This window comes from Zootoca vivipara, chromosome 4, assembly GCF_965207765.1.
Source record: "Zootoca vivipara chromosome 4, rZooViv2.hap1.1, whole genome shotgun sequence".
Classification (NCBI taxonomy): Eukaryota; Metazoa; Chordata; class Lepidosauria; order Squamata; family Lacertidae; genus Zootoca; species Zootoca vivipara.
In genome coordinates, this window is record NC_142587.1 from 83,912,800 (window position 1) to 83,973,747 (window position 60,948).

At 43.2% G+C, this 60,948-nt stretch overlaps 3 protein-coding genes across 19 annotated transcripts; 2 read left to right on the plus strand and 1 right to left on the minus strand.

Annotated features, from left to right (window-relative positions):
* Nucleotides 1-16,175: 16,175 nt before the first annotated feature.
* Nucleotides 16,176-32,816, minus strand: AASDHPPT (aminoadipate-semialdehyde dehydrogenase-phosphopantetheinyl transferase). Of its 2 annotated transcripts, XM_060273852.2 has the most exons (6): nucleotides 31,624-32,816; nucleotides 29,325-29,550; nucleotides 22,026-22,147; nucleotides 21,543-21,704; nucleotides 18,995-19,072; nucleotides 16,176-16,672 (listed from the first exon to the last, which is right to left on the minus strand). In XM_060273852.2, exons 1-6 carry the CDS (start codon nucleotides 31,804-31,806, stop codon nucleotides 16,514-16,516), a joined length of 930 nt encoding a protein of 309 aa, XP_060129835.2. In that variant the 5' UTR covers nucleotides 31,807-32,816; the 3' UTR covers nucleotides 16,176-16,513. The 2 variants fall into 2 exon arrangements, with proteins under 2 accessions (XP_060129835.2, XP_034971630.3); XM_035115739.3 differs by lacking the exon at nucleotides 18,995-19,072.
* Nucleotides 32,817-33,409: 593 nt separating this feature from the next.
* KBTBD3 (kelch repeat and BTB domain containing 3) lies at nucleotides 33,410-41,926 on the plus strand. 6 transcript variants are annotated; one of them, XM_088668345.1, is made up of 4 exons: nucleotides 33,446-33,509; nucleotides 36,618-36,748; nucleotides 38,206-38,453; nucleotides 40,254-41,926. In XM_088668345.1, the coding sequence occupies exons 3-4, from the start codon at nucleotides 38,230-38,232 to the stop codon at nucleotides 41,857-41,859; spliced, it is 1,830 nt and encodes a 609-aa protein (XP_088524471.1). In that variant the 5' UTR covers nucleotides 33,446-33,509; nucleotides 36,618-36,748; nucleotides 38,206-38,229; the 3' UTR covers nucleotides 41,860-41,926. The 6 variants fall into 6 exon arrangements, with proteins under 6 accessions (XP_088524470.1, XP_088524471.1, XP_060129836.2 ...); XM_088668344.1 differs by lacking the exon at nucleotides 36,618-36,748 and having other exon boundaries at nucleotides 33,410-33,509; XM_060273853.2 differs by lacking the exons at nucleotides 33,446-33,509; nucleotides 36,618-36,748 and adding an exon at nucleotides 33,513-36,358.
* Nucleotides 41,927-50,148: 8,222 nt separating this feature from the next.
* On the plus strand, nucleotides 50,149-60,077 carry MSANTD4 (Myb/SANT DNA binding domain containing 4 with coiled-coils). 11 transcript variants are annotated; one of them, XM_088668354.1, is made up of 5 exons: nucleotides 50,207-50,356; nucleotides 50,866-51,156; nucleotides 53,315-53,459; nucleotides 57,392-57,880; nucleotides 58,654-60,077. In XM_088668354.1, the coding sequence occupies exons 4-5, from the start codon at nucleotides 57,419-57,421 to the stop codon at nucleotides 59,227-59,229; spliced, it is 1,038 nt and encodes a 345-aa protein (XP_088524480.1). In that variant the 5' UTR covers nucleotides 50,207-50,356; nucleotides 50,866-51,156; nucleotides 53,315-53,459; nucleotides 57,392-57,418; the 3' UTR covers nucleotides 59,230-60,077. The 11 variants fall into 11 exon arrangements, with proteins under 11 accessions (XP_088524478.1, XP_034971943.1, XP_088524481.1 ...); XM_088668355.1 differs by lacking the exon at nucleotides 53,315-53,459 and having other exon boundaries at nucleotides 50,163-50,264; XM_088668350.1 differs by lacking the exon at nucleotides 53,315-53,459 and having other exon boundaries at nucleotides 57,392-57,898.
* The last annotated feature ends 871 nt before the right edge of the window (nucleotides 60,078-60,948 follow it).

Here is a 60,948-nt window from a genome sequence, read left to right on the forward strand (position 1 = left end):
CCTAGGCATAGCAGCCAACTCCTAGAGGCCTAGGTGCCGCCCCCCCCAATTACTGGTAAATACTGTATTTTAAAGAGTCACCTCCCCCCATGTTGATGGGCTTTCTATGTGGGGCTTATCTGCCCCCCCCCCCGTATTTTATTAAGGACGGAAGAGGGAGGGAAGGAAGGAAGAAATAGAGAGAGGGATAACTCACATTTGTGGGTGCCTCTGGGTGACGCTGTGATGCTGGAACTCTGCAGCAAGAGGAAGATACTGGTACGCCTGCACAGGAGCCTTGCAAGCAGCTTTCTCTCTGCTTGATTTACAGCAGGCACGTCCAACAGGTAGATTGTGATCTACCAGTAGATCACTGGATGTCTGTGGTAGATCACTGCTAGATCACTGGCACCCCTAAAAAAAGCTCACCCAAAATTTTCCTCCTCCCTAAAAAAAGCTGAACTATGACCTGAAGCCCTAAACAAAAATGGGCCTCCCTTCCTCCTAAAAGAAGCTCAACAAGTTTGACCTAAACTCAAAAAAACAGGGCTTCCCTTCCTTAAAAAAACTCAACAGCTTTGACCTGAACCCCCCAAAAGGGGGTAGATCACTCCCAGTTTTTAACTCTGTGAGTAGATCAGAGTCTCTTGGGAGGTGGCCACCCCTGATTTACAGTATACAGATGCAGGAGGAGGGGCAGACTGGAACACCTCTGCTTTTTATAAACATCACTGTGTCTATCAAAAGCTACAGCCCCCCCTTTTCTTATTCATTTCCTTTTAGCCTTGCAGAGCCACCTTAGTCAATGCACCCTCATTAAATCGCCAATAGAACTCTTAATGCGATCCCTGAATGCTCATTAACAACTACCACTGAAGAACAATAGGGTGAATTGGTCAGCTATCAAACCTTGCCTGAAGGGATTTTCTGCTCCATTGTCTTAACTGCTTAAGTACCGGTAGCCACTTTGCTTTATTTATTTGATGTGTTTTTGTTACAGCTGTGTTCCCGCCCCCCCCCCAGCAAGTGGAGAGCTGCTCTCGCTAAAGCAAAGCCCTTTCCACTTCAGATTTTGGAGGGGAAAAGTGCTGGTTATGGTCTGTAAAATACAATAATTTTTTGCTTCTAGGGGGGGGGCAGCTGCCCCCTCCTGCCCCCCCTTGCCTACGCCCATGGGGAAGTTCTGGAAAGAAGGATGTCTGTCTTTTCGTCACCTCCTTTCCCCAACCTAAAAAAAACAACAAAAAACCTGAAGCCCAAACCTGCACAGACCACCTGATCTCAACAATCAAAGGTGATATGTTTCTCTGGCATAAGGTGCTGTCATCTCCTTACAAGTTGATGAACGACGGGGTCTATAGGCCATTTCCATGGAAGGAGCAAATGCTTCGCAGCTTCAAAAGGAATTAACTGAAATGTCATTTTTCATGCACTTTCAGCAGTCTTATATTTTGGCGTTTATTTGAAAAGGAAATTGCTTGATTTCCATGGGAAGCTGTAAGCATTTTCACGAGGCGGGATGCGACATGTCCATTTAAAACAACCACCACATGCCCCTCTGCCCTGCAAGAACCCAAGCAGTTCACAAACAAGAAGACAAAAAATAAAAACAAAAGCTGTGGGGAGAAAATGAGGGTGTTCCTTCTGCTTATCTTAGCTGCAGAATTCCACTGACTGCCCCCCCCCCCCAAATTAAGGATTCTTTTTCTGTTCTGCTTTTTACAAAGTGACAGTGTATCGTGGTGATTAGGGCCTAGGAGGCTAGGGTTCAAATCTTCACTCAGCCATTAAGCTCACTGGGTGCCTTTGAGCTTCGCATCAGCTTCGTATGCATAGGATTTGTGCATTTGTACAGTTTAAACAACTTGCCATTTATCAGAGCACAGGCAAGTATGGGGCTTTTTTAAAAAAACAACAACCAACAAATAGTATGAATGTAAAAATAAAAAAATAAAAATCTTTGCCCAGTTTTCCCCTGGTGGCGGGTAGAAGAGGAGAGGGCTGTACAGGTGAAACTGGAAAATTAGAATATCATCAAAATGTGCATTTATTTCAGTAATGCAACTTTTTATTTTTTATTTTTATTTTTACAAATGCTTTCTTTTGGAAATTCCACAGTAATAAAATGAATAGTTACAATAATACAAAAATAAACATTGCTGTTACATTTCATTAATTACATTCCATTTATAATTGACCTGCCTAACGACAAATAATTACAATTGCAACAAATAAAGGCTTGACATATCTTGCTTTGCATGTCATGCATCTATCTCATATATTGGTTTCACCTTTTAAGTTGTGTTACTGAAATAAATGCACTTTTCGACGATATTCTAATTTTCCGAGTTTCACCTGTACAGTATCTGTTTGTTGGGCCTGCGAAGGCTGCAGGATCGAGGTGTGTAATATTTTTCATTATTTTTGACATTTTGTTATTCCATGCATTTTTCTTATTAAAAATGCATTATTTTCCTATGTTCAGGAAGAAAACTGATGCATGGACATGTAGCCTTGAACTGTTGTGCTGCTATAGCTGGATTTATTTTCCTTTCTTTGTTTGGAAGCAAATAGTTTCATTTGGAGGTGTGTCCCCCCCCCCGTTTTGTTTTGCGTGTGGTTTGTCATTACATTTCATTTTACGATGCGAAAATTGTTTCTTACAAGCTGACGATGTTAGAAAGCCAGGAAGTGTTCTACCCTCACAGGCAATTTTCCCCCTATATTGGATTATGCAAATCCTGTTTACAAGTCAGCAAATTCAATTTGGTTGGGTAAATTAGGCATTACTTTTAATCACATTCTACAATTTGTTTTCAACTGCCCTTTTCACACCCATCATTGCGTTGACTTCCTAGAAGTAGCCATTCAATAGGAGGATGGCAGTTATCTCAGGACAACATAGCTGGCAAGCATCCATCTTCAGAAGATGATTGGCTTGTAACATTCCTCTAGCTGAAAGCAAGGATGCAGTGTCCTTTCGCAAGACTCAGACTTGCCCAGCATCTAAATCCTCTCTTGAGCTTGCTGGCGATATGGAGAAGCTCAGTTAATTGCCAAGGCATCTAGAGGCAGCTTGGTTCGAAGAGTTCTTTGGAAGGTATCCCGCTACAACTTAAAATAGCTTCATTTTGACTTTTAATCTGGATAGGATGAGTTAGCCATCAGCTTTCCTGAATTAGCTCATGAAAGAGCAAGGACCAGCACCCTAATTTATGGGTAGGGGTGTTCCTCTGTTTTTCATTTTCCTCATCTTCAATTCACTTCTCCATACTTCTGTAACAACTTGTCATTTTCTTTATTTTTGTTAAAAAGAACCCTCATGCAAATTCACCAGCACTTCACTGCAAATTCCTCCTGATAACCACATTTTTCTATATAGATTTGACTAATGTGCACATTTTTGCAAGCAATTTTCCCCAGTACAATGAATTTTGGCACATTTTCGTGAATATACTAATTTTTATGGACCCTTCCCCCAATATATGCATTTTTGTAAACAATGATTGGTTGGAGAACGCCATTGCAAAATTCAGTTTCAGTTTGCATATTGTTTCAGAAAATGCAAAATGGAAAGATTCACTTTTCAATGCACTTTTCAATGTTTAATAATAATAATAATAATAATAATAATAATAATAATAATAATAATTTATTATTTATACCCCGCCCATCTTGCTGGGTTTCCCCAGCCACTCTGGGCAGCTTCCAACAGAAAAATAAAACACAGTAATTTATTAAACATTAAAAGCCTCCCTGAACAGGGCTGCCTTCAGATGTCTTCTAAAAGTCTGGTAGTTGTTTTCCTCTTTGACATCTGTTGGGAGAACGTTCCACAGGGTGGGCGCCACCACCGAGAAGGCCCTCTGCCTAGTTCCCTGCAACTTGGCTTCTAGCAACGAGGGAACCGCCAGAAGGCCCTCGGTGCTGGACCTCAGTGTAATAGATTACTGTGTTTTATTTTCCTGTTGGAAGCTGCCCAGAGTGGCTGGGGAAACCCAGCCAGATGGGTGGGGTATTAATAATAATAATAATAATAATAATAATAATAATAATAATAATAATAATAATATATTATTATTATTATTATTATTATTATTATCATTATTATTATCATTATTATTATTATTATTATTATTTTCCTCCCCCATCCGTATTTATGGCATCTCATATCATGGGCTCCTCCACACAGCTGGCTAATTGTGCAGGCTGATTTGCTTCCACAAAGCTTACATGGAGGCTAGACTATTTCCAATCTGTATACAGTAGAACATTCCTGTCTGTGAATATCCAGCAGTGTACATTCAATGCATACTTACCTTGATTTGCTTGTAGAATGCTTATATGTCTTCCCATTAATATTCGTTCATCCCACACTTTTCATTTCCCTGTCACTTTCCTTACTGCAAAAACACCTGTTTCTTTTTTAAGGTGGATTTGTTGCAAAGGGCTACAAGGCATTTTATTACACTTTCATTGTGCAAACCTAGATTTATGGTGTGCACTTGAATCCATCCTTCAAACTAGTGACAGTCTGGAAGCGATCTAGGTTAGATTGTTGCAGTGCTCTCTGCAAGGGGCTGCTTTTCAACAAAACAAAAGAAAACAAAAGAAAAAGAAAAAGAAAAAAGTTGATTCTGCAGTCCTAAAGGCAACACACACTGGGCATTCCATACACTTGACGTGACGGAAATGTGCTCAACAAAGGAGCATATTGCAGAACTACATAGTTTTTGTTTCAAAAAACGAACATGGTTCTTCAGATTTCTGGTATGCTTTCTCAGAGAAAGTCATTTTGCCAGTGGATGAAAATTCAGTTATAAACTTCATTAAAGCTAAGCAAAATTGAGTTGGAGCCTAACCTCCACTCATTTCATCTAATGGCAAAACTTTCATTTATAGGAGACTGGTTTTCATAGCTTATCAGAGCTGCTAGCTCATTTCCACTGTGTCATAGATTCTGCAGTAAAAATTGTTTCAGGGTAATATGGCAGAGTCTGAGCTTCAGCTGTATATATGGAGTCACCTGCCACTTACAATTAAGGGCATAGCTGCCAAGTTATCCCTTTTTTTAAGGGATTTTCCATTATGCTGAATAGGCTTTCTCGCGAGAAAAGGGAAAACTTGGCAGCTATGATTAAGGGTGAATATGTTCTTTGATATTTTAGAAATTCATTTTTTGGAAACCGATGCTGCATTCATGTGTCTCTCTAATAAATTTACAAGGTGCACTTTATTTTAATGACTATTATACCAAAAAGTGATCACTGGTGATTTTTGTTGTTGTTGTTGTTGTTGTTGTTGTTGAGGGGAGGGTTGTCTGAGAAATATCATCAGTAGATGAATTAACTTTCACTTGGCTCAGAAAATACTTTTCTTTTGTCATAGCCACTTACCATTCCAATAAATGAAAAACAGCTGCAATATTCACTAATGAGTTCTAATAAATGCTGCTCAATGGATTCTTGTCAGATGAAGCAATAGATTAGGAGTCAACAAACTTTTTCAGCAGGGGGCCGGTCCACTGTCCCTCAGACCTTGGGGGGGGCAGACTATATTTTTTTGGGGGGGGGGGAGAATGAATTCCTGTGTCCCACAAATAACCCAGGGATGTGTTTTAAATAAAAGGACACATTCTACTCATGTAAAAACACACTGATTCCCGGACCGTTTGCGGGCCGGATTTAGAAGGTGATTGGGCCAGATCCGGCCCCCGCGCCTTAGTTTGCCTACCCATGCAATAGATGCTGGGTTCACTCAAGGCTGCAGGCTAACATTGGATGTCTGTTCTGCCCAAACAGCTCAGCAAGGAGAGGCACCATAGCTCAAACTAAAGGACTGCAGCTTAGTGGTAATGTACAACCTTTGTAAGCAGATTGTCCAGGTTCAATCCTGAGTATATCCAGAGTTACTTCTTTTTAAAAACAGGTAACAGGTGATAGGAAAATCAGGCTCTGTTCAGATACTATCTTCTTGCCTTCTTACAACCAGTAGAGTGGGTGGTCCTGGCTTTTAGCTTCCTCCTCTTTACTCTGACTACGCAATCAGAAAAGATGAAGATCAAGTATAATTTTTACAACCCTTCCTTTTCTTTAATCTGCTTCACATGAATTGTGCTGTTGTGATATTACATTTCCAAGCATGGCTGGTATGGTAATTGAAATGACAAAATGTCTGTCAGCAAGTTAATCATGCATAGAAATAAACAGCTAATTTCAGGTAATCTGAAATTTGTTTTTACCATTAGCATCCGTTTAGGAAGCCCGAGAACCCTTATTACCTAAACAGTATTTATAATGTTTGTCTAAATGCAAATGAGAATATTAGCAGTTATATTTGTGGGTCTCACAACCATATATTGCATTAAAAGTCAGGAGGCAAATGTCTGCAGATAAATTCTAACCCCCACTCCGTCCCCCAGCTCACATTACAACAATCTGAACTTCCTAAAGACTAATTCCAACTTTACTTTGTGGTGGGTGACAACTCACAATAACATCTTTAAAAGCTGGTGGGAGGGGTGGGATAACTTGTTGGGACAGCTTTGTTGCTTGTCTTATCTGAACTTCGTACCCTTATCTGAAATCCTGAATCATGACTTCTGAGCACTGTGTCTGCAGCCCAGCCTGTACCGTTGCTTGCCTGAATAAAGACCTATTTATTACTCACAAGTAAGTCCTGAATCCATATACAATGCTATTATATTCTATCAAAGATAGAAAGCAGCTGCAACAGAACCCCAGGATTCCCCTGCTCAAACCAGTGCTATGGTTCAGTTCTACAACAAAGTTGAGGAAAGCTAATGAGTTTTTAAATATTCCATAAAGAAAAATTTCCACCTCTTTCCATAGAAGTTCCATTGTTTTCATGCCTTAGTATTGGGTAATCATTGTGGTGCCATTAAGGGTATGGTGTCAATTAGAAGCCTGTGCTAAAAGTCACTTCCTCGGAGAAGTGTGATGCTTCACTGTGAATAAATGAGGTTCCACTGAATTGTAAAACTGAGAAATCTCATGAGGGCTGTTATACCTTTGTGCAGTCTTGAATTTAGAGTTATTGAATCATCCAGCTTGGCTGCTCTAGAGTACAATGCAAGATTTAAAACTCGAGCGCTTTGTGCTTTTAAAAGAGTACCTTCATTGTGTGCAGCAGGAGGAGAGAGACTTCTTAAGGATTTTCCAAAAACCATGGCAGCAATAAGGAAAACGAAAATAGCTAACTTGAAATCCTGGCAAGGAAGATGTTCTCATGAAAGCCAGTTTGGTGTGACGGTTAGAGTGCTGGACTAAGACCTGATAGGCCTGTGTTCAAATCCCCACTCAAGCCATGTAGTTCACTAGGTGCCTTTGGACCAGCCGCTACCTCTCGGCCTAACCTACCTGGCAAGTTCAGTTGGACTTGCTGAACAAATCATCTTCTCTTTGTGATCTGTCCAGGGTGCTGAGGCCAAAAAGACCAGACAGTTGCTGCCACGTATGAGCTCAGGCTATTTATTGTCGACTCCAGCCTTCCAAACATGATGCCTCCTCAGATGTTGGTGGCCCACAACCCCATCAACCCTAATTGACCATGCTGGCTGTGGCTGATGGGATTTGGGAGTCCAACAACATATGAAGGGCAGCAGGTTGGAGAAGGCTTTGTGGGTCTGAAGGAGCTTTCCACATCATGTATCTGATCCTTTTAACTGGAGATGTCTCAGATATAGGACCTGGTTGGACTCTTCCTGCTTAGTACTTGCTCTAATTGCCAGTAGCAGCTGATGCGGTGGAATGTTGCTAGTTTGACTGTAGCTTACCTGGTCCACTCAGCCTCGACCATGCTGCCACTGTCCAGATAAGCTACTTTGATACCAGGGTTTAGGAGGGCAGCTCCACCGCACCAGCCACTGCTGCTTGCTGCATGCATGCATTTCCACCCAACCCGGGCTTGGCCTTGCCAGAACTGGAGACTTCCAGGGTGCCACTTCAACCCCAGACAAGAGCGGCGCTGCCTACAACCTAGAAACAAAACAACTCCAGGGAACCAAATGTTACTGGAGAACAGTTTCTCCCCTTGCTTTCATATTTACACCGTATGATTAAAGAATGCATTCTATACATTATGGATAGCTACCTTGAGAGTGCTATTTTCAGTGCATTGAGGCGAAACCGTGGAACAAATGTTGATCATTGTTAAAATGCACTAGGAAAAATACAGTCCATTATAAGCCAAAATAAGTGAGGCTGCACTTTCTGCTCAAGTACAGTGGTGCCTCGCTAGACGAATTTAATTCGTTCCACGGGTCTTTTCTTATAATGAAAAATTCGTCTAGCGAATCCTATAGGAATGCATTGAATTTTTTTGAATTTTTTTTGCCCATAGGAACACATTAATTGAATTTCAATGCATTCCTATGGGAAACCGCGATTCGCTAGACGAATTTTTCATAAAACGAATTCGTCTAGCGAGGCAACCTCCGCTCGATAAATTCTTTCGTTAAACGGAAATTTTGTTAAGCAGGGCATTCGTTAAGCGAGGCACCACTGTACTGCATTGCAGAACTTTTGTTGTTGTTGTTGTAAACTTGGCATCTATCAGGGGTTCCAGTGCAGACAACTCTTGCTATTCACGTATCCAGACTTTGGATATGAATTGCTATTCATATATCCAAACTTTGAGCAGAACCTCCCTATTCCATTAATAACGCCACCATTGTTATCTCCTTGTGTTTATTTCAGCTTTTTAGTGCCACTAGATACCCCTTATTTTCTTGTGGTCATCAACATTTTTACTATTGCCATGCACTAAGAATGAAGGTTTACTATCTTTTCCCCGCTTACTTTCTCATCGTCGGTGTGGTAGTGGCCATGTAGCAACTGAAGGTGCAATAAAATATTCTACAGCAACTCACATCCACATGAGTGGATCATTAATTTCTTTAAACATGAAAATATGGTCTCTTTCATTAACATTTACAGAAATTGTAGCCACCTGCTTTAGAATCTATACTGCCTCTCTGTATAAAAAGCAACGTTGGCCAGTGATTGGATTAACTGAATTTATTTTGTTCCAGGTTTCCGTCATACAAGAATATGGTATGCAAACTTGTTGCTTAATTTGTATGTTATGTTACTTAGTTTGCATAAGGATTATGTTATATCAGGGGTCAGCAAACTTTTTCAGCAGGGGGCCGGTCCACTGTCCCTCAGACCTTGTGGGGGGCCAGACTATATTTTGGAAAAAAATATGAACGAATTCCTATGCCCCACAAATAACCCAGAGATGCATTTTAAATAAAAGGACACATTCTACTCATGTAAAAATATGCTGATTCCTGGACTGTCCGCGGGCCGGATTTAGAAGGCGATTGGGCCGCATCCGGCCCCCGGGCCTTAGTTTGGGGACCCTGTGTTATATCATGTTTGTTTAATTCAGAGTATGCCTGGCTGGCTCTAAATTAAGTCCAGTTGGGCAAAACAAGCTATTATCCCAGAATCCTTGTCATGCCGTACCTTCAAGTTTTCCATCTGATCCGATATTTACATACAAGGAACATTAGAATCTTCAAAACAGCGAATGTGGAACATCATAAGATAAGCAGACCATATTGCAGTTATTGCCAATATGCCAGTTTAGGAACCGAATAGACTATCTCCTGACCATCCATTGGACTTAAATTTTCTTGATATGTTCTGTTTGCATGATATGTTGGTCTATGGAATTACACTTTGTGAGTTATTATATGTTGAATTGTGTTTGAAATAGAAGTTACATAGTCAAAAACAGCCTGTTACGTTGTGTGTGTCGTTACCAGGATTGTATTTACGTAACCTAAGGTTTAGTAGTATTCCACATTAAACCCTGCTGTTAGTTTTAGATCATCCACCCATCACTTAGGCGGTCGTTCCCTTGCCCTTTTAAAATTGTAGGGTCTCTACACTAGCACCGCTTTATTCCATTGACCCAAGGCATCTCTTGCCAAATACTCTACATATACACATTTTAACTTTGCAGACTTACTCTCTGCAAGTACTTTAGGAATCAGAAATGGCAAATTGCTTATCAGGAAAATAAATAAAAAAGACCTGGTTCATGTGCGCCCTTCCCTTTGGACAGGTGTGCCTTTGGTAGGAGAGTGGCCATGCACCCTTGTCCTTGTTGAGATATCACCATTGGGAGGTCCAGCCGGCAGCCTCCTCTTCTCCTCAGTCCCGGTGATTCCCATGGAACACGACTCAAGGTCTCAGTGACCTGAGCACGCAATCAGCAGAGCTCATCTCCAGCGTTAGCGTGGTGTGGCAGCAGCAGCAGCAGCAGAAGGAATACTCAGAGAGAAGTCCTTGCATATTTACAAGCGTTTATTACAAAGCATCTAAAGCATCTCGGAAGATAGACCAAACGTGTCTGTCTCCATCCTCAAAGCGAAAGCAAGACTAACTAACAGCATCACAATTACAATAGTACAACCCAACGGAAATATATATCATGTGATACATTCAACATCCTCTGCCAAGCCTGTTCCTTTTAAGGTGGAACAGAATCTACTATGAAATCCTAACAAAACTCCCCCATTCTGTGTAACCTTAAACTTCAGTAATCCCAACTGTAGCTTTGGCACATCCATCTTTAGTTGTTCTTTGTTAACAACCTTGGACAACACACTAGCAGGAAAATCAATACCTGGCATGTAGGACACTTGAACCAGTCCCTTCCTGATACACTCTCTTGCATGACGTACCCTCATCTGCAAGAACTTTGACCTTTGCTTGCAACCCTCTGAAGCTAGCAAATCCAAACAGGAAATGTTGTCCTGATACACCTGTGCCGGACAAGTCACCTTGACTTTGACATCCTGAAACAGTTGCATCAACCACTCGCAATCTGTGAGCGAGAATGAGAGAGTGTTGAGTTCTGCTGCATAGGAACTCAAACTCACTATTGTTTGCTCCTTGCACATCCAGCCAACCAGACAGTGGTTGTACGAGTAGCAAACCCCAGAAGAGCTTGTGCCACCTGTGGCATCACCTCCGAAACTTGCATTTGCAAAAATCTCAAGACCTCCAGTCTTCTGACTTGTCAACTTCAGCCTGCAGTGCATAGTGCTTCGAAGATAGCAACCTATGCGCTGCAGAGCTTGCCAATCCTTAACAGTAGGATTGTCAGCATGCCTGCCAAGCAAATCACAGCTTGCAGCAATGTCAGGTCTTGAACATTTAGCAATGAAGCATAGCTTGCCTAGAACACATCTATACAAAGTGGTGTCAGAAAATGCTTCTGCGTTATCATCTCTCCGATAACCTGGCACCATAGGTGTGTCTACAGGATTTGCATTACCTAAATCCATCCTGTTCAATACCTCTGTAATTTTCTGGGTCTGGTGCACCAGAAAATTACCTTCTATGTCTTTCTCAACTTCTAGAGAAAGATAGTTGGAAACTTCACCAAGATCCTCCATGGTGTAGTGTTCCTGCAACTGAGCAAGTGTACGCTGGTACAAATCCTTGTGTTTCCAGAAGATAAGCAATTCAGCATCATAACAAAAGCAATACAGTTTGTGCTCCCCCTCTTCCTTGACAAACACACATGAAACAGCAATACTTTGGTGAAAACCTAGAGAAAGCAACATCTCTGTTAGTGTTGTGTCCCAACACCTGGCACTCTTCTTGAGACCAAACAGGGATTTCTTCAATTTGCAGACCATCCCCTGTGGTACGTGCACTCCTGCAGGTGGAAGTAAAAACAGATCCTCCTGCAAAATCCCAGTCAAAACATTTTCATCATTAGTATCCAATACAATATGTGATACGTGCATTTTCTCCTCCGAAGCAATCTTGAGCAAAAGCTTTAAGCATTCATAGTTCACATCGGGTGCAATAGTCTCAATGCTGTTTTCACCTTGAACCTGTGAAAACCCTGTTGCGACCAGTTTGGCTGTGTGCCTCACTACCTTGCCATGTTGGTCAGTTTCGGCCTTAAAGACCCACCTGCTGTTTACCAGCTTCATTCCTGGGACCATTTTGACCAGTTCCCAGGTCTGATTCCTATCTAAGGAATCAATCTCTGTTTTCATGGCAGCTAGCCATGGTTGAGCATCTTTTGAGGTCATTTCCTGAACTTCCTTGAAACTTGCAGGTTCAAAAACCTTTTCTGAGCTACTAAGAACAGCATCAGCAGTCTTAGCAAACTCAACAGCAAATCTCTCAGGCTGTTTGCCTGTTGTGGCCTCTCCAGATTTGCAAATACTCATTTCCTCTTTTTCTGGAGAAAAATGATCAATGGTGAGCAGTGGTTCTCCCAATTCAGTGTCAGACTTAAATGAAGGTCTGAGTGAGGTTTCAACACCTTTGTAGCCTGCTGCATCACCAGCTACAGCAGTACCACAACCTCCCACTGAATTTGAACCATCCTGACCATCATCTGCAGCTTGTGCTGTTCCACTTGGGTGAATCACATCATTTGCATGAACCAGGAAAATTCCCCCACCTTCCTCCCACTTGGGATTGGTAGCACCACCTAGGTGAACCAGGGAAATTTCCTCCTTTACCACCCCCTTGGGGTTGACATCACCATCTGGGTGAACCATGGAAATACCTTCCTTTTGCATCTTCTCTGGATTGGCACTGTGCAACAAGGGTGTTAGTCCCTGCTGCATTGATTTTCCAGAATTCCCAGCTCCCTCACACAGACCACCCTCCCAAGAACTTTTGGGACGTGAGAGATCCTTTTGAATTCGCTTCTCATCCAGGAAAGCATCTAGCTCCTGAGAAGTGAATTCTCCTTCACTGGGACTGGAGCATTTCACTCCAATGGGATCAGCATTACCATCATTCCTGATGTACCCCTCTTCACTCTCTGAGGGAGTCAGTTGACCATCTTGGCCATTTGCAACTTCATCCACTGAAAGTGTCATTTGATCAGCCAGATCAATATGAATCACTTCACAGGGTGTGGAACTCTGTCTTCTAGACAGCTTCCCATCATTAGCAATTACATCATTGCAATCAGCAAAAGAATCACAGGGTTGAACCTTTAAACCCTGAACCTCTCCAGGCTCTTTCTTGGACACCTCCTGCAAACTCAGGTGACCATTGGCGTGATCAAAACCACCTGTAAAAAGAAGCTGATTAGTGCTGTCATCACAGGCAACTCCAGGCATATCAACCACATTTTCATCAACATAATCAAAAGTAAACACATATTGATTATCCACTCTTGGAGCATTCAGAAATTCCTCATCTCCTTTCTTGATGAGACAGCTTCCATTTACAAAAGAAACTCCATACCCTTCTTCAGACATCTGTGGAATGGAAAGCAAATTATTTTGTGCATCTTGCACATACAAAACATCACATAGTGTGAAGTTCAGTCCTTTTATGTAGACATCTCCAGCTCCCTGCACATGTAAAAGTTCTCCATTAGACTTCACGAAACCATCCTGTGAAGAAAAACAAGTAAACAAATTTTTATCATTGCAAATGTGCTTCTGAATTGTGGAACTGATAAAAAACTTGTGTTGAACTTTTCGAGCCAGCAAAGTCCCGTTTTGCTGCTGTGTGGGCTTCTGCTCCTGGCTGCCCCCCTTCTTCTTTCCAGCCGAAGACTTTTTCTCTTTGCCAGCTGCAGTTGTGGGCTCCAACTCTCCCCCCTGCTCCTGGCCTCGTGACACTGTTGTGGGCTGCAATTCTTCCCCCTTCGGCTGGGCCTTAGCAACAAGCTTCACATTTGTGGGCTTCTCCTCGCCCCTCCTTAGCGACAAAGCTGCTGCACCTGCAAGCTTCTGTATACGTGTCGGCTTCTGGAAAGACTTTGAAGACTGACCTTCGTTCCCATGGGACTGCACGTCTGTGTGGGATGATGACGCCATCTCCCCCTGAGATTTGCAACTGGCGCCCTCAGCAATTTCAATTGAAGCACTCTGTGCAGCCACTTGCTCCAGGTCTGACGCGACAGCCAGCTCCTGCTGCAATTCCCAAGTGGCGCCCTCAGCTCTTGCATTCACTGGAGACTGTACCCCCACCACGTCTGACATCACAGCCAGCTCTTCCTGTGGTTTGCAACCGGGTGCCCCAGCTCTCCAGCAATCATTTGGGGAATCACCATCACAGCTTCCTCCCCCTCCAAGAGCTAGTTTCAATGTTTCCCACATCTCGCAAGCTGAATTGCATGCACCAACATAAATCAATTGTCCCGGACACAAACTTGTAATAATCAATCCTCTCGCAAAAGAATCATCTTCCCTCCAGCTGGGGAATTGGTCTGGGGTATTTTCACTTCCCCTTTTTGCGGCAATTGTGTACCACACCCCCGCATCCTGCAGCCTCTTCTGTGTACATTTTGCCCATTTCTGATAATTTTCTCCTTGAAGGAAAATTACCTGTGCAGAGCCAGAGCTGTGCAAAAACTCCATTTTTCCCTTCTCTCTTACTAACTGGGAAAAATGCTTGCAGCTCTCCACAGTGCCCTGTCCTCACAGTCATTAATCACTGTGAAAGTTTTACTGCCAGCCATAAAACTTCAGGCTACACAGATCAAAGTCTCTTGCTTGCGTGCCTGCCGTGGCATGCTTGTAAAAGCTCCGGCTTTCACATACCTTCTCTCCACTTTGTCCGAAGTTTTCCAGCATCCTGGCTGCTTTCGGAACACACTGCCTTTTCCTGCTGCCTCCTGGGCGATTAGCCATTCCATTCCTGGGCACGGAACCCTTTGCCCAGCAATCCATAGTCTGGTGCCCATGATGCTTTGTTCACCGTCTCCACTGGGCCCGTTAATCCTTTGTTCAGGAATCTTTAGTCTGGTGCCCATAACCCTTTGTTGAGATATCACCATTGGGAGGTCCAGCTGGCAGCCTCCTCTTCTCCTCAGTCCCGGTGATTCCCATGGAACACGACTCAAGGTCTCAGTGACCTGAGCACGCAATCAGCAGAGCTCATCTCCAGCGTTAGCGTGGTGTGGCAGCAGCAGCAGCAGCAGAAGGAATACTCAGAGAGAAGTCCTTGCATATTTACAAGCGTTTATTACAAAGCATCTAAAGCATCTCGGAAGATAGACCAAACGTGTCTGTCTCCATCCTCAAAGCGAAAGCAAGACTAACTAACAGCATCACAATTACAATAGTACAACCCAACGGAAATATATATCATGTGATACATTCAACATCCTCTGCCAAGCCTGTTCCTTTTAAGGTGGAACAGAATCTACTATGAAATCCTAACAGTCCTTACCATTATTATTATTATTATTATTATTTATTATTTATACCCCACCCATCTGGCTGGGTTTTCCCCGCCACTCTGGGTGGCTTCCAACAAATACCAAAATACATTAAAATAGCACAGATTAAAAACTTCCCTAAACAGGGCTGCCTTTAGGTGTTTTCTAAATGTCAGGTAGTTGTTTATCTCCTTGACCTCTGATGGGAGGGTGTTCCACAGGACGGGCGCCACTACCGAGAAGACCCTCTGCCTGGTTCCCTGTAGCTTTGCTTCTTGCAGTAAGGGAACCGCCAGAAGGCCCTCGACGCTGGATCTCAGTGTCTGGGCTGAACAATGGGGGTGGAGACGCTCCTTCAGGTATACAGGACCGAGGGCGTTTAGGGCTTTAAAGGTCAGCACCAACACTTTGAATTGTGCTCGGAAACGTATTGGGAGCCAATGTAGGTCTCTTAGGACCGGTGTTATGTGGTCTCGGCGGCCGCTCCCAGTCACCAGTCTAGCTTACCGCATTCTGGATTAGTTGTAGTTTCCGGGTCACCTTCAAAGGTAGCCCCACGTAGAGCGCATTGCAGTAGTCCAAGCGGGAGATAACTAGAGCATGCACTACTCTGGTGAGACAGTCTGCAGGCAGGTAGGGTGTCAGCCTGCGTACCAGATGGAGCTGATAGACACAGAATTAACCTGTGGCTTCATGGACAGCTGTGAGTCCAAAATGACTCCCAGGCTGCACACCTGGTTCTTCAGGGGCACAGTGACCCCATTCAGGACCAGGGAGTCCCCCACACCCGCCCGCCCCCTGTCCCCCCAAAACAGTACTTCTGTCTTGTCAGGATTCAACCATGACTACGAAGGGATTTCTTAGGTACTGCTGAATGGATAATTGTTCCATTTGTATGATTTGTGTCTTCAAATGGTGGTGTAGTGGAGCTACTGCATTAATCAGGTTATTGCATAAAGAGCCATACATGTGAAGTCCTCCTGATAAACAATACACAAGGTACTTGATTAAATCAGGATTGATGTAATATTTTTAAAGTCAGCCAACATCATTCCTTTCTTTCCCTCTCTCGATTATATTTGCAGGAACAAAACACAAAGATCCAGCAGCTGATAATAATATGAACTCAGCCAGAGAGCAGAAAATCCAACAGTTTTTCCTCTTCTGAATCCAGTCTTCCTGGAAAAGGTCAATGAAAAATGTAGAACACAAAACTTAGAACACAAAAGGCAATTTTAGCATTCCCACCACCACGACCACCAGTACAAATTAACTACTGGAAAGGGGAACAGTGTGTGGCCTCTATGAGTGCTTTCAGCTTCTCTCCTTGCAAACGCAGCCTCTCTTATCTTGGATTGGAACCCTGGCGTGTTGGCGATTCCTGCTTAGCACAAAAGCTATCCCAGCAGGCAGGGTCTTCAGGTGCAAGAGGCACAGCAGAGGCAACTAAATCATCAAAAGTCAGTGTTGTAAATGTAGTCTGGGTCACAGCAGAAGAAAGCACCTGAGAAGAAGAAGAGGGAGAAATTCAATTCACAGAAATGCAGATCAGTATTTCCATGATTGAAGAACAAGGTTGTAATTATTTTTCCCTGTTTGTAACATTAAAACATTAAAACACACACCTATTTTACAGACGGGAGAGGCAGAGAAAGATAGATCTAATTCTAATTTTGAAAGGCAACCCAGTATGTTCACATTTGAGCATGGCCCCAAGGTTCTGGAATCTGGTCAGATTTTCCCCATTTTGGTCCATTATCATATTCTTCCCTACTGAAACTGCCACGTGCAGTTTTCTGTGCTTTTCGGTACACAACTGTCCATCACTCCATCTTTCATGCTGAAATATGGGAAGCTCCATCAATATTGGCATTCCACCAGCTCTTGAAGACACACCCGTTTAGACAATCATTTACTATGTCTGTTTTAATGGATTTAGTTTTATATATTTTAATTATGGATGTTTTAAATGTAGTTTCATTTTTGTAACTGGGTTCATTCTTGTTATTTTGCTATTGGCTTTTATTCAATTTTGAACAGCCTTGGCATTTCTTCTTCAGATGAAAGACTATATTAATTACTTAAATAATAGTATGATGATAATAATAATTAATGTATGCACCAATGCATATGCATGCTGATTCAGTGAAAGAGAAGAAAAAGGAATCCATGCTGTTGTGTGATCACATCAAGAAATGCCCAAAATAACTGAGAACATTCAGTTGTGTGAGGGAGAAAGCATATGGAAACATTTGTGATTCATGGCTCCCTTTAATAGATTTTGTGAAAAGCAGATATTTATACATTAAAGTTGATTTGATCTGAAATAATTGCTGATTGATTCTGCTTTTGCTGCAACCCCCCCCCCAGGTTTTTTAACTGCTTTAATACTTTCACATTGGCCGACATCCAGTGATGCCCACTTGCTTGTGCAACAGAAATCTGTTTTACATAATAGGACTTCTGGTTTCTCTCCTCCCTGTTCCAGTCCCCCATGCAACCCCAAAATCTGCTTTGGGTGGTTCCCCAGCCCTCTGGAGCATATTTTGGAGGCACACGGAGCTAGAAGAGGAAAGAAGCACCCCATTACATAAGCAGACGCCCACTCGTGCCACAATGGATCTCACCTTCTTCTGAAAGTTAATACAATATTTTTATGGTAATATTCATCAAAGTTTGCATTTATCCCAAACCACACCATAGCTTTCCTAGCACCTTTGCATTTGATTGCTAGCTTTTTATAAACTACGCAATTCAGCTGTGGGATATCGATTTTAAAGTCTCTCTTTTCTGCTGTTGTTTTTTATGTGTTTGCTATTAACAGCACAATGCAAACACCCTTCACATCAGGCTGGGGCAAGTGGGGTTGGTTGGGAGGTGTCCCTCTGCCCAGCCCTGCTGGGTTCCGCCACCTCTGTAGAGTGACACCAGCATCACTTCACTGTAAGATCTGGTGAGCTTTGGGGAGAATGCTGGGCTAGAAGGGCCACGTCATGAATGAGCCAGCTCCCAGTGAAGGTCTGCAGCCAGCTCTCAGGGAAGGTTTGCAGACAACTGAAGAAAGCAGCCAGGAACAGAGAGGGTTGAAAACTGGTGCAAACAGAGAAGGAAGTAGTTTGTCAGAATGGGAAGAGATTGGAGCTGATCCAATCCCTCCTAAGAATCAGCTAAGGGGAGGGATGTTAGACTGGAAACAAAGCAAGAGGCGCAAAGTGAGAAAGTTCAATATCTTCTGTAACCGGAAGGCATCTTCAGAAGGGTCTTCTTGATTGATTATGGCGGAGGCTGTGTTAAGCTCTCCGGAGCTATCTGTTGTTTTGACAATAAATCATCCTTTTAAATTAACTACACCTACTGAGTGATCAAGCCGGGGATGGACTCCTGACAGGCCATTGGCCTGGTCCATCAGGCTCTCATATTATTGTGAAGCTTCCTCTTCCACCCACCAAAATGAAGGTCGGCGGAAATGTTTCCCACAAGTTCTTTACTAGCAGCAGCCAGCAGAGAGCCCCAACATGGAGTTTTCTGGTGGCAGAGCTGAGCAGGTCCAGGAACGGTTGGACCGGGCAGCAGATTGGGCTAGATGATCTCCAATAACATATCCCAAGTATTCTATTTAATTCTAGGATCTGAAAACAGGTGGAGGGTATTTTCTACTCTAGGTATTTATTAACAGCTGCTTGGAATTGTATTCCAGTCAAAAGTGCTATTGTGTATTTAAAAATTCAACAGCTATTTAGCATTGAGTCATCTCAAGGCAGAAGACACAATATCACAAGACTACTAACAATTCTGCTTGATATTGAAAATTACCCGAACATCTTACCGCAGCTGGCTTCTTTCCAAACTCTCCTGGTTTCCCCAGAGCAACTGCAACATGGTGACAATCATCTAGCCGTGTTTCCTAGATGGCAAAAGGGAGGGGGGGGGAAGTGTACCGAATAACTACCAACACCAATACCAAGCAAATGTAGGAGAGTAAAAGTTTAGATAGTACAGACTGCCTACATTTTTCCATTGTTGCTACATGTTTCAAGAAGTCCGGTGAAGTGACAGCCTAAGTAAATTAACCTGTTGGCCTGTCAACCCTCTTATGTAACACTTCCTATTCCACGTGTGCAATATTGCCAAGGTGGATCTGCTCTAGAGCATATCTGCAGCAAGTAATATTAAGGAAGAGGTGTCCAGGGGCAAAATCCACTCCTCTAGGCCCCTCTGTCCACAGAATTGAGGATTTTGGTAGCTGCAAATTTGTCAAGCAGTGCTGAAAAAGTCACAGCTATTAATGCATTGTCTTCTACACAACCATAGCAGAGTAGCCTACCCTTTGGTTACCCTTTAACTCTCTTCCCACCCCATTATTTGGATTGTCTTTCTCCCTATTTTAAAGGAAACAGAAAACAAAGAAAACAGCAATGGAGAAATTAGTTGTCAGCACATGACCTACGTAGGGGTAGGGGCCTAGCTCATCAGTTGAAGACCAGTGCTTTGACCATTTCTATTCTGTTCTCTGTGGGTGGTAAAAAAAAGAAGTAGTCTCTTTTTTACCTACTATGCTTGATTCCATTTGTAGGGTCCCATCCCTCCTCCCTACCCCATTTCATACATTATCAAAGCAGAAACTGAGTTCCCTAAAGCGAAGTTAAGAGGTTATTTCTCGGTGACTTAATATTAACATCATTTCCCATTTTGAAAAGCAAACACAGGAGTCTAAATGTTAGTTACTGCCACTACTGGCATGAGGTCCCCCCAGACTGCAGACGTTAAAAGCTTTACGGGTGCTCCAACTGGGTGCATTATAAGGTTGTGTGGCATTTCTAGCGGACAAAGCGGGTTTTTCCTCTTCTTCTTTGGAAACACCAGCAAATTTCTTTATGAGAGTTCAACAAAGCAACAGCACAATCACTCCCGAAAGCCATGGGCAAATTTGGCCATTACAGGGAAAACGTGAAGGTAGTTTGATTGCTCCTTGAGACACAGCACAAATACCAAGCGGGGGGGAAATGAGAGGCTCTGGTGGGTGAAGAGAGTGGCACAAAAAAATGCACACAAAAAAATCTCCCTGAGGGAGAAAGTTCTGCCTCGAGTCTGCCCTCTGCCCTTAAAATCAATCAGGCACAACCGATGGTCTCCTCCCGGGCCAATGGATTTTCAAGGCGACCCAGAAACACTGGCCACGCAACCGACTGGGCAAGCTCCTTTTCTTCTCCCACCCTGCACCCTCACAAATCGGGATCCCAAGCAAGCAGGGGCTCGCGGGTAGGCAATTTAAGCGCTGCACCAACATCTTATGGTATTTCAAGACAATATCTATATATATATAAATGTAGGCATTGCACACGCGGATGTAACAGCCTTTCTCCGTAACCGTTGAACTGTAATGTAACAAATTTGGCCACAATGTTCCATGCCCATCAGAGGGATCTGGCATAAAAAAAATTCCAAAAAAGCAAAACTTTCATACCTAAAATAACGATTAAACACAAAAAAGCGGCACCCAAATTAGACGTCACCAGCAGAAGCTCTGAAGACTCCAGCAGCATCCAACAGAAAGGCAGATCGCCCACTGCTGCCTGCAAAGCCACACCACCAGATGACATCAAAAAATTGCACAGCAACCAACTGAAAACATGCCTTTTGCAGCAACAAGGCCTAACATTGCCAAGTGGAAGTAGGGGCCTGCCTGGGGGGGATGGGGGTGCCAAATAGGGGGCAGGGATAGGTAATGGGTCAGAACAGGGTGGGGGGAGACACAGGGATGAAACCTGCCCTCTCCACAGTATCTCACCTCAGCTTTGCAGACTAGGCTGAGTGGATTTAGGGGCCTGCCTGAGTAGGGGATTTTTTTTGGGGGGGGTGAATAGGCCGCAGCATAGAATCAACTGAATATGGGCCTTTTACAGGGCCGTGCCTTTGGGTAGAATAAACCCACATAACACACATGGGTAGGGGGGGTCAGGGTTGGGACAGGGCAAAATTTTACAGAACACGTGCATTGGGGAAATGATCATGTACAAAATGAACGGGTCACAGGGATAACCTGGGGGGGGGCTGGACGGAGGAGAGGAGGGAAATCACTGGGGTAAGTGGGGGGTTTAGGGGGAGGAGAGGGGGGAAATCACAGGGATAAGCCGGGGTGGGGGGAAGAGGGGGCATAATAGATCATGGATCAGGACAGAGTTGGGGGATTCACAGGGATGAGGGGGGAATCACAGGGATAAGCCGGGGGTGAGGGGAGGAGTGGGGGAATCATAGGCATACATCATGGATTGGCACAGGGTAGGGGAAATCACACAAATAACCCGCAGCAACGCGTGGCAGGGCCAGCTAGTATAGTATAATTTTAGGGAGAGGTTTGCAGGTTGGAGCCTCACCTCAAAACTCCATTCCTTTTCTTCTTCGCCATCCAATAGCATAACTGTCTCCTTATACGTTTTCCCCACTTCCAGTTGCAGTGGGGATACATTAAACTCAATCCTCTGAAGGTCAAAACCTATCCCGACACCAATGGCTTTTATAAAGCTCTCTTTTAGTGCCTAAAAGTAAAATAAAAATAAAAAATTCAAAACGCAGGTGGTCAACCCGTGTAGGGTTAAAGTATTTAAGCTTTGTATTGTGTGTTCTATGTTATATATTAATATTATGACATTTTGTACATTCGAAACATTTAAACACAATTGTTTTACAAAATGCAGGCCAAACAATACCCTCCTCCAAATTCTTCTTTGTAGGCTTTCAAAGCAAATATATAAACGATTTAATAAAAGTTATTCAAAACAAAGCCACTCAAATATTTGAAGAGGAGCTGTGTTGACTGGATTACGGATAAACGGTTAAAAATAAAAATAGTCAGTTACCCAGTGCCTATGAAACATATCCAACTGAAGCCATTCACTGTTCATGGACTTAATTGCTCTCCATTCTTCCTCTGTAAACTGCCGCTTCATAATTCGAAAGAAGTCCGGAATTGAACCACTCCCTGCAATTAGAAAACAAAATGACTGGGAGGGGAGATGGGTGGGGACTGTGGGGATTATTCTGAACCCGACCATTGGTTCATTTAGCTCAGTACAGTCTACACAGAGTGGCAGTATCTCTCCTGGATTTTAGAAAGAGAGCGTGCCCCAGCCCTGCCTAGAGATGGCGGGGATCTGGAACAAATTTATATGATATTTGAAAGACAACTGCAAGCAATTAACAAAGTTAGTAGGGTTATCTGAAGATTTGTAAAATGAAATTGCTCCCTATTCAGGCTGAGTAATATAATATTTTAGGTAATGATATAACAAGGATTGGAAACGAAGTGAAATGTAAAGATGTAGAGTTTAATTTTGTTAACCATCGGACATAAGATAAAAGAGATAAAATAAGAGGGTATGATGTTACATAATGTGATTATATGTAAAACCAATAAAAATCATTGATAAAAATAAATAAATAGAGACGGTGGGAATTGAACCGTCTGTGCTCTGTCCCTCTCTGGCAGCTCATTGTGTTTCCACGGAAGTTGAGGAGAAAAGGGCAAATTGAGCCAACCGTGGCTGCCCTAATGCTGCTAGATTTCAAATCCCATCAGCCCCCCAGCCAGCAAAGCCAACCATCAAGGATGATAGGAGTTGTAATCCAGGGGTAGGCAACCTAAGGCCTGGGGGCCGGATGCGGCCCAATCGCCTTCTCAATCCGGCCCACGGACGGTCTGGGAATCAGTGTGTTTTTACATGAGTAGAATGTGTCCTTTTATTTAAAATGCAACTCTGGGTTATTTTTGGGGCATAGGAATTCATTCATTTCCCCACCCCACCCCCCAAAAAATAGTTTCCCCCCCCCACATGGTCTGAGGGACAGTGGAGTGGACCACAGCTGAAAAAGGTTGCTGACCCTTGTTGTAATCCAATAACATCTGAAAGGTCACAGGTTTCTGACCCTTGTCTTAGGTGAGGAGTTGCAAATTCAGGATAGTATCAAACATACTGAAGGAATGGCACAATTCAGAGTATTACACATATGGTCAATTGCATGTTAATCTGGAGAGCCAAGGTCAGTGAGGATGGAATTTTCAACTGAAGCCAGAACTCTTCCTGCTGGGGATTATGGATATACAGTTAGAAAAGGACTCTGGAACTTCTTTACAATATACGATTACAGCTGTGAGACTTTCTATGCACAAAGATGGAAGGGCTCATGATTAGCAACAAAGGAAGAACGGCTTTTTAAAACAAATGAACTTAGCGGAGACGGCGAAATTGACATGTTTAATTAGAGAAAAGTAATTGTTAATGATTGTTAAGGATAGGAAATATCTCATGGAGTTTTTGCATTGAACTCTAACCCGTGTCCGGTCAGCTTCAGAATGAGTTATCTGCCATCAGCACTCTGGCCGTCTCAGCGATTGTTTCATTGCCCTCAGATCCATGGAAAACCACGGGGATGTCCGGGCTCCATGCAACTGAAGAGGGCGCTTCGGAGCCAAACAGTCAATAGCCTTGGTTAACTCCACATTCCAGCGGGCCACCAGGGAATCAGCTGAAAGGCCATCAACATGGGATAAAGCATCCCCTACCACTCTCTGGAAACCATTTGGATCCATTAAGTGGCAGAGGCGGACCATCCGAATTGGTCCCACCTCCCTGCAGAGGGGAAGGGTTGCGGAGAAGTCCAGTTGCACCAGGTAGTGATCTGACCATGGCACTTAGTTTCACTTTTAATTGGTGTGAGATCAGCAACATCCATAGAGGTGAACATCAGGTCCAAGGCATGTCTGCGGCTATGAGTTGGGCCAGACTTATTCAAAGCTTTACTAACTAGAACTTCTTCAAAAACAAGTCCAAAACAATCAGTGATACAGCTGGATAATTCCATAAGGCATATGCATATCCAAGCATAGGTTCTTAATTATAATGTATAAGTTTATGCAGCTCCTGGAGAGACTTCATTATCACATTCTTTTGTTCTCTGTGGCGTCCAGAGAGAGACTTAATAGGCAACTTCCTTCAAAATGGAGATTTGCAATTGAATACCGTAATCACATGATCTAAGGTTAAACACTCACATGTAAACTAGCAGAGAATAGCAACAGTTAATGGCCAATCCAACTAAAGCTCAGAGAGAGCTGTCTTCTAAACTTAGTATATACTAAAATGGAATTTTCCAATGTTGAACCCTTTCAGCAATAAACAAACAATCATTCTCCTTTTCAGTGTGCACTTCAACAATTATACTTCACAGAGAAACAAGACTAGATTTCTCTGCCATATTTATTTCCAGAGAAAGCAGTGTTTGAACAAAAGAACAAAAAGTGCTTCCTCAAAGCAAAGAATGTCCATTAGGGGCTATTTCAGTATTTCTCAAAGAGTGGCCTGAGACTCAGCACCACAGCCTGCCCCTCTGCCCTGCCCCTAGTGCCAGAATTCTGAACTGCATTCTTTTATCGAGGCAACAGAGTGGGGGGAGGGAGGGCAACTTCCCAGGAATAATAAATACTTTATTTTAATTTCAAATAAAACTTCTATAAAGCTAACACATTTATCTTTGGAGTTTTTTAAAACAAACAAACAAACAAACATATTTATCTGTTATCCTGCAGGTTAGATACAGACTTCTGGGTCACGAAAACCTAGGCATGAGGTACTCATTTATAAAATGGGATGAAGTGACAGAAAAAAAATTCTTTTCAGCAACTGTGCTGCTAAATATCTCATTAGCAACATAAACGTAATTAATGTTTTATCTGTTACGAATAGATTAAAAAAGCTGTTGTGCAGCTCATACTCCTTATGTTTGTAATTGAAAGCAACAATTTCTTATCTCCCCTCAAACAGAAAAGCAACAGACACTTTTTTTCTTATTGAGGGTGGGAGATAAGTCAAATATTATCACCATCCAGGGCACTAAATAAAGGCTTTAGATCTCTGAAATGGAGGAATCCTAGGCACATGTACCTGGGAGCAAGACCCAGTGAAACAGCAGAACTTAACTTTCAAGTATTCATGCCTGAGATTTGTCTGGGAAGAGAATAATTGGCTGCTAGAATCTTCATGTCTAATTTCCTCCTGAATGAATCGTATCTGAACTTCGCTCCCTCTCTAGAGTGTTCATTTCAGGGAGCAGACAATCCAGCTTTGCGTCAGCAGTTGTAAAATTAGTTTTAACTTATTTTTAATTGATTTCCCCTGGCAAGGGATAGATGATAACTGTTAGCTGACGGGGTAGGATAAGCCCTGAGGACGGATGATAACATTAATGTTAATGACGGCTAAAATGTTAGGGGGAAAGTGAAGAGTATTCTGAAGGCACCAAGAGAGGGGTGTGCAGTTTCTGGTTTGCTCTAGGCCCACATTTCAGAAGCATATCTTAAAAAAAAAACAAAAAACAAAAAACAAAACCAAAAAAGGTATCTATGTCTCAAGTGCTTAGAAAAGGAAATACCATCATCCAGGGCGCTCCAAGTATTGGTCCTTAGCATGCAGCCATGAACAGTGGTACCTCGCTAGACGAATGCCCTGCTAGATAAATTTTTCGCTAGACGAATGGGTTTTGCGATCGGAGGTTGCCTCGCAAGACGAATTCGTTTTGTGAAAAAATCATCTAGCGAATCGCGGTTTCCCATAGCAATGCATTGAAATTCAATGAATGCGTTCCTATGGGCAAATAAAAAAAAATCAATGCATTCCTATTGGATTCGCAAGATGAATTTTTCGCAAAACAAATTGACTCACAGAATGAATTAAATTCGTCTTGCGAGGCACCACTGAATTCTATAAATCACTGCAGAACCTGTCTGCACATTATTCTTACAGGCAGATTATTCTTACATGAGCAGTTTTGAGAAGCAATAGGGCATGACACTTATATTTCCCCCCTCTCTTTGCACAAGGGTCCTGCAGCATTTCCAAGTGCACAACAGGCAGAAATTCAACAGGCATAGATTTTCACTGCTGCATTCCCATCTTCCCAACGGCAGCCATGGGGAAGCTTGAGCCTGAGTTTAACTCTTTCTCTGCTCTACTCCCTTTAAAAAAAAAACACAGCAGCAGCAACAACACATCCCTGCATGGCACCAGTGCAGGCATTTACATTATTTCCTCCATGTTAAGTTACTTTTAAGTTGCAGCGGTCTCAATGGGAGCAAGCAGCCCCCGTGCTCAACTCTCGCTGCAATTTAGAGGACTCAAATAGCGCTTAATTTGGGCTGTCCACCGGCTTGTGCAACAAAAATCCACTTGCACAGCAGGACCTCCAGCTCACCTAACCTCGCAGAGAAGATGTTGAGGTTTCCAAAGGCAACACGTTACAGTAATCTGGCAGGGACTAGGATGCTAATAATCAGAGCTGGCCTTGGTCATTCATCCCTTTAGACCAGGCATCCCCAAACTGCGGCCCTCCAGATGTTTAGGCCTACAACTCCCATGATCCCTAGTTAACAGGACCAGTGGTCCGGGATGATGGGGATTGTAGTTCAAAACATCTGGAGGGCCAAAGTTTGGGGATGCCTGCTTTAGACTGCAATCCAAAGTTGTGCAGAAGGGGAGATAAAGTGTTGCATCTGCAACCGGGGCACTCAAGGTGGCACTGGAAGGGGATGGCCGCAGACAATTCAGGAACCAATCTCTGCACCATCTTAGCCTGCCTTTTAGAATGCAGCTAAAGCTTATCTTTCCTGGTGGTCTTCCATACCTGCTGTTTTTTAAACATTATGAAGCAGCTCTAACTTTAGACCGGTGTTTCCCAAACTTGGGTCTCAAGCTCTTTTTGTACTTCAGCTCCCATAATCCCTAGCTTACAGGAGCAGTGGTCATGGATGATGGGAACTGTAGTTCATAAACAACCGGAGACCCAAGTTTGGGAAATACTGCTTTAGACGGTTTCACCCAAAAAGTTGACTTTTAATGAATTTCAGGTTCCTGATTCGATTTCTTATGGCTTTGCACAAGGCAAGGCACGACTAGATTTTCATCAGTCTCCACAGGAGCTTCCCAACACCTTGCAAATAAAAGTTGTTATTGAGTGTTGGGGAGGCATCAAGAACAGTATGGAATCACCGGAAAACTAGCACGTCTTATACTTCTCCACCCCACTACCCACCAAAAAGAGATAAAGGCAAAACAAAGTAATTAAGCAGCCTGGTCTGAAGAACAAATCTACACTACAAAAATACCTGCTCTATACCAGTTAGATTATCATGGTTTGCCCCAAAGAATCCTGGGAACTGTAGTGTAGCAAAGGTGCTGAGAAGTTCCTGTTAGAGATCTCTATTCGTTCCCTGACAGAGATACAGCTCTTATAGAAGAGAAAACGGATTGGTTATTATCGTGTATTTGGGTGCCAAAATGGTTTTTCACATATTATGACGAGCATCCCCTTTTCAATGTGGCGGTTGAAATGTTGCAGATGGCCTCATCCGCAAATGCTTAACGTTTCGGAACATGAATTTCGGAGCAGATGGAAAGGTTTTCCACAGATCAAGAGTGCCACCCTGTGGCTGCTCTTAAGAAAAATAAAAATAAAAATCCCTTGTAACTCTTAAGGTTTTGGAACATAAAGCCTCTTTCCTTTCTGGAAGGAAACCTCCCCCCCTTCCACAGAATAGGGGGGTTTCAGCCCAGCCTTTTGTTTTCCAAAGAATCATATTGGTATAGTTTGGTAGTTTGTTTACATGAATTGCTTAGCCCAAGGCAGGGTACATACAACTGCATTATAAGAACTTTAAGAACTTGGTGCTTGAGATTACTTTTCGCTCCCATTTCTTTTCCCTCATCGGTCATGTCTTTTTAGATCATGAGCCTGTTGCCAGGGACCATCTTAGTACTTATATTTGCCACAACCCCAGCTTTTTCAGCTCAAAGGTGAGGTAGAAATACCTTAAATGCGCAAATAAATACTGCTACAGATTGGGGTGGGACTAAACCCTAGATACTATACATGGCAAGATTTTGAATATTTGGAGTATTGAAGGGGAAATTGCAGGCAAGTGGAAAAAACACAAGCTAAGTTTCTGTTCCAAGCCTAGGTTAGAGGTATTAACGTGACAAAAAGTTTTGATAGCCCACCTGAGAGGAATACAGGGCCTAGGCAGGCAGAGGTTGCCATGGTGATGGGGTGTGTGTTTGAGGTGACAGGAAAAGGGAGTTTTTAGAGCGATGTGTTCTGGAAAGAGGAAGGGGGAGAACAAAGACTGGGATCCATCTTGGGCAGGCTGGCTGCAGGCTGGCTGGGAGAGATGCCTTTGACTCCATGGCTGCGGGGGACCAGCCCCTCTTGAAATGACCATGCTGTAAGACAGGCACCCCCAAACTCGGCCCTCCAGCTGTTTTGGGACTACAACTCCCATCATCCCTAGCTAACAGGACCAGTGGTCAGGGATGATGGGAATTCTAGTCCCAAAACAGCTGGAGGGCCGAAGTTTGGGGGTGCCTGCTGTAAGATCTGGACTCCCTCCACACAGACTGAAGGTGTGAATATGTGAATAAATCCTATTTCTTAAAGCTACGACAATCTCCGCCGCGTCTTCAATTCTCCAAAGCAGCACAAAACCACCTGGAACCAACTGGGGGTGACACCCAACTTCTGTAACAAGACGTACATGCATACATTCAAGAAAAACATGTCAAACAAAATTAGAAACATGCTGAAGGTCTCCTTGGCACCTCTAGGAAGGGCTGGGTAAGATTCCCTCCTGAAACCTTGGACAACAACTGCCACAGTGTTGTGGGCAATGTTGAGCTAGCTAGATGAACCAACGGACTGGCTTGGTATAAGGCTACTTCCTGCATTCCTAAGATTGAAACAATTCAGCCAATGGCAGTCAGAGACTGTCTGTGACAGAAGGAAAGCTCAGCCAGTTTCTGGCACCTCAAAAATCCCTCTACAGTGTGTCGCATCCCCGCAACAGGGTGAGCTCCTGCCCAACTAGCAGTTCGAAAGCACGTCAAAGTGCAAGCAGATAAATAGGTTCCGCTCCGGCGGGAAGGTAAACGGCGTTTCCGTGCGCTGCTCTGGTTTCGCCAGAAGCTGCTTAGTCATGCTGGCCACATGACCCGGAAATACTGTCTGCAGACAAACGCCGGCTCCCTCAGCCTGTAAAGCGAGATGAGCGCCGCAACCCCAGTGTCATCTGCAACTGGACTTAACTGTCAGGACACCTTTTTATAGTACACTACCTGGCATGCTTGTCTTCGTAACGTCAATGCCAGCTTGGCAGTCAGGCTCGGCGGCAAGAACAGCATAATTCCCTTGATGGGACACATTAAAGCTGAAGCTGGAATGGGCACCGCTTAAGTCATTTGCAAGGACAGGTTTGCCTTTTGAAGTCCTTTGTAACTTTATTTCGTTCCAGGGAATCTTCAGCTTCTCTGCAATTAATTTTCTTATCAGCAGACGGCCAGCCTATGAGGCAAAATGAACAAATAATGCACAGCAAATAACTGTTCTATGTAAAAGGGGGGGAAGGGGGGAGGATATATTAAGATACCATTCGCCTTTTAAAATGTTTTGACAGTTCATTATAGAGCACCGCTATGCTTTATATGCTTTTAAAAACAGAATTAAAACACAAGTTGGCCCAAATATTACAGCTACTTTATAATATAATAATATAATAGAATATAGAATAGAACAGAATAGAATAATAATGCACACACACATCTACATTTGAGGGGTCAGTATACCTGAAGGAGTGTCTCCACCCCCATTGTTCTGCCCGGACACAGAGGTCCAGCGCCGAGGGCCTACTGGAGATTCCCTCACTGCAAGAAGTGAGGTTTCAGGGAACCAGGCAGAGGGCCTTCTCGGTAGTGGCACCCGCCCTGTGGAATGCCCTCCCATCAGATGAAAGAGATAAATAACTACCTGACATTTAGAAGACATCTGAAGGCAGCCCTGTTCAGGGAAGTTTTTAATGTGTGACATGTTAATGTATTTAAAATCTTTGTTGGAAGCTGCCCAGAGTGGCTGTGGAAACCCAACCAGATGGGCGGGGTACAAATAATAAATAACAACAACAACAACAATAACAATAATTATTATTCCACTCTTCCTGCAAGAACGATGGAAACAGGGGCTGTCCAACTTTATACTCACAGCAACCCTGAGAGGTAGGCTTGGCTTAAACCCTGTTTCTCTCATCCGTCCTATACCCTCCAACCCAGCCCCCATATGCTTCGGTCTACAACTCCCGCAGCCATGCTGACAGGGAATGATGGAACTATCTGGAGGGAACCAGGTTGGGGAAGATGCTCTAATTAATACACTGAAATAGAACAGTAGCAATGATGGAACTTACTGTCTATACACATGAACAGGAGAAACAAATGGCTGGTCCTTGGTTTGTCAGGAAACGGTTCACTTTTATTACATTTGCAAATGATGCATTTAATGAGGAACTCACAGGCATTGCTCTCTATGATTTAGCAGAGGGTTTGCACTCCACACACCCCTCCCAGGGCTATTTTTATGATTTTAAAAAAAGTATTAGAAAGATTGCACTCATATATTACCCGTTGAGCATCAGCACCACCTATAGCACAGGAGATAAATGTAAGTAGCAAACAGAAATCCCATTTTCGCATCTGCCTACAGAGCTGATTAAAATGGATCATACCACACAGTTCTGCAGTGACTCAAACCGATTTACATTTCATTTATTTTAAAATGTTGGCTGGAACTAGATGTTACAGAGCATGCATGGATGCCACCGAAGAGCCTGGCCTCTACGTCTCCTCCTCCTTTCAACTCTTTTATTCCGTTACATAGTAAAGTTATAAAACGAACAGGAGAAATTACCACTGTAGGGGCAGTTCTGGGAGGAGAGGAGCTAAATGACAGCTGGTCCCAGCCAAGATGAGGCTCACCTGGCGCCATCTTTATATATCTTTAGGCAAAAACTTTCCTTTATAACCAGGCCTTTTAGAAGTAGGCGGGGTGTTTTTAATGTATTTCTATTTCCTCTTGATTTTAATATACCTTTGTGGGAGGGTTTGTCTGACTGTTTGGTCAGTGGGTTATAGATAAATCAAGATAAATCAACCATCAAATTTATTTTAAAAATAAAAATAAAAATGATGATGGAAAGAGATGGTTAGTCTCTTCTGCATCCTTTTGATATAGCCAAGTGGGGGATGGCCACTGGGACAGGGCTAGAGAAACTTAAGTTTAAGGGCTGGATGTGGCCCTCAGAATGCTCTCCAGGCCACACCCCTTTCCCCAGGCCAAAGCCCTCACTGGGCTTGCTTCGTACCCTCCTTGAGTATTTTTGCCAGGCTGGAATGTGTCCTTGGACTCTGATATTTGCTCTTGCTTGCCTGGATGGAGGATACAGACTCTATTGGTTCAATGAATCTCTCGCTTGCAAAAGTCTCGGTCTAGAAGCACCACCTTTATTCTAAAATAACAACTAGGAGATGAGAGATATTTTATCTCAGCAAAGGATATCTTAAAATAAGAGTATAAGTATATATATACCACTGCAGCCTTGGCATCGCGACGGAAGACAAACTCTTCAATGCGCTCTCTCTCTTCAGGCTGTATGAGGCGCATGGACAGCAACCAATCTTCACGGCAAGGGACCCAGGTGCCATAGGAAAAGGCCCAACGTACTCTCTCCATAGCAAGATGCTCCAAGGAAGCCACAGCACATCGGAACATATGTTTTAAAATGTCGGCCTGAGGGCTACACACGTGGCAGAGAGGGGAGAGAAATGGGAGGCTGACAGCACGCTTGGGCCAGTTAGTTCTGGGTTCAAATCCCTACTCAAGTTAGGACGTTGCGTGAATAACCATCTTTCAGTCTCTCGCAGGGTTGTTGTGAATGCAAAATGGATTAAACCCCTCTCCATGTGAGGTCAGTGAAGGAAGGAACAGGATCAGAATCATATAAATAGAATGATGCTCTGTCTTTTCTCCAGCGTAAACAAATGCCTCCTCTGCCCAGACTGCAATTCTGTAAGCCTCATTCAATTTAGTGGTGCTTACTTCCAATTAGGTGTGTTTAGGAATAAAGGATTTGAATGCAAATGCACCCCAAAGGTCTTCTCTCAAGGACTGGATTTCAAGTGGACCCCTTGTAGTTTTCAAAACCCGCTCCTCTTGGCATTCATTACTTACAGAGATCGCAGCTGACAATGTACACGAATAGACAAATTGTTTCCCTTCTTTTGCTAGCAATCGAGGCAGTATTTTTTTAAGGAGAGGGGAAAACGCGTTGCTCTCCTGGGGAGAAATAGCACTGCTGCTTCCAGGAGTGAACGGGGCTGGCTGGACTCACTCGAACATCCGAAGTGCTGAGCGTAGAGATGCTCTGCCTATGGCTGCAATTCTTAACCCCACTTACCTGGGAGTAAGCCTCACTGAATTCAACGGGGCTTACTTCAGAGTATAGGCGTGGTTTAGGATTGCACCAAGAACTTTTTAAGCCAGGGGACTCCAAGGCTGCAGGAAGCCCCGCTGGACTCAGCAGGGCTTGCTTCCGAGTAGGCAGGCGAAGCACTCCGCGCTGCAGAACTCCAGCAGCAAAACTCGAGGGGAAATGGGGCAATAAAGTGCAAGCTCCGCAGCGCGCGTGGCTCACTCTATCCTCTGGTCGCTCCCTTTGATGAAGGTTCGAAAAAGAGGAGGAGGGAGGGAGGGACTCGCGGAGGTTAGAGAGGGAGAGGAAACGCAGCAGCCAATCGGGAGCCAAATGCAAAACAGGGCAGACCAATCACCATCTCCCTCCGGAGAGTACATAGAGGTATTAACAAGAGAAAAAAGAAAAGAAGTTTGCGCGCGGTGCTCATTCTGATTTCTGCTTTACAGCAGCCACATGCGGGACAACAGCAATGCATAATACGGGGCGAAGGTTGGGGGAGAATCTCCATCTCCACCTCCACATACCTATAGAGCAGGCACCCCCCAAACTTCGGCCCTCCAGATGTTTTGGACTACATTTCCCATCTTCCCCGACCACTGGTCCTGTTAGCTAGGGATGATGGGAGTTGTAGGCGAAAACATCTGGAGGGCCGCAGTTTGGGGATGCCTGCTATAGAGCCATGTTCTATATATTTACATTGCTTTCCCCCACCCCACCCCGCCACGCTCGCTTTCAATTGATAACCTGAAGCGTCTCTCTATTTTCATCGAGCTCGCAGCTCTTGGGAGCGGAGGGCGGTCCCCGCTCTTGACAACGTCGGCGGCAACAGCTGCTACGAGGAGGCGGGCTTTTGCGCTTTTTTTTTAGTGACACGGACTTCCACCACTCACAACACAGGACGCGATCGATGGGCAGCAAGAAGAGCCAATGGGAGGACAGCGTCGGATTTTGCAGATGTCGGGTGTCGCGGATGCTCTCGCAGTGGCTGCGCTGGATGCAGGTGGGTGATTAGCGGCGCGCACAGAGGGGGAAGCCATGGAATTGAAGGCCTCTGCTGGGTTATAGGAGACGCGTCCCCAACGAGGGGTGTTAAACTCTCCAGCCTGGCAGCTTGAACTGGGTTGTCTGAGGTAAAAGGAAAGCAATACAGAACGGGCCGTGTTTTAGATTTCTGTCTCTGGTGATGAGCCTGCGCGTGGGACATGCGCGGAACAGCCACTGAAGCTGTTACGTAGCGTGGGCCCTTAGTTCCCAGGCGTTCCTCCCAGCTGCGAAGGCGGGGCTTCTATAGACAGTAAGGCGATGATGAAGGGTAGTTTTGTTGGCCTTTTGCAGGAAAAGCAGCAGAGAGTTTCAATGATAGTGGACCCCCCCCTGTATATGTGGAAGAGGAAAGGCTGTACAGTAGCTCAGTGATAGATTTTCTGCTTTGCATTCGGAAGGTCGTAGGTTCAGTGTCCAGCATCTCCAGGTAGGGCTTGAAATGTCCTCTGGCTGAAACCCTGGAGAGCTGTTGCTCGTTCTAGCAAGCTAGACGCACCAGCGGCCTGCAGCTTCCTTTGCTTCTAAGTAGCTTACCGATGCCAAGGTGTTCATGTTGTCAAGCATGCTCTGTGCACTACCGCTGTTAATTAATTTGCTGCACTTCCTTTTGGCCTAAGTGACTTTCTGCATGTTCTCCTCAACTTCTACAATCACACCCACCCACCACCGATCTGGTACATAGACATGCATCTGTAAATGAGGACAGTACTTTATGTGTCTGATGAAGTGAGTTGCAGTATGATTGCGGCTTATGCACATTTAACATATGTGATTTCCAAATTTATGTGCGTGGCTGGGGGAAGGGAGGAGGGAGGTGGGCATCTGAGGGGAAAAAACCCTCACCAGCAATCCCACCCATCATTGTACAGCTTGGGAAAGGGTGCTGAGGTGGAGTCAGTGCGAACAGCGTTGGAGAACGTGTGAAGGTGCAGTTGGAGAGTGAGAGTAGTAGCCTTGGTGATTAAGAAAACATGGCCCCCAAACGCAAGCCAGGGCCCTCTGCTGGCGTGCAACACAAGAAACAACGATTGGTCCCAACACGGCAAGAAAAAGTAGCTGTGCTGGACTGCTTGAGAGATGGCATGTCAGTCTCTAGTGTGGCACGCAAATATAGCCACAGTGAATCTAATATCCATGCCATCAAGGTTCGAGAGAGAAAAATCTGTGACATTGTGGCAGCAAGTGCTCCAATAACTGCTCAGGTGACAAGCCAGGTGCACGACAAGGCTTTAGCGAAGACTGAGAAGGCATTAAACTTGTGGCTTGAAGACATGAACCGCAAATGTGTGCCTACTGATGGCGTGACGTTACGGCAAAAGGCTCTCAGCCTCTATGCACTCTTCAAACCTTCTGCCGAGGATGGGCAGCCTGTGAAGGAATTCAAAGCCAGCCACAGTTGGCTTATCAGTTTTAGGAACCGCTTCAAGATGGAAAATGTGCCCACAACTGGTGAAGCGTCTGCATCTGCCGACAAAGAGGCAGCAAAAGCCTACCCCAAACAGTTAAAGGAACTGTTAGACGAAAAGGGATACCTTCCTGAGCAAGTTTTTAATGCTGTTGAGACGGGGCTGTTCTGGAAAAAAATGCCTGGCCGGACGTACATCTCCAAATCAGAAAAACAAGCCCCTGGCTTCAAAGCATCTAACGACCGTGTGACTGTGTTGCTCTGTGGCAGTGCAGCTGGGCATTTAATAAAGCCAGGTTTGCTGTACAGGTCTGCAATCCCCCGTGCCCTGAAAGGCAAGAACAAAAATCTCCTGCCTGTGTTTTGGCAACCCAATAAAAAGTCTTGGGTGACTGCAGCAACCTTTCTAGATTGGTTCCACAATTGCTTTGTTCCGGAAGTTAAGCGGTACCTTGAAGAGAAACAATTAGACTTTAAAGTGTTGCTGATTGTGGCCGATGCTCCTGGTCACCCCAAGGCACTCTGCTTTGCACATAACGATGTTGAAGTTGTCTTTCTCCCGCCCAATACGGCCTCCATAATCCAACCTCTCGACCAAGGTGTGATTCGGTGCTTCAAAGCAACTTACACAAGGTTCACCTTCTCATGGATACGTAACGCTATGGATACTGATCCCAACCTTGATGTCATTGAGTGCTGGAAGTCCTTTAACATGGCCAGTTGCATCACTTCCATTAAGCAAGCAGTAGATGCAATCAAGCCCGAATCGGTGAATGCATGCTGGCGCAAGTTGTGGAAAGAATGTGTGAATAATTTTAAGGGTTTTCCAACCATTGACAATGAAGTGGAACATATTGTCCAGATGGCCAGGCAAGTGGGTGGTGATGGCTTTGTTGACCTCATTGAGGAAGAAGTTGAAGAGTTAATTGATGGCCATGGAGGAGCATTGACTAATGAAGAGTTGGAGGAACTGCTAAGTTCATGTACAGAAGATGAAGAGGAGGAGGATGAACAGGATGAGCCAGCAAGTTGGAATCTGCATAAGTTTGCTCAAGTCTTCCAAGCAGCAAAACACCTGAATGATTTGATCGCTGAGTTTGATCCCTCTATGGAACGAAGCCTCAAAATCACACAGGGTATTACAGACAGTCTGAAACCGTATCGAGAAATGTTTGAACAGCTCAAGAGACAACAGCGACAGTTGCCAAGCACCATGTTTCTCACAAAAAACGCAGCGGTAGCAAGTGAGCCGACACAATCAACTTCTGAAGCTGAAACAGAGCCAGCCACTTTGCCTGCAACTCGCAATCTGTCGCCCAGGCCAGGCCCATCATCTCCTAGAGCAACCTCAAGCCCTGAAGAGGATGAGGAAGACTAAGCAACACGGTCATTGTGCACAGGTAAATGCTGCAGTGTGCTATTTATGGGCCATTAAACTGGTTTTTAAAGGGTTGTGTTGTCTATATGGTATTTCAACTTTACATGCTATCCCCAGAATGCAACCCCGTGTAAGATGTGATCATACTGTATATTCCATGAAGGCTTGTATCATAATACATTTGTTAGGGTGGTATTCAACCTTTACTCAGAGTAACGAGTTTGCAGAATTTCCATAACTTCCTATGGGGACATTTCTAATCCAGGCTTTCTCCCTCCAAGCTTTTTGCCTGAAACTGCTGCAGCCAATCAGCAAAAGCCAAAGAAAGGAAAAACTGATTTGTCCGATCTCTCTCCTTACCCCCATGGTTTCTGCCCAAAATGGCTACCATTGACCAGCAAAACACAAACAAGTAAGAAAGTGGGCAAATTCTAGCTGTTCGGATATATGAATCAGTTGTTTGTATAGCAAGGTTTGGGTATAATTCTTTGGTTTAGGATAACTGAGGTTTCTGATAAAGAACATTCTGATAGTGGGACCTTGTTCTCCCACAAGAAAACACATAAAGCAATGCAATAATAGTTATGGTTTATCCCACAGATTATTTTTACTTTTTTGGTAACAAAGTCATTTAAAATATTTAAGCCTTAGGAACTCATGGTGGTTACAGTGAAATATATTCACTGCAAACCAGCATACAAGCATCATTTTGTGCATGGATTTCTTCATCACTTGCTTTGAAAGTGTACCTGGAGGCAAGTTTAATTCAATTCAATTCAACACCTTTATTGACAGATATAAGACAATAAAACCATATAGACCGTCCATATGTGTTATAATTCTGAAACATACAATAAAGAGGGAATCCTCGGCAATCACTATTATACAGGCCAAACTACCCCAGATTTAACTTCAAAGATCCTGGTCAAAAATTGTACCATAACTCTAGTGAGAACAGGAGAGTCATCTCTCAGTAGAGACTGCACCCCATGTTGTTTATTGGCGGGGGCCCCAAGCCACAGAGATGACATTGAAGGATCATCACGGAAGATGTTAAAAAGAGGGCAATCCAAAATTATGTGGTCCAAAGAGTCAGGTACATTCTGGCCACAGGTGCAGAGTCTATTCTGGTAAGAGATGTCTCTGAGCCTTTCAGATAGCACTGAGGACGGAAAGGCATTCAAGCGGGCCAGCATAAATAACCCATGATGGGGTTGCAACCCCAGATAGGCAGGGGAGCATACGGAGGGCTGGGAAGGGTAGAGTTTTTGAAAGTCATTATCTAGCAGCCTCTGCTTAATAAGTGCAAAAATGTGTGATTCCTCAAGTGGCAAAAGGAAATCCACTGTAAAGCCTATTTGCCTAAGTTTAAGAATGATGTCAGAAAACCAGGTAAAATTATGTTTGTCTTTTAATAAAAAGGTTAGTAAGCTTTCTGACTCTGTATTAAAGTGAATTTTCAGCCAGTATTTGATGGTAATAATCCAGCCCCTTGTTTCTAGGAGGTGCTGGCCCAGCTCTGCGCATATAGCCAGATAAGGAACACATTTTGGAACTCCCAGAATTTGCCGTAGGAAAGATGCCTAGACACCCTCAACTTTATTATTGTAGTTGGATATCCATAGGGGTATCCCATAGAGGAGTTGGGAGGCTGTTTTTGCTTTAAAGGGCAAGTTACCAATGAGATTCCGACCTGTGATGTATTATTTGGCTAGCATTTCTAGCTATTTTTATTATTTAAAATATACACCTTTCCCAATATGGATAGAGATTTCATGGATCATAACACATTGGCATACCATACCTATGAAGTAATCTTTGGTCAGTAATTTTGTTGTGTGTGTCTAACTTTTATATTATCTCCTTCAGCAATAAGAATAGAGTGCAGAAACCATGGACAACCAATATGATTTCATTAGCACCCCAACTTGCAATGGACTTTCATCTCGTGAGCAGAAAGCCAGCTCCTTAGTGGCTGAAGGTCATGGCCAACAAATCTTAAATGTACTGCAAAGCTTCAGAGAACAAAACAACTTTTTTGACTTCAAAATACTTGTGAAAGATGAAGTGATCCCATGTCACCGTTGCGTATTGGCAGCATGTAGTGACTTTTTCAGGTAAGCCTATTTATGATGTAGTTCTTGTGTGCATAGATATATAGATATGGATATATGTGGCTATAAACATGGACACACACACACACACAGTTGGGGGGGAGTATTTGATCCCCTGCTAAATTTGCCTGTTTGCCCTCTGTCTCTCACAGCTACAATAAACCTACCATTAAAATTATGGACTGCTCATTTCTTTGTCAGAGGGCAAACGGGCAAATTTAGCAGGGGATCAAATACTCCCCCCCCCTGTAAATCACTGTTACATATGTGATGTAGTTCATTCATTCTGTTCACAATCCCCCTATTCAAAACATAGAAGTAATTCTCATCCTATGTTGACCTTCAAAAGTAGATTAGTAGATCCAGTCAGCTATGAAATGGCTATGAAATCATTTTAAAATTATTTGTTAGATAGCATGACTTCAACCCATTCACTGTGTACAACTTCATATGTAGGTTTCAGGTGGAGACATGCATCACCATCTGCCTTAAAAGCTATATGCAGCCAATTCAACACAATGCAGAAGGGCACGCACCTACAGATACCACTTCTGTATGAAAACCGCCTTTGCTGGATGTACTGATTACATTAATCGATAATAAAGTTTTTTTATCTATAGGAATATTTAAAAACTGTTTCTCAATGAGTAATTTTGTTGTTGTTTGGATACTCTATGATGCAACACAGTATAGCATTTCAAATCAAATTGCTTGGCTCATATCCTCTGTTTGACAATGTCTAGTATTGAAGAAGAGCCTTCCTCCCCCACAACAGACACCCTGTGAGGTGGGTGGGGCTGAGAGACTTCAGACAAGTGTGACTAGCCCAAGGTCACCCAGCAGCTGCATGTGGAGGAGCGGGGACGCGAACCCGGTTCCCCAGATTATGAGTCTACAGCTCTTAACCACTACACCACACTGGCTCTATTATGCTAGTATTGAAGACATACAAATCATTTTAATTTTATTAAAATACAAAATCAAGCATAAAACGGAACAATGACAGAAAACAGGTAGAAGATATTGAAGCAGAAACAAAAGCGGGTCTAGATACATCTGTAATACATTCCAGACTTTGGATATTATATAAATTACAACGTATCTATGTAAACAAGAACACTGTTAACATGGCTATCCCTTATCTTCCAGGAGGGTGAGCTGCATTTCCATTGAACCTTGGTTTGTGCCCACCTTATGTTGTTGGAACTGCAACTCTCATTGGCTTCTTGGTCAAGGGTGATGGAAGTTATAGCCCAACAGCATCAGGTGGGCTCCACATTGGCTAATTGGATGTACAGAAACAGAAATCTTGTGGCAATACATCATGCTCTTTTACTCACTCTGAGCTTTTAAGAATTTAAAGATTCTAAGCAATCTGAATCTGAGAGTGGATGTAGGTATTAAAAGGAAAAAAAAACAAATCCAAACATTCTAGTGGACTTGCCTTAGGTAAGCCTTTAAGAGTAGTTTGGATCCTATTTTATGAACTGATATAATTTGTGTTTTAAGATATACACTCATCATACCTTGAGTGGAATGATGCCTGAATTTATCATGCCGAACTATTTAAAAGTAATGAAAACCTCATAGAAAAACCCTGCTTCTTCTTAAATGTGTTTTTTACTGCATTAGTTTTGCATTTATTCACTCCACAAATAATTTACCTAAAATGTCCAAAAGATGTTTATTGAAAATAGTTCCCTTCACCTTAAGCTGTGTGGTTTTGGTTCTACATTATATTCAGATGGAACAGATATCAGTGATGATTTATTGTGTTGTTCATCTTCTGTATTTTAACTGCAGGGCCATGTTTGAAGTTAACATGAAAGAAAGAGATGATGGGAGTGTTACTATTAGTAATTTATCACCCAAGGCAGTGAAGGCATTTCTTGATTATGCCTACACTGGAAGAACTGAGATAACAAACGATAACGTAGAAATGTTATTTCAGCTTTCATCCTTTCTTCAAGTTTCCGCTCTTTCAAAAGCTTGCAGTGACTTTCTAATTAAGAACATTGATCTTGTCAACTGTTTGCAGCTATTATCCATTTCCGAAAGTTATGGGTCCACTCAGTTGTTTGACCATACCCTCGAATATGCCCAGCACCATTTTTCCTTGCTGCTCCAGTCAAATGATTTTCTGGAAATGAATTTCGAGATACTGCTAAAATGTATAGAAGCAGATGAGCTCAATGTCCCAGATGAGGAATCTGTGTTGAAAGCTGCCTTTTGGTGGACGAAACATAACTTAGAAACAAGACAGAAGCATCTTCCCCACTTGATGAAAAAAATACGGTTACATCAGTTATCCGAGGAGAAGCTGCAGGAAGTATTGCACTCTGAAGGACAACTACTTGAAAGCACTGGTTGCTTAGTAATAATCAATGAGGCAATTAAAAGTGTGCAGACTTTTAGCGGTTTGTTTCCAGATGCTCGCCCTTCAACAACAGAACAGTACATACTTGTTCACAAAACTGAGGAAGACGGAGTACATCGACATACATTTTGTTACAATATTAAAACCGATCAATGGAAAGAACTGATGCACACACACATAACAGATCTGCCAGGATCAAGTTTATCTAGTTATGGTGAAAAGCTCTTTATAACTGGCGGGTGTGTAGGGAACTGTTTCCGGACAATTAGACTTCATATTGCCGAAACGTATCATGATGCTACCGACCAAACTTGGTGTTATTGTCCGGTGAAGAACAGCTTCTCATCGGTATCAGCCATGAGGAAGCCAAGGACAATGCATGCGTCTGTTGTGACCCTAAACCAACTGTTTGTAATAGGGGGGAAGACAAGGGCATCTAAGGATATCAAAAGTCTTTTGGATGTGGAGGCATACAGTCCTCTCTCTGGGGAGTGGAAATCTGTGAGTCCCTTACCAAGAGGCATCTACTATCCAGAAGCAAGTGCATGTCAGAATATAATTTATGTGCTTGGTTCTGAAGTAGAAATTACTGATGCCTTTAACCCATCTCTTGATTGTTTCTTTAAATATGATGCCGCAACTGATCAGTGGTCTGAGCTGGTAGCAGAATTTGGGCAGTTCTTTCACGCCACCTTAATCAAAGCCGTTCCAGTGAACTGCACATTGTACATCTGTGACCTTTCCACCTACAAGGTTTATAGTTTTTGCCCAGAGACATATGTCTGGAAAGGGGAAGGGTCTTTTGAATGTGCTGGTTTTAATGCAGGAGCAGTTGGGATAGAAGATAAAATTTACATCCTCGGTGGGGATTATGCTCCTGATGAAATCACTGACGAAGTACAAGTCTATCATAGCAGTAGGTCTGAATGGGAGGAGGTTTCACCCATGCCAAGAGCCCTAACTGAGTTCTATTGTCAGGTGATTAAGTTTAATAAATATAGGGACCCATGGTTGTTTGCAATAGCAGTGTAGTTCAATATATCAGTTATAAGAAACTGCGCAGGTTTTACAGTTTTGTTTGCTTTTCATTTGACAAAAACCCCCATATATTAGAGGCCCAAGCTGCTAACATGGTTTGCAGCCACTTTTTATTTTAATAAGGAGCAGGGCTTGATTGAATGTTTGAATATATTCAAACACCTCTTTTTAAATTTCGGTAGCAATCCCCCAGCCAAAGGATTGACCACAACTAGAATCAGAAGCATTGTGAACCCAAGAGTAATGTAGATGAAGTGAGGATTTTTTTCCCCTTTCCCCCAGTCAACACTACAAAATGTTGAAAAACAATTTATGGTATGATTTGGGGTCAACTGGTCAAAGAAAAAAATGTCAAAAATTGCATTGAGCCTAAGTAGCAGTTTACATCCTGGCCCAAGTTTTCAGATTAATGCACTTTTAGGGCCAAAGTAAGAGTAACCAGGATCGATATTTTGCTACTACTTTTGACAATCATAGTTTTGCCAGTAGAAAAAAATGGAGCCAAAAGCTGAAGTTTTCCATAATATGTAGTAAAGTAAAATAGGCTGAATTTAGTTGATATCTGGATGTTAGCTTAACTATTGAACTCAATGGGATGGGCTTCTGAGTAAAAATGTGTAGGCTTGCTGTAAGTTACTGAATTCTGGATTTTTTTAAAGCTTAATTTAGCATTTTTCTCTTATTAGATATTAAATAAAATGTCAACTATTTTGATAGGAACATTGCACATAATAATTTTCACAAACAACTTTTATTAGCTTGGGCTGCAATACTCTGTTCACCTGGGAGCATGTTCATTGAACTCATAGGACTTACTTTTGAGTAGGCTAAGAACTGTACTCACTGATAGACTAAAATGGCTTGTGTAAAGATAGTAGTAGTTTGTGGATTCAGTTGAGTATTCAATACCTCAAGTGGTGTAGCTTGTTGATGTTACTAATAGGTCCTAAGTTGGTTTGCCATTTCAGTGCTGCTGGCTGTGCTTTTCTCTTTATGATAGCCATAGATAACAGACACAGCCAAAGAAAGTACCATACCTTAATGCTTATGCTTGTGGTAGCAAGTGTACAGCAAAGTTTTTTATTTCCTTTGTCCATAACAATATAGGAATGTTTTTCTTATGCTTATTGCATCAGCTTATATCTCAAGTCAGCCTGATGTAAAATCATAGAGGGGTTATAATAGATCAGTGTAATTGTACATGTTGCCTTTTAGGTGGTATATGCACAGCCTGAAGAATTAGTAACATATAATGTACCATCCATGTTCACAATCCTTTACATAGTAGAAGAGTACTGCTCCCTGCTCACAAGAGCTTTCAGTCTAACATTTAAGAACATAAGGGCCAGCTAGATCAGACCAAAGACCCATTTAATCCAGTATCTTGTTCTCATAGTCAGATGCCTATGAGAAGCAAATGAACACAACAACACTCATCCCACAAGCACTGTGAGTGGCAGCCAGTGATAGCCTGTCTAATTCACTTTTAAAACCATCCAAGTTTACGGTCATCACTACATCTTGGGGTAGCAAATTCCATAGTTTAACAATGCACTGTGTGAGAAGTAATTCCATTTGATGAAGAGGATCTTGCAAAGGAGAAAGGATGTAATTTTAATTGAACTAGTATCTACTTTCTAAAGTTATCATCCTAAACGTACCGTACTTAAGTGGAAAGAAATTCTATTGAAAGCAAGCAACTTCTGTGTAAGCAAGAAGTACGGTATACCACGTGAATTCATTAGGAAGGAAGTAATGTCTAGTTTCATTATTTTCTGAGTCACAATGGTGATAAACTGCAAATAACCTTAAATGAATTAGGACACTTCAGAGTATGCACTTTCAACTTGCTAAGCTATATTTAAATACAGGATGAACTTTAATAGGCAGTATCATCAAACATAAACCCTGTGAACTTTTACGAATGTCATTTAAAGATGCTTCACACAGGGACTTAAAAGTAGTGTATAGAATTTAGAGTTGTCAGTAATATACACTAGAAACAAGAATGTTACTTCAGATAGGTTTCTTTGATCTCAGTCATATTTTAATAAGTTTAGTAAATGCTTATCAACATTAGACTAATACCTGAGTAATCAGTTCCAATTTCTGCCACTGCTATGCTTCTGCTGCACCCACCCCACCCCAGGAGAGGCAAGGGCCTATCTAGTAAAAGAACTTTTTTTTTGTCAAAGGCATGAGGATACACTATAAATGGCCTCGGTCCAGTATACCTGAAGGAGCGTCTCCACCCCCATTGTTCTGCCCAGACACTGAGGTCCAGTACCGAGGGCCTTCTGGGAGTTCCCTCATTGCGAGAAGCCAAGTTGCAGGGAACCAGGCAGAGGGCCTTCTCGGTAGTGGCGCCCGCCCTGTGGAATGCCCTCCCATCAGATGTCAAAGAGAAAAACAGATTTTTAGAAGACATCTGAAGGCAGTCCTGTTTAGGGAGGCTTTTAATGTTTAATCGTTTATTTTATTTTTTCTGTTGGAAGCCGCCCAGAGTGGCTGGGGAAACCCAGCCAGATGGGCGGGGTATAAATAATAAATTATTATTATTATTATTATTATTATTTATTAGGAATTTGGTGAATCCATTATTCAGCAGGGAATGGGAGGTGGAATATGAATCTGGACAGGACTTTTAAACACTTTATTGATACATCCTTCACTATTAGGTCACAACTAGGAGCTGACACTCATACATTCCCCTGAACTGCTTTTTCAAGTCACTGTTATCCCTTGTTTCCCTTGTCTCGGTGGAGCTATTGAAACCACTCAATATTTCAAATTATGGAATTCCAGAAGTGTGAATTTCCATGGGGTTCTCATATTCTTTTCTCTGCTTTTCATTCTTTTTTCCACTTGTGCTCATGCCTTCCTGTTATCCTACAGAGGCGAATTTGAACACTATAGGTCCGGGGCTTTCATTAATTTTAACGCAGCAAGGATGTTTACAGAACCTGAAGGTTTTCCCACTGAGATGGGCAGTTACACTTCTCTGAACGTATATAGACTTGAAAAATACATTGTGAGTTCTCACTCTTTGGTAAGGTTAGCACATGATTACTTCAAATAACCTTTTCTCAAAAAATGTACCGTATGAAGGAAAATTCAGTTGTATTAGTACTTCATACTATAAAAAGGTAAAGGTAAAGGACCCCTGACAGTTAAGTCCAGTTGCAAACGACTCTCGGGTTGCTTTACTGGCCGAGGGAGCCGCCGTTTGTCCACAGACAGTTTTTCCGGGTGATGTAGCCAGCATGACTAAGCCGTTTCTGGCGAACCACAGCAGCGCACGGAAACACTGTTTACCTTCCCGCCGGAGCAGTATCTATTTATCTACTTGCACTTTGACATGCTTTCAAACTGCTAGGTGGGCAGGAGCTGGGACCAAGCAACAGGAGCTCGTCCCGTTGCGGGGATTCGAACCGCCGACCTTCTGATCAGCAAATCCGAGGCTCAGTGGTTTAGACCACAGTGCCACCCATTATGAGCCCATTTCTATAAGGCAAACTAATTAGGTGGTGATTTCAATATAATGAACTCAGAAAGGAATACATTATGCAAAACAGTTGCATGATTGAACATCAGTTCCTTATATATCATTATATATGTCTTATATATAATTGTGGTAGTTATGCCTATTATTAACAGGTTTCATTCCCAGAAAATTCTAAAATCTCCCTGTAAATCAGCTTTCCCCAACTTGATTGCCTCCATATCTTTTTGGACTACAACTCACATCTTCCCTGATCATTGCCCCATGCTGACTAGGGATGATGGGAGTTTGGATCCCAAAATCTCTGGAGGACACCAGATTGGGAAAGGTGGCCAAAATTTCTATTTATTTAAAATTAAGTTTCATTTCCTGTGTAAATTTACTTGGGAGTAAGTACAATTGAATTCAGTGATATTTACTCCAGAGTGAACTTGTTAAGGATTCTACTGCACAGCTTGTATTTTTGAGGCAGTATCTTTCATGACTGTTTGGATCCTAATTTTACATTTCCTCATTCTTCCTTAAATTGTAATTGGGTTGATGATCTGTATAAAGCTGATTAAGGGCATGCCAGTTGCACATACCTTCTTCTGTCATCCATCAAATGTACTTACAACACATTAGATATAAGAGGATATAGCTGGTTTTCTAAGGCTGCATTTCTATGCATGCTCAGTGGGGCCTAACTCCTGAGTAAACATTTTGTGAGATGTGTTTGTTTAACATCTTGCAAAAACTGAACCACAAAACACAAACCAGAAGCCAAAATATTAATTGTACAAATGCACTTTTAAGGAGTAAATATTATCTAGTAGTCTTACCTGATAGTGGCTGGGATCCAAAGAGGTATTTTAGACATGCCCAAGAACCTGGACAAGTCTAGTGGTATTTTTTACAGTATTTCCCTCCAACCTTTGCAGATCAAGATCTTCATGACATATCAAACTGCTTTAGAAAGTCCCCTCCACTCAAGTTTCAAAAGTAATTTCCTGTACGGCATGGGGCGATGTATTGTTCAAGAAACAAAGTCACTAGGGTATGCTGGACATGAGAAACTAGTGTTGCAGTTCTTCGGATCCCAGCCTACATTATAATGTAGAAAGGAGTTGCATGCCAATGTATATGAACTTATTTGCACTAAGAATGTAACCACACCAAAAGAGTTCTATTATTCTGGATTGTATTATCAGTAAAGGTAAAATATGGCATGACCTATTGAACATTTAATATATGTAATTTCTTCCTGTGGTTAGTTAATTGATTGAACTATTTGCTAACTGGTCACTAGTTCAATAGATATTATTTTGCAATTATCACAAATGTCAGTGTCAAAATGTAATGCATTGTTTCTATACATTGTGTTTTTTATTTTTACTTTTACACTTCTCTGCCAAGTCCACTGGAGCAATCTTCGGTGCGAGATGCCACCTATGACCAAGTCTACTACCTATAAAGGTATTGGAATAAGAACAGTCAATCTAGTTCTCCTTGCTGTAAAAATGTTAATGGAAACTTTAGTATTACCCTGAGGGAAAGGGTTAGATAAGGCAGAAAAAATGATGATTGCTAAATAACTGACATTCAAAGTAAGAGATTTTGCTGTAGCACATAGTACGGGAAAGAGCACATCTACACAAAGTGGTTTGAATCATGTTCTATTATTATAGTTTTCCTCAAAGCACCCTAGCAATTGTAATCTATCCCCCACACCCGGGGGGGGGGACTAAAAAACTTTAGTCTCTTCGAAGACCCAGGGCTCAGTGGAGTGCTGTCCTACACAAAATTATTGGACTCTGGGCGCATTCCAGCTCCCCATCTACAGTCCTTTGGAGGTGGGAATGTAATCTCCCTCGTGACACCTGATGAGGGGTCCTCCTGTCAGCCCTCCCCCTCAATTTGGGACATGTATTATCACCCTCAAGATGAAGGCTGAGGATACGTCCCTTCCAGCTAGCTCACCTGCTGCAACTTTGCCTGTTGCTCCTCCTCGAAACACTGCTGATCAGTGGTAGAGAATGACCACCACACCTGAGAGTTGAACACTACACGTTGCTAAGCTTTCCTCCCTGCTCCCAGAGTACTAGCGGCTACCTCTTTCTGCTGCTGCTCTGAGTCATCTACATCTGAGGTACTTTTATTCCACCCAGTTTTTGAGGTTAGGTGAAGGTATGAGGGTGAGGGTGTTTCTAGGGTCCAGAGCAAAATTGTTGAACTTCCTGCAATTTCCTGCTGCCACATTGGATTCTGCTCCTCCTCTTGGAGCTTCCTACTGGATCATCTGAATAACAGTAGCCTTCACTTTTTGCCAGAGGAAATGGCCCCACAGGTGTCACTTTAGCTTCATTACTCTCTGGGGGATCCTGGGCACCTGCCATTTTGAGGAAGGGAGGTGGGGGGCAAGGCTTTATTTTGACACAGGAGTGTTCTTGGCTCTTGAAAATATTGGTGGATCTTAGGCCGATCCCTCCACAGCCCAGTGCACTGGTTCAGGAACAGTAACTTGAGTTCCAGTTGCTTTTATTATATACAGCAGAGCAAAACCAAAAGCAAAGTATTTACAGGTTACCATACACAGCTCTCTCATCTAACACACACTGTATCTCCAGACTCTACAAACTCCCCAACAGCAACCTTGCAGTATCATGCTGCTTATCAGGGAACTTTCATCCAATCACAGCCTGTTGCTGGGCAAACTTTAGTCAGGTAGCCCAGCCAATTTGGCTGCTTGCCAGCTTTCTAACTGCTTCTGCAAAGCTGCCTTACTTTCTCAGATTTTAACAGAAAAGTCATTTCATGTCCATTTGACTGTAATTATCCCCAAAATCCCTGAAGGAAGTGACGTCCCTGGTTAGCAGTTGATATGCAGAAGGAAATCTTATTTGTAACTGCTACAAACCACTTGAAGTGACAGAAATATGTCTGTACCTGTGTGAGTGCTGGAATGTTCATAAATCTGCATAATAAAAACTGAGCAGTTGAACTACAGTAGTATGTTAAACTTCTGCTCTATCTCACAATGAAGAACCATCTCCATATACCTAAATTTAGCATTTCCCTTACAATGAAGAATGAATGCTGCAGAGATTTCCTTTTGAATAAATGATTAAGCTCTTGTTTTAACACTTACTTGAAAGTTCAGTTGTAATCAAAACTTTCAATAAAATGTATTTGGGATTGGGGTGTAAAAATCTAAGGTGAGAAATAGTTATGATCAATGTTCAAAAGAATAATACAAGCTCTGGAAGTCATAGAAATGTTGCCCGATGGCATTCCCACTACTTAGCCCCAAATGGAGTGTGAAAAATCTACCGCTACATTAAAACCCTAGGAAAGCTATAGAACCATCAAAACAAGTATAAAGTCTAAAAACTTCCTATTTAACTCCCAGGACCAGTATAAGGAAACTTTGACAGCCACTGCCACTATCTCTGGCCTGCACTGAGTCAAGCAAGTGATGGTGTTGATCACTTATAAAAAGCTTTTCATAGAAAGGCCCCAAAGTGCTTTCCAACCATTGGGATACTGTTAAAATCAGATTCAAACACTTGCCTGCCTCCTCCCTCTGAGGGGGTGGGTCTACCAACCCCTTGCTTGCCTTCTCTTTGCACAAGGTTGCTGTCAGGGTAAGGAGGGCTGGGCCAGAATGAAATAGAGGAAATTTTACAGAAAATTCTCCACTTTTTTCATCCTCCCTCTTTCTGGTGCTCTTTCTGGAGGATGTGACTTGCAGAACCCTGGGCCTGCTGCTACTGCCTTGCCCACAGTAAGGGTGGGGGACCTATGGCCTCCAAGATGATGTTGTCTTCCCAGCTCCCAGCCAGCATAGCCAATGCAGAGACATCGGAAAGCTGCCAAGTCAGATCTTTGGCCCACATTGGTCAAGCACTGTCAGCAGCTCTCCAGAGTTTCAGGAAGAGATCCCTCCAGGCTCTACCTGGGATTGAACTTGGGACCTCCTGCATTGCAAGACAAACGCTCTTCCCTGTCTCCTCCATGCCCCTGCAACTACTCTCCCGAATTGAGTAATCGTTTACACAGGAGCAAACTGAACACCCGAACACGACACATGCTGCAAAGGTTTGGGACTTCTCCATTGCTGAGGATCGTAGGAGGCAAATGTCATCAGCCAATACGGGATGGGGTGTGCGTGCTGCAATGGAAGGATATGTGTGCTGGGAAATGCAAACACCAGCAACAACTGGTTGCTTTGCAAACTACGAATGTGGTGTACACAAATATTTGCACCCAATAAGTCATGAAGCTTTTTTTTTTTAAAAAAAAATGCTGTTAATTTATAAAGCATGTTTCCCCCCCCCTCTTGGATGTCCCCTCTCTTTGGAGCTGCAGAAGTGGGGATCGCACCTAACCCTCCCCGCTGCGCTGCTCAGGTAGGCTGCAACGCAGCGGGCAGGGGTGCGCAACTTGCGCGCGCTCCAATCCTCTCCACAGCGGTACCCCCAAAATCGCAAGCGGGATCCACCGCCCTTTGCCCGCCTCCTTCCGTCTCGGTGAGGACTGACACGGGCCTTCCTCTCCGGCCCTTCATAATCTGGAACCAACCTCTGCGCCCACCGACTTCCCTCCCCCCTTCTCAACCCGCCGCCTCGCCTGCGCCCCCTCACCCGCCCTTTCTCCCTCTCCTCGGATGGCGCCGCGAAAACAACCGCCTCTTTTCGCCTCCTCCACCAATGTCGGAAGCCATGCTCGTTGACAAGCAGCAGCCGCGACCAATAGGCGGGAGACGGGTCAGAACGAGAGAGAGAGAGGGGGGGCGTGGCGCTAGGGGCGTGGCGGGCAAAGTTGCGCGAGTTGGGGAAAGGAGGCGGTTGGAACCGTTGGGGAGCGCGAGCGGGTGGCGAGCGCGCGGCGCCGTCCAATCGGAGCGCCGCGTGGATGGGTGAGTGACAGGCGGCCTCGCCGGCGGCCGCGGCAGGCGGGTGGGGGTGGGTCAAAAGGCCGGCTGTTCGGAAGGGGGAGCGGTGCGCGCAGGTGAGTCGCTCTTGCGCTGCTGAGGGAGGGAGGGAGGAAGGGGAGGAGCCGCGTCCGCCTGTGAGGGAGCGCCGGGGTAGATCCCAGTTCCCTGGCTATGGTGGGGGGGGGAGCTCGGCTCTTTTCCTCCGCCTTCTCCCACCCCTGCCTCGGTTCACGCGCCGCCGCTGTTTCCCTCACGGGCTTCCTTCCCCTCTTCCGCCATCCGGTGGCGTGGCCGGGGGGCGCCAGGTGCGCAGCCTCCCCTCGCCCCAGCCGTTTTCCCGAGGAGAATATTCGCCGCCGACAACGCTTCGTAACATCTCCACACGTTCAAATTCGAGGCGGGGTGTGTGTGTGTGTGGCTTGTGTGAAGGTGAACTGCGGCGGCCCCTCATTTCCTTCGTCCCCCGAAGGAGCCCCGAGGCGGTATAATGGGCCGCGCCGCTCCTGGTGAGGGATGCTGCCGTCGCTATTGTCGTTGTGCTTTTGCTGTTTTGCTGGATTTAAATCCCCATTCTTTCTACTAGAGCCGTTGGAGTGGCGTGCGATGTGTATAAAACACAGTGGCTGCACCAAGGACTGCCTACTGGAAAGCTAAACCAACAGCCCCGCTGGAGAGCAAGAGTTCCTTTCCAAGGGCAGCTGGAGAGGGCTGCCCTCAGATACCTTATTTGCTTATTTCATTTTCCTGTTTCTCCACCATATTCCTTTTTCGAATTATTCCTACATACGTGTTTGTAAACTGCTGCAAGTGGGAAATTGCACAATAGGTTCTGGGCCAAACTCACCCACAGTGCATGTTTTCTCCTTACAATGAGGTGTGTGGTTTTTTTTTTTAGGGTGTCCTTTAAAAGTAGATTGAAACTTAGTGGTTACATCACAAGTTTATGGAAAAAGTTGGCCATTGGGGCTATGCTGAGGTTGCGACTTCCTGATCAGCGGCACCCAGAGTTATTATCCAAATATCCTCCTCTGGGCACCTGCCTGTTCCAGTCATACAGAGGCTCTCTGTTCCTCAACAATTTTGGCTGGGTGCTCCCCCTAAAAAAAGGTCAACAAGTTCCAACATCTCTTTTTTATATAGGGAAAAAAGGGCCCTGGTGGGGCCTATTCCTTTAGTGTTGCAGTCAGCTAACATAGGAAACAGGCAACATCGATCTCAGTGGGACTTATTGAGTGGGGTTAGGATTGTGCTGGGCATGATATGAACATATGCCAATCAAAGCCCAGGCGTTGTATGGTGAAGAAGGGTAGTTCATACAGGAGGGATGTTGTGCTTTCTCTTCCCCCCTCAGACACTTTAAATATATATCATTTGCTTTCCCCATCTGTCTGATCATATTCACAACATAGGATAGTATTGCTGGTCACCTGTTATTCAGTGTTCTTCACAACAGTATCAGCTGCAGCCCTTACTGCCTCTTGTAATCATTTGGAGAGTAAATTAACTCATAGAGAAGAAAAACCTGCCTGGTTCTGTTTACAAAGAAGTCTGTGTGATGTAGTTAACACTGAAGGTGCATGGACAAGGTGCAGTCCTTTGCCACAATCCACTCCTGAAATCATATGGAACCACTAGATTCTCCTGCCCAGTCAGGCTTTCTCCTGCAGCTGATGATCTTCAGGGCTACATTCCTTTGGGGTAATTTGCTGAGTGGTTTATATGTGGGTGGAGGATAGGGCTGGAGCCCAAAGTAGCCAAGGTACCACTCTTCTCTCTCACTGTTAGCCCCATTTACCACCTTCTTGTCAGCCACATTAAATGAGGCTAAGAGGTACAGGCTGCTCATCCTTCTGCTAGATGTGTGAAAGAAATAATTCAACCTTCAGTTCAATTTACGATTTGACCAGGGCAGTCTGAGATGCAATCCAAAATGGACCCATGAATTACACTCTTCCATAAACCCAAGGTTAAAATCTAGGATTGCCAGACTTCACTGACATCATCAGTTTATTCTCAGGTTTCTGTGATGCATCCCTCTGTACAAGTGTACAGAGGGCACAGGATAAATTATTGGTATTTGCACACTGATCAATAGACTATTGGTAGTGGGATAAAGGTAAACTGTTAAGATTATGGTTGGATCTTGCAGCATTAAAAAGTTGGAAATAAAACTTGTTGATGACATTCAATATTGACAGGTGGAATATACTAGAAAAGGAACACCAGATATATTTACAGAACATTGTGTTCTGTATTGGCTGTTGCTACCCAAGAGAGGTGCTGGAATTGCTGTGGACAGCTCCTTGGAAAGATGTAAAGCTTTTACATAATGTGTGTACAGACTTTTCAGTTTTCATTTGCTGTTGTAGATCTGGAAAAGGTACTTGGTTTTGAGGAAAGGCTGTGAAGTCAGTCTTTAGTTTTGCAATTAGGCTCTTAAGAGAGGATAGACTGAAGAACATGAATGGATAGAAAAAAAGATTGAGGCAGCAAAACTCTGCACAGTGTTCCAAATGCATTTGCGCAAGAGATTTATATAACAGCATTATATTGGGAGTTTTATTTTCAGTTCATTTCCTAATGATCCCTAGCATGGAATTTGTCTTTTTCACAGCTGCTGCACAATAGGTCAACATCTTCGAACTATCCACTATGATACCAAGGTCTTGTGATAGAAAATTCATGATAGAAAATGGAATACAAGGAGCTGCATTTGGGGCGGGGGTTGGAATTCTAAGAAGCTTCAACAGGATGTGGAAATAGCTCATCTCTATATATGCAGCATCTGTCTCTGCTTCTGAATTAACCTCTCTTAATTTCTAAAAAATCATCATCATGGGTATTTTTTTGGAAGAAAGCATAACAATACCAGGGGAAAGGTTTTATAAATTTAAAAATAAAAGCTTTTCCCATAGATCATTCGGTCCTTAGCTTTTAAACAGATTTTTCTCTCCTCAGTGATTTTCAAAATGGGAAAGAGCTTTTGGGAAGCAAACTTGAATTGTACAGTCACACAAATGTACACATTTCAGAGCAGGCAATTGCCCCATTTGCAACTGGCATATGGAAGTTAAGAACAGCAGAAGAACCTTCCGGGGTAAAGCCAAAGAACCATGTAGTCCAGCATCCTGTTTTCTACAGTGTTTTACCAAGTGCTTTTGGGAAGCCCAAAACCAGGTAATGAAGGCAATGGACTTTCCCTACTGTCCCAAAACCGGGTGTTTATATACCACAGCAAATGGTATTTAAAAGTAAGCTACCTGGAAGTTTCCCTTAGCTGTTGTGGTGAATAAGCCATTGATAAACCTATCATGGATATTGACTAATCCCCCTTTAAAGATATCTAGGCCAGTGACTAATCCCCCTTTAAAGATATCTAGGCCAGTGAGCCCCCTTCATGGATCAATGCCTTCATGGATCAATGCCTTGTCGTGGCGAAGGGGCTTGAATAACTCGGAGAAGCTATGAGCTATGCCATGCAGGGCCACCCAAGATGGACAGGTCATAGTGGAGAGTTTTGACTAAACGTGATCCACCTGGAGAAGGAACTGGCAAGCCACTCCAGTATCCCTGCCAAGAAAACTCCATGGACAAAGACAACAGGCATATAAAAGTTATGACGCTGGAAGATGAGCCCCTCAGGTCGGAAGGCGTCCAACATGCTACTGAGGAAGAGCGGAGGACAAGTACAAGTAGATTCAGAGCTGATGAAGCGGCTGGGCCAAAGCCGAAAGGACGCTCAGTTGCGGATATGCCTGGAAGCGAAAGGAAAGTCCGATGCTGTAAAGAAAAATATTGCATAGGAAGCTGGAATGTAAGAACCATGAATAGAGGTAAGCTGGATGTGGTCAAAAATGAGATGACAAGAATAAATATCGACATCCTGGGCATCAGTGAACTAAAATGGAAGGGAATGGGTGAATTCAGTTCGGGTGACTATCATATCTACTACTGTGGGCAAGAATCCTGTAGAAGAAATGGAGTGGCCCTCATAGTCAACAAAAGAGTGGCAAAAGCTGTGATGGGATGCAATCTCAAAAATGACAGAATGATCTCGATACGAATCCAAGGCAGACCTTTTAACATCACAGTAATCCAAGTTTATGCACCAACTACCGGTGCTGAAGAAAGTGAAATTGACCAATTCTATGAAGACCTACAACACCTTCTAGAAATGACACCAAAGAAGGATGTTCTTCTCATTACAGGGGATTGGAATGCTAAAGTAGGGAATCAAGAGATAAAAGGAATAACTGGCAAGTTTGGCCTTGGAGTTCAAAATGAAGCAGGGCAAAGGCTAATAGAGTTCTGTCAAGAGAACAAGCTGGTCATCACAAACACTCTTTTCCAACAACACAAGAGACGACTCTACACATGGATATCACCAAATGGGCAGCATCGAAATCAGATTGATTATATTCTCTGCAGCCAAAGATGGAGAAGCTCTATACAGTCAGCAAAAACAAGACCTGGAGCTGACTGTAACTCAGATCATCAGCTTCTTATAGCAAAATTCCAGCTTAAACTGAAGAAAGTAGGAAAAACCACTGGGCCAGTAAGATACAATCTGAATCAAATCCCTTATGAATACACAGTGGAAGTGAGGAACAGGTTTAAGGATTTAGATTTGGTGGACAGAGTGCCTGAAGAACTATGGATGGAGGCTCGTAACATTATACAGGAGGCAGCAACGAAAACCATCCCAAGGAAAAGGAAATGCAAGAAAGCAAAATGGCTGTCCAACGAGGCCTTACAAATAGCGGAGGAGAGGAGGCAAGCAAAATGCAAGGGAGATAGGGAAAGATACAGGAAACTGAATGCAGATTTCCAAAAAGCAGCAAGGAGAGACAAGAGGGTCTTCTTAAATGAGCAATGCAAAGAAATAGAGGAAAACAATAGAATGGGGAAAACCAGAGATCTGTTCAAGAAAATTGGAGATATGAAAGGAACATTTCGTACAAAGATTACCGGTACCATAATCAAGGACAAAAGTGGTAAGGACCTAACAGAAGCAGAAGACATCAAGAAGAGGTGGCAAGAATACACAGAGGAATTATACCAGAAAGATATGGAGGTCTCGTACACCCCAGGTAGTGTGGTTGCTGACCTTGAGCCAGACATCTTGGAGAGTGAAGTCAAATGGGCCTTAGAAAGCACTGCTAATAACAAGGCCAGTGGAAGTGATGATATTCCAGCTGAACTATTTAAAATTTTAAAAGATGATGCTGTTAAGGTGCTACACCCAATATGCCAGCAAGTTTGGAAAACTCAGCAATGGCCAGAGGATTGGAGAAGATCAGTCTACATCCCAATTCCAAAGAAGGGCAGTGCCAAAGAATGCTCCAACTACCGCACAATTGCGCTCATTTCACACGCTAGCAAGGTTATGCTCAAAATTCTACAAGGCAGGCTTAGGCAGTATGTGGACCGAGAACTCCCAGAAGTGCAAGCTGGATTTCGAAAGGGCAGAGGAACCAGAGACCAAATAGCAAACATGCGCTGGATTATGGAGAAAGCTAGAGAGTTCCAGAAAAACGTCTACTTCTGCTTCATTGACTATGCAAAAGCCTTTGACTGTGTCGACCACAGCAAACTATGGCAAGTTCTTAAAGAAATGGGAGTGCCTGATCACCTCATCTGTCTCCTGAGAAATCTCTATGTGGGACAAGAAGCTACAGTTAGAACTGGATATGGAACAACTGATTGGTTCAAAATTGGGAAAGGAGTACGACAAGGTTGTATATTGTCTCCCTGCTTATTTAACTTATATGCAGAATTCATCATGCGAAAGGCTGGACTAGATGAATCCCAAACTGGAATTAAGATTGCCGGAAGAAATATCAACAACCTCAGATATGCAGATGACACAACCTTGATGGCAGAAAGCGAGGAGGAATTAAAGAACCTTTTAATGAGGGTGAAAGAGGAGAGCGCAAAATATGGTCTGAAGCTCAACATCAAAAAAACCAAGGTCATGGCCACTGGTCCCATCACCTCCTGGCAAATAGAAGGGGAAGAAATGGAGGCAGTGAGAGATTTTACTTTCTTGGGCTCCTTGATCACTGCAGATGGTGACAGCAGTCACGAAATTAAAAGACGCCTGCTTCTTGGGAGAAAAGCAATGACAAACCTAGACAGCATCTTAAAAAGCAGAGACATCACCTTGCCGACAAAGGTCCGTATAGTTAAAGGTATGGTTTTCCCAGTGGTGATGTATGGAAGTGAGAGCTGGACCATAAAGAAGGCTGATCGCCGAAGAATTGATGCTTTTGAATTATGGTGCTGGAGGAGACTCTTGAGAGTCCCATGGACTGCTAGAAGATCAAACCTATCCATTCTTAAGGAAATCAGCCCTGAGTGCTCCCTGGAAGGACAGATCGTGAAGCTGAGGCTCCAATACTTTGGCCACCTCATGAGAAGAGAAGAATCCTTGGAAAAGACCCTGATTTTGGGAAAGATTGAGGGCACTAGGAGAAGGGGACGACAGAGGACAAGATGGCTGGACAGTGTTCTCGAAGCTACGAACATGAGTTTGACCAAACTGCGGGAGGCAGTGCAAGACAGGAGTGCCTGGCGTGCTATGGTCCATGGGGTCACGAAGAGTCGGACACGACTAAACGACTAAACAACAAGGCCAGTGAGCATTGCCACATCTTGTGGAACCTGGTGGCTTTTGTATTCTATAAACAAAAACTGGATACCTCAAAGATTCACATTAGACGATTGCCTGATGTCTTTCAAGTACTACAACTCTTCTTTATGAATAGCACCCACTAACACTTATTTCGAAGAGAAACCAATAGTATATTCCATGCTATCTCAATAAATATTATTAAGCAATTGGTTGTCTTCTCTAAACCTCTGAGGTCTCCTCTCCTTTTGTTCCTTTATTGGTTGCTTTTATTTTTATTTGATTGAGGTGATTTTAGTTCATTGGTTAAAATTCAGTCTTTGCATATTTCTCAATGACATTTCCTTGGCTCTTTGCATTTATGAAAGATAAGAGGAAAAGCTGAAATATTGAAACAAGATCTCACTGCAGGAACAAGCTGAATTGCAGGGTGATTGTTAAGGAACATAGTAAATCACTAATCTTTTGTCTGCTACAGGAAGAAGTACATTGAAAGCTGAAGAAGATGAAACAGCTAAAAAGGAAAAGGAAAAGCAATTTTAGTGTTCAGGAAACTCAAACACTACTTAAAGAAATCCGAAAAAGGAGAGAAGTGCTTTTTTCTAAACAATTAAATACAACCATTAATGAGATGAAGCGGAAGGCTTGGGAGGAAATAGCAGAATGTGTTAATGCTGTTGGTGAAGGAGAGCAAAGGACGGGGACAGAAGTCAAAAGGCGATACCTCGATTGGAGGGCCCTTATGAAACGGAAGCGACTTAATACCAACATAAAGCTTGTGGGTGCTGGCTTTCACCTTCCATCATCTGATTTGGATGATTCTCTCAACGAAGATATTGATGAGAAAATTGGATTTCCAACTGAAGCTGGTTTTGAATGGCAGAATATTACAGACTTCAGAGAAGCAGGTGGATCATTAACAGAAATAAAAGTGGAAGAAGAGGAGGAGGATCCACAGAGTTTTGAAGTAAGTAGTTCCAGCATGGTAAGTATATTTTATTTGTATGCTTTCCTTCTGTAAAATTTCCTAGCTCAGCTACTGTATAATTTCCAATCCTTAGTGACAACTCATTCTGTTGTCTCCTAGATTTGAAGAGAAATCACCTTTACAGAGCAATACTAAAATAAGGTTACCAGACATCCCTGTTCCCAGGGACAGTCCCCAGATTTACAAATCAGTCCCCATACAAAATCCATTGAAGTTGAAAAGTGTCCCCGGATTCATCGAAAAAAATCTGGTAACCTTATACTGAAGGCCCACTGATGGGTCATTGGAAGCAGTGTAAGTGCCACTCAAAGGCCTGCTGGCAGGATGGCATTTATAGCATTGGAGCCCCCATGAGGAAAGTTCTGCATGTTATGCCAACAGTCTTATGCCGGTGGTGAGACCACAACAGGGCAAGTCAGGGTAGCTAAAGAGCTGCAATATCCTCAGACCTCTTGTCCCTTAGATCTTTCCCTAAAAAGGCCCAGCAGGTTTAGGAAGTAGCAGAACCACAGGGCCCTACCCCAAGATAGGATTGCTTTGTCCATTGCTCAGTCTGTGCACAAAGTTTGGATAACAATGAAACATGTAGGTGGGATCTTAATGTGCTCTTCCAAAGACTCACAAAAACTTAGCCTGAGGGCCTCTCTCAGAAGCTACCGGTATATAAGGTTTCTGCCTTGCTTTTCCTATAGCTGATAGGTGTATCTTTATCTAGTGCAGAACACCATTAAATTGCTAATTGCTTTTCTTAGTTTCCTATTGAGGAAGAAGAGGAGATTCTGTCCTCAGTGTTGCCAGATTCTAAAAAGGAAAGTGACCTTCCTGATTTCACTCACATTGAAGAGTTTGGCAATCTAAGCTCTGCTCAAGCTAGGCTGGCCTATGAAGATTCTCATCTGCTGATTAGCCTGGAAAAACAGAAGCTGGAGTTAGAGAAACAGCGACTGGATATTGAAGCAGAACGGCTGCAAGTGGAGAAGGAGCGCCTGCAGATCGAAAAAGAGCGGTTACGACACATTGACCTGGAGCATGAGAGGCTTCAACTGGAAAAGGAGAGATTACAAATAGAGCGAGAGAAACTGAGGCTTGAGGCTTTGCATGCTGAGAAACCTGTGCTGGAAAATGACCCCAGCCAGTCAGAAAAACCTGCCTTGCAACCTCTGGATCTAGAAACTGAAAAACTAAAAATTGAAAAGGAGCGCTTACAGCTCGAGAAGGAGAGGCTGCAGTTCTTGAAGTTTGAATCAGAGAAATTGCAAATCGAAAAAGAACGTTTGCAAGTGGAGAAGGAGCGCCTTCGAATTCAGAGGGAAGGGCACCTGCAATGAACTTGGAAAAACCATGATTAACAATGCTGTGCTTTGTTTGTTCTTCCTCCTTTTTTCTTTTTGAAAGGGTAGCTTGGTTTCAGTAAAAGTGTTGGATAGTCTGGTTGTCAAAGCATTTCACCATCCAAGAGAATCCTGCTTTCCATTGCTTTGATACTGTGATGCTTACATCTTGACAGTACCTTTTTTCCGTTGCCAGAGTTGAACATTAATGTGTTCAAGTTTAAAAGAAGCTAAGGAATGGTGCTCAGTAAGTCAGTGTGCCTGTGTAAATGGAGCTTATGTGTGAAATTGCATTTCAGTGTAAGAGAAGTGTTAAATGTCCTCTTGCATTCTCTGTTGTATAGATTTGCCTCCACATTAAGCATCAAGGCTTAGCTGTATCCTGTTCTTCTTAAGAGTGTTATTCTAAATCCATAGGAGCTTTCAACACACATTTGCATTTGATCTAAAGGAATGAGATTAAAGGTAGGCCTTATGCTTTACATAGTGTTAACCATGAAAGTAATGCCTTTAAAATGAGGTGTGTTCTTCTCTAGAGAAATGTTGAAAGGTCAGACATTGAGGTTCTCAGTAGTTTTCCTACTCAACTATGTTTGTTAGTAGAAAAAAGATTAAATGATGCTTCATGTATGAAAACACAGATTTCACCATTTATTTCCAAGCCAGACCTTAGAACCTCTGGCTTCTATAGATAGCTTTGGTGGCCCACTTTGACATTGAAGTGTTTGAGCAGAAATATATCTTGTGGGATTTACATAGATTATTTGTACATGTCAGTTTATTTATATCACTATGTAATTACTTTTATTTTGCAAATAAAGTGTTATTTTTTCTTACTGAAAGAAGTGTGTGACTCTACAGTGAGAGGACATGTGGGTCTGTTGCAGATTAATCTATTCCCTGTTAATCAAATCATTTTAAAGAATCGAGGCTTTGAGTCTTGGTAATATTAAAGTTCATCCACTTCATCTGGCTGGTGCTTGACCACTACCAAAACACAAGCAAACCCTGCGTAGTTGGTGTGACAAACTGGATGAGGAGTGGGACAGAGGCAGTGTGCTTTTCACTGTTACAGTTTCTGCCATCTGTATTCCTGGCCTTCAGCTGATGAGTCAGAAACTACTAGTGGGTCATAGTCTGATACAAGGTGGGTCACAACGGGCGCACTGTCACCATGCAAAGAGATTAAGAAATGGGTCTTCAAAGAGACATTTGTGTTAAAAGTGGGTCCCAGGTGAAGGCAACAAGAATTGGACTAATCAGTCAAAGTCGTATGTCATAGGTATTACCAAATAAAGTCATACTTCAGTATATGAAGCCACTTATCCTAGTGTTCCCATATGTAACTGAAGTTTTCCAAGTGGCAACAAATTCCATTGGTTTAGCAATCCTCTTCAAAACCTTAAGATGATGGGCTCTTTTTTCTGAGGCAGCTTAGATCTGTGTTGATAAATGTTAGTTTATTTTGGGTAAGTTTATATCCAAACAAAAAAACCATGACTGCTCACTGGTAACAGGGTGGTGTTAAAGGAATGTAGTACTTGGCTGCTGTCACTGAGCAATGAGAAAGAGGTGTCCATACCCTTACTAGCTGAAGATTGCTGGAGTGGCACACAATTGGTGAATGACAACCAGGCACAATTGGTGAATGACACACAGGCAACATTTCACCAGTTGTGCACTGAGATGGTGCTGCCCTGCCTTCCAGCACTGCAT

Coding starts and splice junctions, on each gene's coding strand:
- AASDHPPT (XM_060273852.2), bottom strand. CDS start 31,806: ATGTTCCGATGTGCTGTGGCTTCCTTGGAGCATCTTGCTATGGAGAGA. Junction 22,148..29,324: donor TACGAAGACAAGCATGCCAG/GTAGTGTACTAT, acceptor TTCTAATTGCAG/GGAGTGGTTCAATTCCGGAC. Junction 21,705..22,025: donor ATATGTTTCATAGGCACTGG/GTAACTGACTAT, acceptor TTTTACTTTTAG/GCACTAAAAGAGAGCTTTAT.
- KBTBD3 (XM_088668344.1), top strand. CDS start 38,230: ATGGACAACCAATATGATTTCATTAGCACCCCAACTTGCAATGGACTT. Junction 38,454..40,253: donor GCATGTAGTGACTTTTTCAG/GTAAGCCTATTT, acceptor TTTTAACTGCAG/GGCCATGTTTGAAGTTAACA.
- MSANTD4 (XM_035116052.3), top strand. CDS start 57,419: ATGAAACAGCTAAAAAGGAAAAGGAAAAGCAATTTTAGTGTTCAGGAA. Junction 57,899..58,653: donor AAGTAAGTAGTTCCAGCATG/GTAAGTATATTT, acceptor TGCTTTTCTTAG/TTTCCTATTGAGGAAGAAGA.